Source organism: Ailuropoda melanoleuca, chromosome X, assembly GCF_002007445.2.
Source record: "Ailuropoda melanoleuca isolate Jingjing chromosome X, ASM200744v2, whole genome shotgun sequence".
Classification (NCBI taxonomy): domain Eukaryota; kingdom Metazoa; phylum Chordata; class Mammalia; order Carnivora; family Ursidae; genus Ailuropoda; species Ailuropoda melanoleuca.
Window position 1 is genome coordinate 96,544,572 of NC_048238.1, and position 69,769 is coordinate 96,614,340.

The 69,769-nt window shown below is 44.5% G+C and overlaps 1 protein-coding gene across 2 annotated transcripts; it reads left to right on the plus strand.

Moving 5' to 3' along the window:
• The first annotated feature begins 3,814 nt into the window (after positions 1-3,814).
• On the plus strand, positions 3,815-43,464 carry HPRT1 (hypoxanthine phosphoribosyltransferase 1). 2 transcript variants are annotated; one of them, XM_034649916.1, is made up of 9 exons: positions 3,818-3,995; positions 18,387-18,493; positions 20,259-20,442; positions 31,171-31,236; positions 34,686-34,703; positions 36,775-36,857; positions 41,914-41,960; positions 42,166-42,242; positions 42,761-43,464. In XM_034649916.1, exons 1-9 carry the CDS (start codon positions 3,969-3,971, stop codon positions 42,806-42,808), a joined length of 657 nt encoding a protein of 218 aa, XP_034505807.1. In that variant the 5' UTR covers positions 3,818-3,968; the 3' UTR covers positions 42,809-43,464. The 2 variants fall into 2 exon arrangements, with proteins under 2 accessions (XP_034505808.1, XP_034505807.1); XM_034649917.1 differs by lacking the exon at positions 34,686-34,703 and having other exon boundaries at positions 3,815-3,995.
• The last annotated feature ends 26,305 nt before the right edge of the window (positions 43,465-69,769 follow it).

The following is a 69,769-nucleotide window of genomic DNA, read 5'->3' on the forward strand; positions in this document are numbered from 1 at the left end:
GGTCTGTAGTTGTTTTGAGACGACTGTGCCCAAAGAAGATGATTTAATGATTTTTTTTTTAAGAAATCGGCTCACGATTGCCGAGGCTTGACGAGTCCAGAATCTTATGGGAGAGGCTGGCAGGCTGGACGCTCAGGGAGGAGTTGTCCAAAGGCAGTCCGCGGGCAGAACTCCTTCTGGCTCAGGGGAGGTCAGCCTTTGCTCTATTCAGGCCTTCAGGTGATTGGATGAGGCCCACCCACATTCTGGAAGGTAATCTGCTTTAGTCAAAGTCCACCGATTTAAATGTTAATCTCATCCAAAAAAAAAAAAAAACACCTTCACAGAAACATCCAGAATGATGTTTGTCCAAATTATCTGGGCACTATGGCCCAGCCAAGGTGACACAGAAAATTAACCATCACATTAGTTAATTCCAATACTAGTTCAGTTTTCATCCGGTTTGTGGAGTCTCAAAGCAAAGTTTATAGACATTTATTCTGATGAAGATGGAAATAATCCAAGATTATTGGGAAAGCTACTCTAAATTCAATTTAAAAATTCAACATTTAGGATAAGTACTTTTGTGGTGATTATTTTTTTTCATAGAAATACAACTTTTGATGGAGCATAGCACCATGATAAAAACCAGGTTCTTACTAAATGAAGAAACACGCGGAGCAGAAATATACTCAAACTTGGTTGTGGTACATAAATAATTCCTCATTATGTCCAAGCAAGTAGACTACAAAATTGTTTGTGGAAAGGCAGGAGTGAGGAAGGGGAATCTTGGGTTACACCGAGGCTTTCCTTATCTCTTCCTGCATGCAAATATTCTAGTAAAACAGTGGCATACCTAGCATATTTGACACCCAGAGTAGATATTTTTTTTTTATTTAAAGATTTCATTTACTCATTTGACAGAGATAGAGCACAAGCAAGGGGAACAGCAGAGGGAGAGGGAGAAGCAGGCTCCCCGCCGAGCAGGGAGCCCGATGCCGGGGGGGGGGGGGGGCCCCTCNGCCCCTGATCCCAGGACCCTGGGTTCATGACCTGAGCTGAAGGCAGACGCTTAACCAGCTGAGGCATCCAGGCACCCCAGAGTAGATAATTTTTAATAAAAAAAAAATGACAAAGCTGGGGTGCTTGGGTGGCTCAGTCAGTTAAGTGTCCTAGTCTTGATTCCAGCTCAGGTCATGATTTCAGGGTTGTGAGTTCAAGCCCCAAGTTGGGCTCTGGGCCGGGCGTGGAGCCTGCTTGAGATTCTCTCTCCCTATTCCTCTGCCCCCCGCCCCTACTGGCATGTGCCTGCATGCTTTCTCTCTCTCTCAAAAAAAAATGGCAATTATTTTGTTTATATGAAAATTTTATTTTCTGTAATAATGAGTAATAATTATTTTCTTGATTTCTTTTTTGGATTTAAGATGATTATAGCTTTAATTTTCCAATTTTTTTTTAAGTAGGCCACACACCCAGTGTGGGGCTTGAACTCACAACCCTGAGATCAAGAGTCACAGGCTTTACTGATTGAGCCAGCCAGATGCCCAACTGTTATAATTTTAAAATAACACATTTCGATTTTAAATATATTGTCCAAATTCAGGAAAGCATTGCATATGTGAACCAGATTTCCACTTGCCAAATACAAGTATTACATCTTGCAAGTTGCTGTTTTAAATTTTAAACACAAACAAAAGGTCCAAGTTGTCATAGAATGACAGGATTAAAATAATAGTACTGTTTGTCTTACAATCACCAGGCTATCACTGTTTATTTCAAACCTCTGTGAGAATACAAGAGTATGTGCTACCACAGGGGTGGGAGAAAGATACTGCAAGTCACAGACAAGCCCGGAAGGGGTTGTACCTAATTTAGAAACAAACGCGGAGGGTGGGGGGTGCCTGGTGGCTCAGCTGGCCCGACTCTTGATCTTGGCTCAGGTCTTGATCTCAGTGTCTTGAGTTCAAGCCACACGTTGGGCTCCAGGCCGGGCTCGGCGTGGAGCTTGCTTAACGATAAAAAAACAAAGAAACAAAAGTAGCTGAGTCCACATGTGCTGGGGGCCCAGTGTATACACTGGAAGTGCTCTGAATTAACTCCTGGTGGAACACAATGTTTGCTAAAAGGAGAAGTAATAAAAACGTGCTGATAATGGGGCGCCTGGGTGGCACAGCGGTTAAGCGTCTGCTTTTGGCTCAGGGCGTGATCCTGGAGTTATGGGATCGAGCCCCACATCGGGCTCCTCCGCTATGAGCCTGCTTCTTCCTCTCCCACTCCCCCTGCTTGTGTTCCCTCTCTCGCTGGCTGTCTCTATCTTTGTCGAATAAATGAATAAAAATCTTAAAAAAAAAAACGTGCTGATAATGAACCTCAAAGTCTATATCCAAGAGAAATACATTCATGTGTTTATGGACAAAATATGTATAAAATGTTCATAGCAGCACTATTTGCAATAAACCAAACCTAGAAACTGCCCAAATGTCCATCAATAGGAGATTAGGTAAGAGGTCTTAGATGCTAGAAGGATAAATAGAGTGAAGAATTGTTTTAAGACAAAAATATGGAACACACTGCATTGGTATTAACATTTTTTGAAGCAAGGGCTATACTAGGCACTCTTGCATTGTTTTGTTTAATCCCCGCCATGCCCTATGATGGAGATATTATCTTCATTTGACATATAAGGAAACTGAGGCACACGGAGGTCAAGAATCCCGCTCAAGGTATAACCCTGGTTAGTGGTGAATTCGGGATTTAAACTCAGATCTTTGTCAATCCAAAGCCCACATGTACCTTTTCCATTATAGTCTTATCGCTCCACGATAGATAGGGGCGGAGAAACTCGGACACTATGGCGTTCACACACTCATACACGCTAAAATTGTAACTGCTACTATTTCTTGAGCACCTACAGCAAGGCAAGTAGTATGCTAGGTGCTTTACATAAATGATTTTTACAATTCTCGTAATAACCCTTCACAGCAAGAATTATTTTCATTTTTTTGAGGAAGTCTCAGAGGAGGTCAATAACTTGCCCAGTTTCATAATCTCTTACCATCACATATCCCTCAGTGGCCCTAATAGAGAACACCTACAATGTGGGGGCACTGTGGTGGGGGCGGGAGCTGTAGGAACGTCAGGAATGGCACAACCGTTTATTGGCTTAACTGACCTTATGTGAGACTAGAGGAAGATCCCCCGCCCAGTTCCATGCAGAGAGTGGTGGAGGCAAAAATAAAGATCGGTAATAGCAAGTTCCCATTTACTGATTAGATACTGTGCCATCTCTATACGTATGCACACACAGACACCACGTCTAATCCTCCCAACGATCCTGTTAATATCCTCCCTTTACTGAGACGAAAAGAGAGGCTCAGTGAGTCTGATTCGCACAAGGTCACACAGCAGTTAGGTGTCCGCCGCCGGATTTGTACCCTGACCTACCGACTCTAGGGCTCTAGGTCTCAACTCGCACACGCAGTTAAAGTGTTTTGGTAGAATTGGGCCACTAGTCGGGAAAACGGAATCTGCAATGCGGTTCAAGGTCTCAGGAAGGGGAGGCCGGGCGAGATAATCGCGTGGTGACTGCAAACGGAAGAGCCGGCGCCCAGTTTAGGGCCACTAGGAAGAACCGAGGCGGCGGCAGGTTTGGGAAATCGGGGGCCCTCCGGCTGGGAGACGCAGGGAAAGCGGGACACAGGCTGCGCCCGAGAAGTCACGCTTCTTCCGGAGGAAAATTCCCACCTCTGGAGCGTGGAAACCCGCAGGCGCCGGCCCAGGCGTCCGGGCGGAGCCGGGCGGGACCGGGGCGGGGCTGGGGCGGGGCTTGTTCTGCCTCCGCTCCCGCGGCGGCCTAGAGCGCAACAGCGAGCACAGCTCTCGGCCTTCCCGCGTGTCGCCACCTCCTGCGGAACCTCCGCCTCCCGAGCTGCGCCGCCGGCTTCCTCCTTTCCAGGCTGCCGTCAGCCCGCGCGCCCGCCGGCTCCGTCATGGCGACCCGCAGCTCCAGCGTGGTGGTGAGCAGCTTGGCCCTCCGGGCCGTGGCCGTGGCGGCGGCGGGCGGCCGGCGAGGCGCGCGGCCCGCAGTGCGGCCGCCGGGCCGGGGTGGCCCGGGGAAGCCCGGAGGGGTGGGGGGCGGCCGCCGCGTCCCGGCTCGGGCTGTACGTCAGGCGGGACGGCGTGGGGGACGGCTGGCGAGGTGCGGGCTGGGTGCCCCTGGACGGCCCTGGCAAGGAGGGCCGCGTGAGGGAGGAGAGGGTGGAAATGGCGTTTTGGTTGACTTGTGCCTCTGGGAAGCGTGCTGTGGGGAATGGGCCGCGTGGGCCAGTTCGGGAATGATCTGGCGCGCCGCGGGTCGGTGGGGGGGGGGGCTGGAGGGCTTTCTCCGGAGAGGCCCTTCTCTAAACCGGGGGTATGCTGCCCGGGTCCTCAGGGTTCCGGTGTGGAGGGCCCAGGCACGGGAACGACCACATGGGAGGGCACGCGGGGACTGGCATTTGTACCTAGTTCCGCAAATACCATAATGACTGTGCGAATGCGCATTGCCTGATGGACTCCTCACTGCAGCCTTGGTAGCGGTAACCATGCCTACAATTTTACACACGAGGAAACTAGTGAGACGATATTAGGTAATTTTCCCACGGCCCAGAGGTAGCCAGGCCTCGAATTCAGATATGCCTCCACCTGGATCCTACGCTCTTTGATCCTGCAGGGACAAAAAAAATGCGAATCTGGTCCTTACCTTCAAGGACATTCATACCATCATCAGCCTCCCGTATCCTGTCTCCAACCTCATTGGTGCTTTTTGTTTCTCGAACAAGCTAAGCTGCATTCGCCTCCCACCTTTCGGATCACGCTTGCTAAAATGGCCAGCGCCCCTCCCAAACAGTTACATGCCTTAGTCTGCTGCATCATCGTCGTCGTCGTCATCGTATTTTCACAATTACCTATTACCTGTTGATTGTGTCTCCCACTAAATGATAAACTTTATGAGGTGAGGCATCACCCTAACCCCAGCACATAGTACAGTGCCTGGCACGTAAGGAATTATCAATAATGGTTTGTTGAATTAATTAATAATTAGCCACTTGAACCCTAAAAAAGGAAGGATTCTGTTGATATGAGGCACTATGGCTTAAGGTAAAGACCAATGTTCTTGATGGAGTCTGGCCTGGAATCCTGCTTGGTTGGGATGTTTACCAGCTGTGTGGCCTTGGGTAACTTACTTCACCTTTCTGGGCTTAGGTGTCCTTAATGTATTCTTGAGGTGCTATTGAAAAGATTGTAAGACTGTCCACAGTCTAACTGACTGAACAACCTTTCTGTGGTCCTTGACTGGGAATAGTAATAACTATCATTGTGTTTACCTATATAGTCCTATTTAGTCCTCAAAACAACCCTGTAACAATAGCATGATTATTTTTTAAAAGATTTATTTATTTGAAAGAGAGAAAGAGAATCCTCAAACAGACTCCCTGCTGAGCACGGAGCCTGATGTGGGTGGGGCTCCATCCGAGTACCCCGAGGTCAATTAGCATGATTATTACCATTTTACAGAGGAGGAATCTTTGAAGCCCCTGAGAGGTTACCTCACACCATACCCACATGACACAGTTACTAAGAGGAACTCAAACCTAGGTCTCTCTCCAGAGCCCGCTCTTAAAGCGGTACACTAATAGTAGGTACTCAAAAAATGGTGGGGGCTGTTGTTTTTATTCAGTTGCTGAGGAAGTTAGAGACTTTCAGCTTTGGGGTATGATGCCCCGCCCCAGCATGCAGTGAATTATTATTGCTAGAACTGGCTGTTACTTTTGTTTGAACATTAAGATCTTCATTGTGTTTGCAATGTTTGCAAATTCCTGTTCCTTTTATTTCCTTCCCAGAAATTGTCTGCATGTTAGTAATAACAAACACTCACATAGTGCTTACTATGTGAGGGCTTTTGGAGTTTTCCTTTAGTTTTCTTGTAGTTCATGAGGTAGTAACTGGGCCTTGTCATGTGAGGAGAGGCTAAAGATGCACTCGTGTAGCCTTCTTTCTTTCTGTAGTTTTTTTTTTTTAAGATTTTATTTATTTATTTGACAGAGAGAGAGACAGCCAGCGAGAGAGGGAACACAAGCAGGGGAGTGGGAGAGGAAGAAGCAGGCTCCCAACAGAGGAGCCTGATGTGGGGCTCGATCCCAGAACGCTGGGATCACGCCCTGAGCCGAAGGCAGACGCTTAAGGACCGAGCCACCCAGGCGCCCCTCTTTGTGTAGTTTTATCCTGTGTGGATTCAGTAAGATTCACATGCTGTGAGAGTGTCAACCACCTTTGTTAATATCAATAGTGAGATTCCATTGTTACTGTGCCACCAAATTACTAACATTTAGAATAATTTGCTACTGATAAGAATTCATACACACTTTAAATTGCTATGGACCTACTCTAACAGTGTGCTTCTGATAATTGATAGGTATATATATTTTTGTCCAGAATGAGCATGGCTATTATTCCACTGTGCATACTAATGAAAGATCATAGTGTAGGGTAAATTCATGTACTTGCACATGTAGTAGTTTTGGGCCAACTTACCTGGGAGTAGCTAATAATTTACCCCTGGGTTGAATAGTCAAGAAAGCTGATTTTAGGGGTGCCTGGATGACTAAGTCAGTTGAGCGTCCAACTCCTGATTTCTGCTCAGGTCATGATCTCAGGGTCCTGGGATCAAGCCCGGCATCAGGCTCCCCACTCAGTGGGGGAGTCTGGGAATTGATTCTCTCTCCCTTTCTTCCCTCCCCTAAAATAAATTTAAAAATCTTTAAAAAAGAATCCTGATTTTAATTCTTATAATCCTTACATTCTTATAAACCTTTTAATTCTTTAACCCTCAGAAGGGAGGGCAAGCAATTTATATATGTAATTTATCTGTAAGACTATATAAAGTTGGAAGATGAACATACTTACTGCTAGCTTAAATTATTTTCACATTAAGAATTATGTGCATCAGTGACTCATAATTTTAGTTTTGTGATACCCTGGGTTATCACAAATTATCCCAAGGGGGTGGCACAGCCTCTGCTTTGGTGTTTTTTAAGAATTTTAATATTTTTTTCAAGTTTTTTGAGAATTTTATTTTATCTTATTTTTTTAAAGATTTTATTTATTTATTCGACAGAGATAGAGACAGCCAGCGAGAGAGGGAACACAAGCAGGGGAGTGGGAGAGGAAGAAGCAGGCTCACAGTGGAGGAGCCTGATGTGGGGCTCTATCCCATAACGCCGGGATCACGCCCTGAGCCGAAGGCAGACGCTAAACCGCTGTGCCACCCAGGCGCCCCCTTTTTAAGAATTTTAAAGTGTCTGAATATAAAAGGTACAAATATGCTACCTAGCAATTTCTGCCCATTTTAGAAGCTTGGAATTGTTGTTGATTGCTAGGAATAAAATAAAATGTATTTTATCTATTGTGCATCTTCTAATTCACATTTTAAGCTCATTTTAAGACTCACTTGCATTTGGTCTTGTCTGGACCCCTGAACATTGCTGTATTTTGACCACAAAGAGACTTAAGCAATCATAGTCACAGATGATGAGTTGATGTTGCTAGTGTTACCTTAGGTTGAGTTAATTTCCTTGCCTGCTGTAATTTTAGATAATATATTTTTGTAATTAGAAATTTTATGTGTAAGCCACAAATTTCCCTGTAAAAATCATTATCACAGATGAGACACACATAATTATTAAGAATTTGTGATGCCAGTTTTACTGGGAAGTAAAATTATTTTGGTAATCTGTGATAGCAAAAGTATTGACTATGATTCTAGACAAATGGTAGATGCTAATGTTACATTTTCCAGTAACCTTACATAGTAATGAAAGAACCGTGTAGAGTTTACCATTAACAAGTATATTACAGATAGGCTAGAATTTGAGAGCTGTGTTCTAAAGCTGAGGAGATGCAGTCAGATTTCTGAACTGTCTGAGTACATGGTAAGTGACTCAGAGCTGTGAGTGACCTGTTCTTTGATTTCCAGTTCAGCCAGTAATGGCCGTAGTGGGAACGGTGGATCTGGAGACAAACCATTTTCATCTGTTTACCGCTTCCTGTGCTCACTTCTGGTGGCACATATACCAGCATTGGTTACCACGACTTGCCCCTCCAAAGCGCTCCCCAAAGATTTTTGGGTTGGGCTCTCCCCAGAGCCATCTAGAACAATCTTTGTGATCTTCCTTAGCCATTTTATGTCAACTTCTTGTTATGGACTGACTAATAGCCACTCCTGCCCAAATTCATACGTTGAAACCCTAACTGCCAGTGTGTGGTATTTGGTGATGGGGCGTTTGGGAGGTAATGAGGAGTAGATGAGGTCATGAGGTTGGGTCCCTGGTCTTTTAAGAAAAGACACCAAAGAGCACCCTCCCCCACGCTCCACTGTGCACGTAGCTAGGAGAAAGCAGCTGCCTACAAGCCAAGAGGAGAGGCCTCAGAATGAAACCTGCTTTGCCGGCATCTTGATCTTGGACTTCCCAGCCTCCCAGCCTCCAGAACTGTAAGAAATAAATTACTGCTGTTGAAGGCCCCCAGGCAGTGGTGTTCCGGTATGGCAGCTTCAGCAGACGAATACAGTTGTTTCAGAAGGTGTCGGTCACCGGGTTCTTAGACATGCAACACCACGTCACCAACAATAGTAAAACAGATGTGATTTACATTCATACAGAAATGTTACACATTCGTAATCAGCTATTGCCTAGTTGATGCAGAGGCTGTGCTAATTCAGTATCAGAGACGTGCCAGTGGACTTGACTCAATTTGCAGCCTAGGCAACAGAATATAATGACTGAGCTCGAAACTGCTTAGGGGGAGTCATTGGTGCTGGCTTCTGGGTTTGCCTGTAGTGCGTATGTAACTGCTTTTGATAACCACAGGTTTGTGGGCTTGTCAAATTCGATTCAGGTACAAATGACCAGCTTTATTGTGCTGTACAGTGTGTGTGTGTGTGTGTGCGCACGCGTGCGTGCATGTATGTCTTTTCTACTAGATGATCAGCTCTTTGAGGGCTCTAAATTTAAAATCATCTTTCTATCACCCTACAAAATTTATTGCACAGTGCCTTAATGTGGGTGTTAAATGCATTTTTATGTAATTTAATAAACTGCGATCCTTTCCTATCAAAGCAGCCACTGGATTGTTAAGTAATCCGTATCAGATGAGGGTAATAGCAGATATTAACCAGTATCAGATGGGGTTCCTAAGGGCTAATGAGGTGAAAGGCCACCAGGTATATTTCTGTCTTGTGGAGATTGAGGTTATTGGACCTGTTTAATGTGCAGCTTTGGTGTTGGGATGATTAAAACAAGTTCCTGTTCATTGAGTTGTATCTTATTTCTTACCAGTGATCCAGGTGCAAGTGAGGCTTCTGAGAATCTGAGTGCTCTTCTAAACTCCCACAATACTTCACCTATTTCTTTTTCATAGAACCTTACCACCGTCTTATGGTTATTCGTGTACATGTCACGTCTTCTATACTGTAAGCTCTTCGGGAGTAGCTATGTCAGATTTATCTAATCCTCTAGTATGCACAACATAGTAGGCTCTCACTAAATATTTGAGTATTAGTAATAAGAATACAGGTTCTGGATAAGGTCATCACCATTTTAAAATTAGTATTCTAATAATTGGTCATTATACATGGATTTAAAAGACTTGGACTTTTCATTAAATGTAAAATTGGGAAAAGTGATGTTGGTGCCTTGTCATCATTTAAATAAATTGCTCTGTATTTAACTTTATATTTGAAGTATCTATAAGTAGCCATAATAGCATAACAAACCCTCATATATCCATTGCCCGGTTCTGACAACAGACTACCTGTGGCCAGGCATATATTTCTTAAATTATGACCCCCATAAATATACCCCATTTATTTATAGTGAATTATAACACACTTGTGAATTCATGCCTAAAGTACCTCGCAGTGCAAGGTGTGTGTGTGTGTGTGTGTGTGTAAAGCGATTGAAGTTAAGTGAAGATACAGAAAAAACTCAGGAGAGGGGTCCCGAGAGGGTTGCCTACAAGCGCCTTTAGGGTTGGTCTTTTATAGAAAGCTAACCGGGGAACTTAAATCCTTTTAACATCTCTTTTGCTAACACCTTCTGTGGCTTACTTCCTTTTTAGGGGCTGGTTAGTTTTTGTTGGTCACAGGTGATTATTGTAAAGACACCCGCCTCACACGACCCATCCCGCAGGCCTAGGGCAGGGTAGTCAGATTTGTCCCCTTATCTCTGGTTTTCCCACACCTCCACATTTTTGGGATGTCTGTGAGCCTGATCACTTAGCCCCCATCTATCTCTCCCTGCCAAGCCCCCCCCCCGCCTGCCCCTTACTCATTACTCCCCCTGGATTAGTAACCCTAACTGCCATTAGGGAATGGGACAATGATCGCTCTGGCTGCTTCCTGCTGAAACGGGGCAGTGGGCTGTGTGGCAGTTGGACTCTATCCAGGGGTTGGTCCAGGGGCTTGTAGTATGGCTCCAGGGAGTCATGATGGGCAGCAAACGGTACATGCATCAGCAGCTGGAAAAGGATGAACATGAAAGGGGATCCCTCCTACACTGTTGGTGGGAATGCAAGCTGGTGCAGCCACTCTGGAAAGCAGTATGGAGGTTCCTCACAAAGTTGAAAATAGAGCTGCCCTACGACCCAGCAATTGTACTACTGGATATTTACCCCAAAGATACAAATGTAGTGATCCGAAGGGGCACCTGCACCCCACTGTTCATAGCAGCAATGTCCGCAATAGCCAAACTATGGAAAGAGCCCAGATGTCCATCAACAGATGAATGGATAAAGAAGATGAGGTGTACACACACACACACACACACACACACACACACACACACTGGAATATTATGCAGCCATCAAAAATGAAATCTTGAATTCTGCCTCAACGTGGATGGGACTGGAGGGTATTATGCTAAGTGAAGTAAGTCAGTGAGAAAAACAGCTATCACATGATCTCGCTGATATGTGCAATTTGAGAAACAAGGCAGAGGATCATAGGGGAAGAGAGGAAGAAATGAAACAAGACAAAACCAGAGAGGGAGACAAACCATTAGAAACTCTTAATCTCAGGAAGCAAACCGAGGGTTGCTGGAGGGGAGGGGGGTGGGGAATGGGGTGGCTGGGTGATGGACATTGGGGAGGGTATGTGTTGTGACTGCTGTGCATTGTGTAAGACTGATGACTCACAGACCTGTACCGCTTAAACAAATAATACATTATATGTTAATAATAAAAAAAAACTACAAAGGAAAATTTCAATAAAGGTTCATTTGACAACCAAAAAAAAGTATTACGCCCCAAATTATGATCACATACCTTAGATAAGATCCCCCATTACCAATTGTGTCAAATAGATCAGTGGATATCTTGATCTTAATTGATCACAAATGTCCCCTATTAATTGAGACACCTTCAAGCAATGCAAGTTTTAAGAATTTTTCTTTTTGCCTTTTGGGAAGAGTTATATTAACCTGTTTTTTTATGCTTGAAAGAACAAATCAACCCTTTTTAAAAATTTTATTTAGACTTTTTAAATTTTAATTCCAGTATAGGGGCGCCTGGGTGGCTCAGTAGGTTAAGTGTCTGCCTTCAGCTCGGGTCATGTTCCCGGAGTCCTGGGACTGAGCCTGACATCCGGCTCCCTGGTTAGTGGGGAGCCTGCTTCTCCCTCTGCCCCTCCCCCCACTCATGCTCTCTCACTGGCATGCTCTCTCTCAAATAAATAAAAATCTTAAAAAAAATTCCAGTATAGTTAACATAGTGTTATATTAGTATCAGGTGCACAATATAGTGATTCAGCAATTCTGTACACGAGCCAGTGCTCATCACCGTAAGTGTACTCTCAATCCCCATCACCTGTTTCACCCGTGCTCCCTCCCACCTCCCTCCCCTCTGGTAACCAGTTTGTTCTCTATAGTAAACAGTCTGTTTCTTGGTTTGTCTCTCTTTTTTCCTTTGTTTTCTTAAATTCCACATATGAGTGAAATCATATGACATTTGTCTTTCTCTGACTTATTTCACTTAGTATATACTCTCTGGATCCATCCATGTTGTTGCACATGGTAAGACTTCATTCTTTTTTTTTTTTAATTATGTTACATTAGTCACCATACAGGACATTCTTAGTTTTTGATGTAATGTTCCATGGTTCATTACTTGCGTATAACACCCAGTGCTCCATGCAATACGTGCCCTCCTTACTACCCATCACCGGCCTATCACATTCCCTTACCCCCCTCCCCTCTGAAGCCCTCAGTTTGTTTCCCAGAGTCCACAGTCTGTCATGGTTCATTCCCCCTTCTGTTTACCCCCACTTCATTCTTCCCTTCCTTCTCCTACTGATCTTCCTATTTCTTATGTTCCATAAATGAGTGAAACAGATTTCATTCTTTTTTATGGCTGAATAATATTCCATTGTGTATATATACACATCTTCTTCATCTGTTCATCTGCTGCTTCCATAATTTGGCTATTATAAACAAACCTGCTGTAAACATAGGGGTGCGTGTATCCCTTTGAATTAGTGTTTTATATTTTTTGGGTAAGTACCCAGTGGTATGATAATTAGATAATAGAGTAGTCCTATTTTTAACTTTTTGAGGACCCTCCGTACTGTTTTCCACCGTGGCTGCAGCAGTTTGCATTCCCACCAACAGTGCAAGAGGGATCCTTTTTCTCTACAACCTTGCCAATACTTGTTGTTTCTTGTATTGTTGATTGTAGCCATTCTGACAGGTGTGAGGTGGTATCTCGTTGTAATTTTGACTTGCATTTCCCTGATGATCAGCAATGGTGAGCATCTTTTCATGTGTCCTTTGGCCATTTCTATGTCTTCTTTGGAGAAATGTCTGTTCGTGTCTTCTGCCCATTTTTAAATTGGATTATTTGGTTTTTGGGTGTTGAGTTTGATAAGTTCTTTATATATTTTGGATACTATCCTTTATTGGACATGTCATTTGCACATATCTTCTCCTGTTCGGTAGGTTGTCTTTTAGTTTTGCTGATTGTTTCCTTTGCTGAGCAGAAGCTTTTTATTTTGATGTACTCCCAATAGTTTATTTTCGCTTTTCCTTCCCTTGCCTCAGGACACATAACTAGAAAAATGCTGCTATGGCCGATGTTAATTATTGCCTGTGCTCTCTTCTAGGATTTTTATGGTTTCAGGTCTCACATTTAGGTCTTCAATACATTTTGACTTTATTTTTGTGAATGGTGTAGGAAAGTGGTCCAGTTTCATTCTTTTGCGTGTTGCTGTCTAGTTTTCCCAACACCATTTGTTGAAGACACTGTCTTTTTCCCATTGGATGTCCTTTCCTGCTTTGTTGAAGATTAATTGACCTATAATTGTGCGTTGGTTTCTGGGCTTTCTGTCCTGTTCCGTTGATCTGTCTATCTCTGTGCCAGTGCCGTACTGTTTTATTTCTACAGCTTCACAGTATAATTTGAAATCTGGACTTGTGATACCGCGAGCGTTTTTTTCTTTTTTTTTTTCTTTTCTTTTTTGAGGGGAGGGAGGGACAGAGGGAGAGAGAGATCTTAAGTAGGCTGCACACCCAGCATGGAGCCCCATGTGGGGCTCAGTCTCACAACCCTGAGATCATGACCTAAGCCAAAATCAAGAGACAGATGCTTAACTGACTGAGCCACCCAGGCGCCCCTGTTTTTCTTTTTCAAGATTATTTTGGCTCTTCGGGGTCTTCAGTGGTTCCATACAGATTTTAGGATTATTTGTTCTGGTTCTGTGAAACATGCTGTTTGTATTTCGATAGGGATTGCATTAAATCTGTACGTTGCATTGGACATTTTAACAATATGTGTTCTTCCAATCCATGAGCATGGACTGTCTTTCCGTTTGTTTGTATTGTCTTCAGTTTCTTTCATCATTGTTTTATGGTTTTCCGAGTACAGACCTTTTCACCTCCTTGGTTAAGGTTATTCCTAGGTATTTTATTATTTTTGGTGCACTTTTAAATGGGATTGCTTTCTTAATTTCTCTTTCTGTTGCTTCATTATTAGTGTATAAAAATGCAGTGGATTTCTGTACATTGATTTTGTATCCTGCAACCTTAACTAAAGGTAAGGTCAGTTCTAGTTGTTTTTTGGTGGAGTTTTTATCGTGTCATCTGCAGATAATGAAGGTTTTACTTCTTCCTTACCAATTTGGATCCTTTTATTCCTTTTTCTTGTCTGGTTGCTGTGGCTAAGACTCCAGTGGCAAGAGTGGATGTTGTACTTCGTCAAATGCTTTGTTTGCATCTGTTGGAATTATCATATGGTTTTTATCCTTTTCTTACTGATGCGATCTATTACATTGCTTTGCAAATATTGAACCACTGTTGCATCCCAGGAATAATCTTGCCTGATCGTGGTGAATGATTTCTTTAATGTATTGTTGGATTTGGTTTGCTAATATTTTGTTGGGACTTTTTGCATATATGTTCATCAGAGATACTGGCCCGTAGTTCTCTTTTTATGTAGTCTCTTTGTCTGGTTTTGGTATCCGGGTGATGCCGGCCTCATAGAATGAATTTGGGTTTTCCTTCCTCGTCTATTTTTTGGAATAGTTTGAGAAAAATAGGTATTAACTCTTCTTTAAGTGTTTGGTAGAATTCACCTGTGAAGGCATCTGGGCCTAGACTTTGTTGGGAGTTTTTTGGTTACTGGTTCAATTTCATTGCTGATCATCGGTCTGTTCAAATTTTCTATTACTTCCTGATGAGTTTTGGGAGGTTATAGGTATCTAGAAATTTATCCATTTCTTCTAGGTTGTCCAATTTTTTGGCACAGAATGTTTCATAATACTCTCTTATAATCACAAGTCACCCTCCCCCACCTTTTTTTAAAGTAGGCTTCATGCTGGGTGGGGCTTGAACTCATGACCTTGAGATCAAGAGGGGCTTGAACTCAACAACCTGAGCTGAGGTCAAGGGTTGGATACTTAGGAGCGCCTGAGTGGCTCAGTCGGTTAAGTGTCTGCCTTTGGCTCGGGTCATGATCTCAGGGTCCTGGGATTGAGCCCCACGTCGGGCTCCATGCTCAACAGGGAGTCTGCTTCTCCCTCTCCCTCTGCCTGCTGCTCCCCCTGCTTGTGCGCTCTCTCTCTCTTTCTCTCTGTGAATTAAATAAATAAAATCTTAAAAAATAAGTAAATAGTTTTAAAAAAAGAGTTGACACTTAACCTTCTGAGTCACCCAGGCGCCCCACAAGTCAGCCCTTTGACATTAAATGTGATACAGAAATCTAATAGTATTGATTGAAAATAAAAACTTCTGAATTAGAGATTAATTTGGTGTTTTAACAGAGGTAGAATTCCTGTTTTGGTGTCCATCCCAGCTGTTCTGTGTATAGCAGACTGCACATCTGGGCAGAAGTCACATTGGCTTTGACTGAGACAGTCCAGACTCTTCAAGTTCTTAGGCTGCCTGCAAAACCTGTAACCAGGCTCTGAGCCACTTGCGCACAAGCTGTAGTCTTTCCGAGTGTTACAGAATTTTGAAGAGTCCTGGGTGGGTCCTGGTTTATGCTTGTGCAGAAGCAGTGAGTAACTGGGAGGAGGTGGTGAGTAAGCTTCGGGAAAGCCATTTTGGTGCTCTGGATGTTTTTAGTGTTGAAGCACAGCGAAATGGTACATTTTCCTTCTTGTCAGGTAATAGCAGATACATTCTGATGAGCCAGACTTGGAAGGTTTATCCTCTTATCCTACAGGATCTAGCAAGGTCTGTCTTTTCCCAAAACTGGAACTAAATTTCAGTTTATAAAATTTATAAAAGGAATACTTGCTTGTTATAGAGTATTCTTGAAAAACTCCTGTGGGTGACACCAATGTCCCATTTCCATTCTTCTTGTAGTGACTGTGTTCTGAAACGTGCATGATGTGAATGTTTAGCAGATAGGTTAGCACTTCATCTTCAAGGATCTGGCATAATCTTTTTTTATTCCCCCCAAAATAGAATTTTTCTTGCAGTGTATGAAAGTAATACATGTGGTTTAAAAACAAGTCAATAATGACTTCCACCCGCCCTCAGACCGGCTGCCTAGTGAGTGCCTTTGCCCTGCCCTGACGCAGGGCCGTGCCCCTCCCTGGATCGCTGCCAGCTTCCTGGCTGCCTGTGCACAGGCGGAAGTGGGCCGAAGGTACTAGAAGCCAGACAAGACAATACCTACAATTCCACCCGTGCCTGGAGAGTTCAAAAGAGCTTTTGGGACTGAAAAAGTGACAGCGTGAAGCTCACATTTTTCACAATATAATTATGAATTCTGTGAATAATATCGTAAATCTTAAATATGTACTTTTAAAATTGATTGATGGGGCGCCTGGGTGGCACAGCGGTTAAGCGTCTGCCTTCGGCTCAGGGCGTGATCCCGGCGTTATGGGATCGATCCCAACGTCGGGCTCCTCTGCTATGAGCCTGCTTCTTCCTCTCCCACTCCCCCTGCTTGTGTTCCCTCTCTCGCTGGCTGTCTCTATCTCTGTCAAATAAATAAATAAAATCTTTAAAAAAAATAATAAAATTGATTGAAAGCCAAGCTACCTATCCTTAAGCACCTAACACAGTGCTGACTGGAAGGTGCTCAGCAGATACTAGCTAATGCATCGAGACGTAATTATGGTTTGACCAATATTTCTTGAAAACTGCCAAAACACTCCTATCATCAGCTTCTTGAATGTGATTTGGAAGATAGTTTAGTCTTGAATATCATGTGAGGTAGAGTATTAAAATTCTCGTTTATTTCTTTGAATGGATTTTAAATATAATGGCAAGTGGGAATTATAAATCAACTATGATTTAGAAAAAAAGTGAAATTGACAGTGAACGAAAAGGCCAAGTCAGTATTAAAACGCACGCGGTGCATGGGGCGCCTGGCTGGCTCAGTCGGTGAAGCGCCTGCCTTCAGCTCAGGTCTTGATCCCAGGACTCTGGGATCGACAACAGGGAGCCTGCTTCTCCCTCTGCCCCTCCCCCTGCTGGTGCTCTCTCACTCTCTCTTTCTCAAATAAATAAATAAAATCTTTTTTTTAAAAAAAAAGTGTGCAGTGCAGCAAGTATCCCCTTATAGTTGACCACTGTTTGGTATATTCTCCTCCGTACCCACCCTTCCTTCCTCCTTTCACTCCTTCCTTTCCTCCTCCTTTTCCTTCCTTTTCCCTTCCTCTCCTCACTTCTTTCTTTAATTCTGTTGTATTACGATTTTTGTTTGTAGATTTTAATACATCTATAAAAATTTCCCTATACTTTTATAACACACGTAATACCACAAATAATTTCTTTTTCTTTTTTCTTTTTTGGAGACAGAGTGTGTGAGCAGGGGAGGGGCACAGAGAAACGGAGAGGGAATCTTTTTTTTTTTTTTTAAAGATTTCGTTCATTTATTTGAGAGAGAGCGAGTGCGCACAAGCAGGGGGAGCAGCAAGCAGAGGGAGAGGGAGAAGCAGGCTCTCCACTGAGCACAGAGCCCCATGTGGGGCTCGATCCTAGGACCCCCGGGATCATGGCCTGAGCCGAAGGCAGACGCTTAACCAACTGAGCCACCCAGGAGCTCCCACAAATAATTTCTAAGAAAGACTACTGAATTTTTTAAACAGCAATATATACTCAATGAAGAAAATTTGGAATGTATAATATAAGAAAGAAAATCATTATAACTCTTCTCCCCGAGCTAATACTTTTTATGATTTTATTATATTTTTTCTGTATGCATAGGTATATAAAGTATTTATAAAACTAATCACAGTACATCTTACTACCACGGGTGCCACATCATCAGTATTACTAAATATTTGGTACGCTGGGTACTTGGTGTACAAAGATAACCAATATAGGGTTCGACTCGAATAACCTTGGAGTAGCTGCTATGAAGGCGCGAGTTTGGGTTTTTAAGAAATCCTGTAGCTTTTTGGGTGATTCCCCCCCCCTACTGTGAGGTGCTTTGGGGTGGGGAACGGCAGCTTTTGTCCAGGGTGACGTTTTTAGCTTGTTAGACTACAGTGTGTTAACTTTTTTTTCCTACAGTGTATTAAAATCTTTTTTTTACTAAAATTTCAAACATAGAAGCGGAGAGAATGAAAAAAATATAAGAATAATATATGGATTTTGCCACATTTGTCTTAACTCTTCAAAGTTTTTTGTTTTCTCTTTGCTGAACTAAAGGACATTTCATATGTCATTTTTTGTCTACAGTCTTAACTATTCATCTCTAAAGCATACGGTTGATTTCTTACATAACTCTAATTCATAATCATACCTACAAAGTTACAGAAAGTTCTCGATGTGTCATACCTAAATTTCTCTCATAAGCTAAGGTTTTTTAACATCTAAAGTCAATCCCGTAATGCTGTCACTGAACTAGTCATATTTCTTTTTCAGATTAGTGATGATGAACCAGGTTATGACCTAGATTTATTCTGTATACCTCATCATTATGCTGAGGATTTGGAAAAGGTGTTTATTCCTCACGGACTGATTATGGACAGGTTAGTAAGATCTTCAGTCTTTTGTTTTTGTTTTTTTCTTATATTAATTTCAAGTGTCAGCAACTGTTTTAAGTAGCTGATATCTAAACATAAACTAGGCCAGCTTGTGAAATAATAGATGTTTTCTATTTTAGAGCCCTCTTTACAAACAAGGTGCTGGGAGAGCTTACTAATTACCCAGCATAAGTCATGGTATACTGGGAATCTGTAGGGAGTAGAATAAAGTAAACACTGGGGGGAGACTGGAGGAATGAACTCTAGTCACAGTCTTTGATTACTCAACCCTGAACAGGGTAATGGGCTGGGGCTAAATCACATGAAGGGAAGGTTATGTTTTCATTAGTATGCGCATCTAGCCTGAAAATTTCCCCTTAACTGAATTGCGGTGAAATACCTAACTTGGTATTTAAATGCTTGCCTTGTGTGTCTGGCTGTTTTGTTTTTGATTTTCAGATTATAGTACCAGTACATGTGTGTATTCTAAGGATTGAGGCTGTAAATGAGAAGAGTAGGGTTCTCTCCTCTCACCCTCCTGTGTACAGTCCTTCCCTACACCCTGGTTATGCACATACATTGTATGCAAATGTCCATACAGTTTACTCTGGACTCTCCCCAGAATGTAACTACTAATAGCCTACTGTTGACCAGAAGGCTCACCAATAACATAAACAGTCGATTAACACATACTTTGTATGTTATGTGTATTCTATACTGTGTTCTTACAATGCAGTAAGCTAGAGAAAAGAATGTTTTTCAGGGGCGCCTGGGTGGCACAGTGATTAAGCGTCTGCCTTCGGCTCAGGGCATGATCCCGGCGTTTTGGGATCGAGCCCCACATCAGGCTCCTCCGCTATGAGCCTGCTTCCCTCTCCCACTCCCCCTGCTTGTGTTCCCTCTCTCGCTGGCTGTCTCTATCTCTGTCGAATAAATAAATAAAATCTTTAAAAAAAAAAAAAGAATGTTTTTCAGAAAATCATAAGGAAGAGAAAATACATTATAGTACTGTATTTATTTTTTTAAAAATCCCTTTATAAGGGGACTTGTGCAGTTCAAACCTGTGTTGTTCAAGTAGCTACTGTATTTTATTTTAACACATAGGTATGTAGTATCGTATAGGTCTGAAATTTATTGGACATTTTTTCATATTCGTTTATTTAGAGCTATCTCATGTATTTTGAAGCTTGCATAGCATTCCATTTTCTGACTGTACCATAATTGATTTAAGCAGTCCTTTATTGATGGGCATGCAAGATGTCTCCATTATTTTGCTTTTACAGACCGTACTAGAAGGAAACGTCCCGTCATACATGTTTGGGCATTTGCTTCAACTTGATCCGTGGGGAAATTCTGGGTTAAGGGGAAGGTATTTATTGAATGTTTTGATACTGCCAGATTATCCCAAAAAGTTACTGTAATTTTTACTCCCAGTGGCATAAGAGAGTGTTCTTTTTTTTTAACAATCTCATAATATTGTATATGATCAGGAAAATTTCATTTAATCAGAATTTGTCAATCTGATAGGTAGAAATGAGATTTTTACTTTGCATTTTTAAACATTTATGTTAGGTGTTACAGTGTACATGTGTTTTTGAAGATTTTTAAGTTTTTATTTTCACTTTCTGAAGCAAGGATATAATTCTTGGGGGGCAAAGGATATATTTTGTGGAAGGTTAATGCCTCAGGGGGGACATTTGTTATAAAGTTAAATATATTTCTATTGTATTATAAGTTAACTTTTATTAAATTCCGGATTGTGTGCCTATAGGACCGAGCGGCTTGCGCGAGATGTGATGAAGGAGATGGGAGGCCATCACATCGTAGCGCTCTGTGTGCTCAAAGGAGGCTATAAGTTCTTTGCTGACCTGCTGGATTATATCAAAGCGCTGAACAGAAACAGTGACGGGTCCATTCCCATGACCGTAGATTTCATCAGACTGAAGAGCTACTGCGTAAGTGTATCTATCTACTCCTGAAAACCAATATCTCACTGTACGGCAACTAAAATTTAAAACTTAAAAAAATGTATCTATATATGTTTAAAAACACCCACAGCAACTGTAGGTTTTCCTGTATGTTTTTGAAGCTCTGCAAACTATACTTATATGTTCATTTCAGTTGGTTACAGTGAGATTTTCTAATATCTTCTCTCCTACTTTATATCCAAGTGACTATTAACCTTTTTCAAACTAGTCACCTTGGAGGCTGTACACTTATTTGGAAGGATTTTTGGTTTGGTTTTGTTTCTTGGATTTTTTTAAACCCCTTTTAGGAGTTGCCGTTGGGACCTGGGGGATATTTTTGGACTATATTTAGTGTTGGCAGATACCTTCCGTGGAGCTAGATTGGTTTGGCGGGGAGTGGTAAGTCATTTGCAGCCGAGTCTGATAAAGAGGGTGGATCCGCAGTTGTATCCCCGGAAAGCCCACTTCTGATTCGGTTACTGTGCCCGTGTCACACTGTCTCAGATGATTCATGATACTGACACAATAAGCAATATTGACACTGGAATGAGCCAGAATCAGGGGTCATCTGTACACATGGATTTCATCATCTGTAGTTTCCTTTGGTCATGTGAATGTTTGCTTTTTGTGAGTTCACGCTGTTGTTTGTGTCTGGTCTCATGTTGCCATTGTAGTTCCTGGGAGTTACTATTTTCCTTAAAAGTGGGGCTTCTCATCAGGCAAATTCAAATCAAAACCACATTGAGATACCACCTTATGCCAGTTAGAATGACAAAAATTGACAAGGCAGGAAACAACAAATGTTGGAGAGGATGTGGAGAAAGGGGATCCCTCCTACATTGTTGGTGGGAATGCAAGTTGGTACAGCCACTCTGGAAAACAGTGTGGAGGTCCCTTAAAAAGTTAAAAATTGAGCTACCCTGTTCCAACAATTGCACTACTGGGTATTTACCCCAAAGATACAGACGTAGTGAAGAGAAGGGCCATATGCACCCCAATGTTCATAGCAGCATTGTCCACAATAGCTAAATCGTGGAAGGAGCCAAGATGCCCTTCAACAGATGACTGGATTAAGAAGATGTAGTCCATATATGCAATGGAATATTTATTACTCAGCCATCAAAAAGAACGATTACCCAACATTTGCTGCAACATGGACGGGACTGGAGGAGATTATGCTAAGTGAAATAAGTCAAGCAGAGAAAGACAATTATCATATGATTTCTCTCATCTATGGAACATAAGAACTNTCGGTAGGAGAAGGAAGGGAAGAAGAAAGGGGGGGTTATACAGAAGGGGGAATGAACCACGAGAGACTATGGACTCTGGGAAACAAACTGAGGGTTTCAGAGGGGAAGGGGGGTGGGGGAATGGGATAGGCCGTTGATGGGTATTTAAGGAGAGCATATATTGCAACGAACACTTGGTGTTATACACAAACAATGAATCATGGAACACTATATCAAAAACTAGGGATGTACTGTATGGTGACTAACATAATAAAAAATTTTTATAAAAAAAAGTGGGTCTTTTCTTAGCTTCTTCAAAGATTAGAATAAATGTCTGCTCTTTGCTGTTTCATGAATCTGTAGAATCTGGCCTTATGTTTATATTTTCATTGAGAATAAGACCACTTATCTTACATTTAACTTTCAGCCTCATTCTCCCAGTTAATCATCTATTTGACCCAAGTTTTTGACCTTTTCGGCATTTTCATCAGTCCTACGGGTGATTGGAGAACCATTTAAGACATTTTCCTAGCCCTTGAAAATCCTTTGTGCTCATATACCATGGCATTGCTTCATACTCACAAGCTCCTTGTAACTTGTCAGAGTCTTACATGAATTAGGGAATTGTTTAAATACAGAGATTGGATTTTCACTCACCAGGAGTGAGTGAGTGAGCGAGTTAGCTGGTCTACACTAAGATTTAATTCTGGTCAGTATCACTGCTAGCAGTATAGCTATCCAGCCTTTCATGTCTTGGCTTAGAGTCAAAACATGTACTTACCGTCCATGGTATGGTTTCTTTTTTTGATCTTCTGAAGTGCCCCCCTCCACACATAGGCATAAAAAACAGTCTTGTTACTTTATGTCTTAGATTTCCTTTCTTTTGGGATTTCCATAGAATGTTCTTCCTTTGAAAGGAAAACTTGTAAAAAAAAAAATGAGGGGAGTTTAACTTTAATATTTTTTTTAAAGATTTTATTTATTTATTTGACAGAGATAGAGACAGCCAGTGAAAGAGGGAACACAAGCAGGGGGAGTGGGAGAGGAAGAAGCAGGCTCATAGCAGAGGAGCCTGATGTGGGGCTCGATCCCATAACGCCGGGATCACGCCCTGAGCCGAAGGCATACGCTTAACCGCTGTGCCACCCAGGCGCCCCTAATATTTTTTTTCTTAAAAGTATTTTATAGTTATAAGAACAATTTGAAGCCGTAGAAACAGTTTGACCCTTTAATGCCATTTTCTACTTCTAGCTTTTTTCCTGTTAGTTTTAGATCTTAGTGGATTATTAAGCTGAACTCCTCAACTGGTAAAAAGAATGAAATCTTAAACGTAAGCAAAGCAAGTTTTTAGGTTAGTTTTTACATAGAGAAAAATATTATCTGTTCTGTTTTATGTGAAATTCTGTGGATTTACTACTAAACAGTAGAAATTAATTTGTATGCTTACTGTTGATTTGAAGTAACATTTCTGCCCTATTTAATAATTCATCAGCTTGTCATGGAAGATATTCCCATGTACATATAAAAAACCAGACAACTTAATTTGATAAAATCATAAGATGGAAAATTTAAAATTGTTGCTGCATCAGTAACATTGATGTTAGTATAGTTTCACATGCTGATTTTCCCCAGTTTGAAATGGTGAATTAAACATTAACTGATCTGTACTAATCCTCAAGAAATGCTCCATGAACTATTAAATGTTTCTGGAATATATAAAGAGCCCTAACAATATCAACATGCCCCATCTAGTTTTCCTTCAAAATAAAAATTGCATTTTTTGATTAAAGAATACATGTTTATTATGAAAAGCATACAGCCACAGGGAGTAAAGAAATGAAGGAATGAAGTCAACCTAAATTCCACTACCACTTTTATTTCTAATATCTTAAAGAATTTTCTGAGTATACACACACATCGTAGTTTACGTACTCTTTTTTTTTTTTTTAAGATTTTATTTATTTATTTGACAGAGAGAGAGGGAAGGAACAGGGCGGAGTGGCTGAGGGAGAGGGAAAAGCAGGCTCTTTGCTGAGCAGGGAACCCGATGAGGGGCTCCATCCCAGGACCCTGAGATCATGACCTGAGCCGAAGGCAAATGCTTAACCAACTGAGCCACTCAGGTGCCCCTCGTAGTTTACATACTCTTAATCAGAGTAGCTGATTTTATTTGCTTAGTGCCTTGATGGGAAATTGCTGGGGATTCCAACTACCATGTTTCCTTCCATCTAAGATATCACTGATGTTAAGACTTACCCTTGTTTTTTGTACTGCTAAGAAAGAAGACACTGTCGGTTATATTGTAAGTTGCTGTCAGTTGTAATATGTTGATTTCAGCAGTATTAAAATGTGAGTGTGTCTTAGAATAATGAAATGTAGTACTTTATATTCAAAGACCTTTTCTGTCTCTAAGGCTCTATGATACTCAGAAAAATGAAATAATTGATAAATATGCAAATTATTTTCCTCTTCTGAGTTCAGTTTTGTAGTAAATTTTTTCTTACTAATTTTTTTAATTATAAAAAGAGAAGCCTCAGGAGGAAAAGTTATCAGACAAGTAAATGTTTTGTGGCAATATTTTTATGTGGGCCTTAAGCAAAGGGAAAATGAGCCTGATTTACTGTGTGTCCAGACAGAGTGGCTTACATTAAAATGAAATTCTTAGGATTTGAAATCTTGCAGAAAACTTTTTTTTGAGTTCTGAATTATTATCTCCACAAACATTTGAGAACAGGGAGACACAGGGGGATGAAGTGACTTGCCTAAGATCGTACAGGTCTTCCATTTGAACCCACACCTTTAACTGTGCAGAACTGGGTCTTATTTGGGAAAACTTACAACTGACTTGAATCCTTTAATATGGGCTTCCTTTTATTTCTTCATTTTCTACTAGTCAGAAGTGTTTTTTTGTTTTTGTTTTTGAGAGGAAGGGTTGGGGTGGGGCAGAGTAGAGAGAGAGAGAGAATCTCAAGCAGGTTCCATGCCCAGCATGGAGCCCAAGGCGGGGCCCGATTTCACAATCGGAGATGGTGACCTGAGCCGAAATCAAGAGTCAGAGGCTTAACGAACTCTACCATCCAGGTGACCCTGCTAGTCAGAAGTTCTGTATGCAAACAATTCATCTTGCCAGTTGTGGGATGTTTTTTTTTTTTCCCTCAGTTGCAGTCGGGGTCCATAAAGCTGTAACTGAGTCTTATGTTGGAAGTTACTTGGTTAGTAGCTTGATTAAGCTGTTGAATATATCAGAGATGTCAATTGTCTAATAGTAATTTGTAAGAAGGTGGCTGTTTGAGTGAATTTGTTAAAGAAAAATGCAGAAAATACTGGAGTAGTTTATTCTAGTGTCTCTTACAAGAAAAGGTCAGTAGCTTTCAGTCTGACCTCCTTTGTATGGATTTAGTCATTGCTTTAAGGTATGCTTTCTCCTCCAGAACATTTGAAGTTAAATGTAAATGTGCCGCTTTGATATTGACACTAGATAGTCTACAGCTTATCTTCTGTAAAGGTAATCTCTCTTCTTCTCTCTCTGAGAGAGAGAGAGCGCAAGTAGAATGATTTATGTCTCTTTCCCGCTTAATGAATTAAGACCATAGACAGGTGTGGGGGAAATATTTGTTCAGTTTAAATTGGAGGGAACAGGGCTATGTACCATCTCTGGTATAAGGAAACTTTAACAGAACTGGTGTCAAAAGTATTTTTGTAGCCATTTCGTGTGGCTACATCATTTTCACTTTGATGTAGGCTGAGGAATTATATAAACACCCTGTTTCTTAGAACCTAAAGGTAGTGTTCAAGTTTGGTCTTGTGAACCACAAGTTTTGTATTAAAAAATTAAGGAAACTGATTAATTCACTCAGCAAACACATACTGATCATCTGTTGTACACCAGGCCATGCAAAGTGGTTCTCTTGAATGTGTTAATTTTTCAGATCCCAGTCCCAAACCAGTCCTGGAGCGAAAAGCATAAAGATTGGATGCAATAACTTCGGAAGTGAACCTCTAGATATTAAATATCAGCACTGATTCCATTTTTTCTAGTATTACGTTGTGCTAGGTGGTGTCTTTGATTTGATTAGAACAGCACTGACCAATAGAACGTTCTGTGGTGATAGAAATGTTCTATATCTGTGTTGTCAAATACAGAGCCACTATCTGCCAAGCACTCGAACTATGTCTGTGCAACAAAGGGCCTGAATTTTTAATTTTATTCCATTTTAAGAACAGTCAACCCTTGAACAATCCAGGGGTTAGGGGCACCAACCCCCTCACAGTTGACAATTCTTGTATAACTTCTGACTCCCCCAGAACTGAACTATTAATAGCCTACTGTTGACCAGAAGCCTAACTGAGACTATAAACAGTGAACACGTATTTTATATGTTTTATGTATTATATACTGTATTTTTACAAGAAAGTAAGCTTGAGAAAAGAAAATATTATTAAGGAAACCACAAGGAAGAGAAAATACATTGACCGTGCTGTTCTGTATTTATCCAAAAAAAAAAAAAATCCATGTATAAGTGGTCCTGCGCAGTTCAGACCCGTGACGTTCAAGGGTCACCTGTAATTGGCACATGTGCTTAATGGCTGCTGTAGTGGATGGTGCTTGGGGTAGATGATCTAAGGGCCCTGCTTCATTAGCATCATTTAAAATTTTTTTATTTTTATTTTTTATTGTTACATTTAATTAGCCAATGTATAGTACATCATTAGTTTTTGATGTAGTGTTCACCGATTCATTAGTTGCGAATAACACCCAGTGCTCATCAGCACACGTGCCCTGCTTAATACCCATCACCTGGTTACCCCCTCCCCCCACCCCCTCCCTTCTGTAACCCTCAGTTTGGTTCCCAGAGTCCAGAGTCACTCATGGTTTGTCTCCCTCTCTGATTCCCCCCCTTCATTCTTCCCTTCCTTCTCCTACCGATCTCCCTGCTATTCCTTATGTTCCACATATGAGTAAAACCATAGGATAATTGTCTTTCTCAGCTTGGCTTATTTCACTCAGCATAATCCCCTCCAGTTCCATCCGTGTTGATGCAAATGGTAGGTATTCATCCTTTCTGGCTGAGTAATATTCCATTGTATATATGGACCACATCTTTATCCAGTCATCTGTTGAAGGGCATCTCGGCTCCTTCCACAGTTTGGATATTGTGGACAATGCTGCTGTGAACATTGGGGTGCATGTGCCCCTTCTTTTCACTATATCTGTATCTTTCGGATATTAAGATACAGATGTACTTTTATTTTTTAAGTAAGCTCTAGGCCCAACGCAGGGCTTGAACTCACAACCCCAAGATCAAGAGTCACACATTCTCCCCACCGAGCCAACCAGGCACCCCTCACTATTAACATCATTTTTTTAACTGGTGATAATAGCTTCTTTTTTTTTTTTTAAGCAACATGTTCTTTTCAAAAAACTCATAAAATACAGGTAAATAAATTACTCCCTGGGTGTCTATCCTTCCAGACTTCATTTTTTCTGCATCCATTTTTAGAAAATGGGGTATCTGCCATTTTTCATCTGAGGTGCAGTCTACCTCTAAAAGCATATGATTGTAATATTCTCACTGCTGTTGATATTTGATCAGGGTACAGGAAAACAGCAACAGGACAGAGGACAGTCGCGATTAGGATGTGCAGAGAAAGCATGCTTGAGTGTGGCGGCCCGGGGCCTAGCCAGAGGGAGAAGGAATGACTTTCCCAGTAACTCCATTCTGGGGTTCACTACAACAAGAAAGCTGTGAGGGGCTAAGCCCAGACTTCCTACTCAGTACGACTCCTAGTCTTGCCTTCTTGCAAGCTCAGCTTTGGGGCTTGGACTGCACATCCTTTTCACACAGGACGAGGTCTGTCCCAAGCCCCCTCGTGGTGTGTTTGCCCCGCAGCTTTCCTTCCCCTTTTCCAACACCACGCTACAGTTCTCTTGCTGCCTGGAGGGTCACAGAACCCCTCGGTATATACAGATAGGAATAAACAAAGTTCTTTCCTATTTCTCTTCTCATCTTTTCACCCACACTCAAGAAAGGTAATTGAGGGCACCTGGGTGGCTCAGTCAGTTGGCGCCTGACTTTGGCTTGGGTCATGATCTCGGGGTCCTGGGATGGAGCCCCGCGTTGTCTTGCTCTCCACCCGGCAGGAAGTTGGCTTCTCCCTCTCCCTATGCTCCTCCCCCCGCTTGTGCTCGCTCTGTCTCTCTCTCGGATAAATATAAATAAAATCTTTAAAAAATAAAAAAGAAAGGTATTGTACATATGGAACTAATATAACATTGTATGTTAATTGAAACACAGATGCTAAGAGTAGAGTTGTAGACCCAGAGAGCTTCTTTGGGAATTTTATGTAGTTGACGATGGCATTCGGAGTTAAGGACAGATTGGGCTCTCTGCCTGGCTGGGAAGAATGAGGAGATGGATGGTAGAGAAGAGGGAAGAACAATGGGGGGCGGGAACTCTGCCCTCTCCTGTGCCAGCCCCATCCTCTCCTTCAAGATGAGGCATACAAGAGTCACTCAGTACTGTAACGAAGCAGGAATACAGTGGGAAGCTTGTTCCACCGGGGAGAGGAGGGAGGGGGGCGGGAGGGAGGGAGGGAAGTGCCTCTTGGTGGGGTCATTGATCCATGGATGCCGTTTCTATGCGTTTGGGGTGCTTATACCTGGATGCTAGCACAGTGCACTGTAGCAGTTTTCTCGAATGAGTCTTCTTTGTTAGCCTCCATTGCAAAGGTGGCTGTTCACATGGAAGAAAAGCCTCAGAAGAGGGGTGCCTGGGCTCAGTCAGTGAAGCGTCTGCCTTCAGCTCAGGTCATGATGTCAGGGTCCTGGGATCAAGCCCCACGTCGGGCTCCCTGCTCAGTGGGGAGCCTGCTTCTCCCTCTGCCTGCCACTCCACCTGCTTGTGCTCTCTCTCTCTCTGACAAATAAATAAATGAAATCTTTTTTTAAAAAAATAAAATCCTCAAAAGAGATTCAGCTAAAAACCTTGGAGGCAAACAGGAATATGATTTGGATGTTAGCGGAGCATCATTGTCCTGTATGCTTGGAGTTCTCTTTTTTCTTCCCTGTCACCATAGTCTTTGGATCATGGGGTTTTTTTCCCTGACTCCATACTTTTTAGTGCTGTCCTCTGTTTAAAAAAAAAAAAAAGTCACTTGGAATTGGACTGTAATACCAAACTTCAACAGAAGGTGTCACTATCTACTTTGATACACAGTGTAAATCATTCTCTATGACTCACTCCGCTGGAAAGCTTCAGGTTTTGTGCAGCGGTTTTTGTGTGTGTGTGTTTTGTTGTTGTTGTTTTGTTTGTTTTGCTATTATTAATCACTTCTCTGTGTTTGAAACTCTGGGTTTTAAGTTAGTTGGAATGAAGGGTGTCTGTAATTTCCTTAAGATGAGAAGTCATATGCTAGATTTTTTTCATATCAGAAGTCATACTTAGATCTGTTTAGTTTGCAGCACTGAGTAGTTTCGGCCCAATTGTGTTTTTCAAAAATGACACTCCACAAAAAATGGACATGTATATAGAAGCATATGTTGAGGAAGTATATATAAGTAAAAAGCCTTGTTATCCCCATTCTCACCGCTCATAGGTAATTGATGTTATAAATTTGTCTAAAATGCTGAACAAAAGTGGTTTCATAGGCAACGCATTGCTCTACTACTTGGTGTTTTTAATTCCCATTGCTCATGTCCATGTGTATAGATTTTCAGATTCTTTTTAGTAGCTGCACGGTCTGACCTTGTGCAGTGTGGATGAACTTAATTTAAATAGGTCCCTGTTGATAGACTCATTGGTTGTCTCCATTTTTTCTTTTTCTTTTTTTTAAGATTTTATTTATTTATTTGACAGAGAGCTAGAGAGAGAGAGAGCGCGCGCGTATAAGCAGGGGGAGCGGCAGGCAGGGGGAGAAGCAGGCTTCCCGCTGAGCAATGAGCCATGCAAGGCTCCATGCAGGGCTTGATCCCAGGACTCTGGGATCACAACCTGAGCGGAAAGCAGACGCTTCACTGACTGAGCCACCCAGGCGCCCCTCCAGTTTTTCTTTTTTATAAATAGTTGATACAGTGAACCTCCTTGTATGTACCTTCACATATTTCTGAGTGTTTTTATAGCATTGATTCCTGGAAGTGGGATTGCAGGGGTGAATAGCACACATGCTCGCGATTTTAATAGGTATCGCTGTACCATTTTCAAAAGAGGTTGTACCAGTTTATTCTCTCACCGAGAGTGCTGTTTCCCCTCATTTTTGTCAACGTATATCATCAGGCTTAAGTTTTGCCTGTGTGAATGGGTGAATGGTAGAATCACATGGTTTTAGTGTTTGTTTCTTAGATACCATTTTATGTGTTCTGGCCTTCTCTTCTGTGAATTGCCTATTTGTGTTTGTTCTTCATTTTCCTATTGGCTTCTTAGTCTTTGAACCCAACATATAATAGGAATATTTGTTACAGATCTTTTCTTTTGGTTTGGGTTCATGATATGCTGAGGTTTTTACTGTTTCTAAGAATGTGAAAATATTTCTTCTACATTTTCTTCCAGTCTGCTTATGGCTTTATTTTTTACATTTAGATTTTAATCCATCTGGAATTTATTTTTGTATATGCTGTGAGGTAGGGATCGTACTTTATTTTTTCCCCCAAACGAGTAACTACTTCGTTGAATAATTCATCTTTTCCTTACTGACTTAAAATACCATCTTTCTCATATACTAAATCCTCATATATTTCTAAGTGTGTTTCTGGGCTCTATTCTGTTCCTTGGTCTCTGTCTATTCCTGGGCTGGCACAACATTGTTGTAATTGTTGTAGCATTGGTATGGTATGCTCTCTGGTAGGGCAAGTCTCAGCTCTTTTGTTCACCTGCTCTTTGGCTCCAGTACAGTCAAGTAATGATCATTATCACCACCAGCTACAATAGATATGGAGGATTTCCCTCTGAAACTCCTGTAAGGGTTTCTGCCGGATTCTGTGATAACAGAAAACTGAGAGCCTAAGAGGTAGGCCTCAAAAGACTGCTCATCAGACCTGGTTTTCCAGACTGTGCTGAAGATGACATGCGCCTGGGCTAGACTTTTGAGGGCAGTAGTTTTGGGGTTGAGTATGCTACAGACCAGAGCCTACAACTTGCTTGATTCATGGGAATGGTCCAGGGCCAGAACCGGGCATCTGTCATGCTAATAACTTCCTTCATGGTTCAGAAATTACCGTGACTGAAGATGGGTAGCTGCTAGGATACTGCCTACTCGAAAATGTGTGTGCCCTACTTTTAGGACTTAAATTTTAACTAATCTCTAGTTGGAAGTTACCTAGTTCATTTCTTGAAATATAATTCTTATAATTTGTATCATTTAGCATATCATAATGTGGCGACATTAGATAGCTAACTTCTTAAATCTTCTAGTTCCCATTTGATAATTTGAAATGTGCGTGTGTACACAAAAGAATAGACATAGGTATTTATATCTTTTTTTTTTTAACTAGAATGACCAGTCAACAGGGGACATCAAAGTCATTGGTGGAGATGATCTCTCAACTTTGACTGGAAAGGTATGTGTCTTGAAGGGGAACAAGAGAGTTCTTTTGACTTCATGCCAAGAGTCAATTAGTAACACTGTGCTTTATCACTAAGAGGCAGTTTACACAGTTATTTATGCACTTAAACAAGGGCTGTTTAACCCTTGGAAGCAATCTAAGTTAGCTGTCTTTCCCTAGATCACATAGCAAAGAGGCAGCAGAAGCCAACATTAAACTTAAAGTCCATATCACAAAGTACTCCTGCCTTTCTCTGTGGTGATCTAATTTGGAATTCTTCAAAAGTGTATCTATTTTGGGGGGGGAAAGACAGTCTTCTTTTTAAAAATAGACTCACACAGCAGAACATGTAGGGTAGTATCACGTAGTAGCTACGAAAGTGTGGGTTCTAGAGATGGGCAGCTTTTTATTTTTCCCTTATGTAAATTCTACCCCCAACGTGGGGCTCAAACTCACGACCCCAAGATCAAGAGTTGCATGCTCCACTGACTGAGCCAGCTAGGCGCCCCAAGATGGGCAGCTTTGATTCGAAGCCTGGCTCAGTACTTCGTCTGTGTGACCTTGGGCAGATTATTTCACCTCTTTCTCTCCTCTGTGTAAGGTGGGGACAATAATGGCAGTCCCCTCACAGAGTTCAGAGCAGTAAGTGAAATAATGCATGTAGACCTCTTACAACGGTTTTTCTGGTAGTTCGAATACTCAGTAAATTCCAACATACTACTATTTTAAGAGTTCTCAAAAAGAGTTTTCTAAATACATCAAGATTGTTCCAGTATAGACGGTTGGCAGAAATGATAGAGATATTAAGATATGTGAATATTATTCTTGTGATACATTGAAATGATTTTCGAGTAACCAGTGATCGGTGATAGATGGATTTTTTTTTTTCAGTTGCCAGTTAGTTTTTTATTTATAAACACTGCCAGATATAAAGGCATAATCTCATAAAAGTTTCACAGTAATCCCACGAGGTAGCTACTATTAGCCCTATTTTATGGATCAGGAAACTAAGACTACGCAAACTTGTCCAAAGTCACGCTGCCAGTAAGTGGTAGAGCTTGAATTTAAATGCGGATCTTTCTGGCCTCAAAGCTCTTTTCTTCCTCTGGCTTTTAAATGTTTACAGCTTGACTGAGGATCTAGTAGGAAACTTCAGCATACAACACTTGGGTCAAAACCTCTTACCCATATCAGGGTCCTGCCAAACTAATCTTGTCCTCCTCAGCATCTTTTGAAAACTTCAAAAGAGAAATTATAATCTGTTGACTCTTTCCACTTCCTGCCCATCCTGTATACCACTGCCAGACCTGTTCTTCCCTTTCAGCGTGCTTTGCCCATATTTAGAAGTCATTTGAAGCCCTTACTCCTATAATCAGTTTTTAGTGCTGGAAGGGGCCTGGTCTGCACGGCCTCCCGGGATTCCATTTGACCTTGCCTTTCCCACCTAATGGCTATATCCTCCTACATACATGGCTTTGTGATCTTAAAAGGTCTCTTTCTAAAATAATTTTCTTTTCATGATAGTCACAGTAGAGCACATTTATTGTGGCAAAAAATCAAGACATCGAAGTTGGGTGAAGTTATTTCTTGGTGGTGAGATTGTGGGTTATTTAGACTTTCTACTTCAGTCTATTTTGGGGGGACACTGTGTGCAGATACATATGTATATAAATATTTCCCCCCTTTTTTCCATTTAGTGGTTGAGAATATGGGCTTTGGACCCTGAAAATACCTCTACCACTTGGCTAGTTTTTTGACTTTAGGCAAATCATTTGACCTCTGAGCCTCATTCTTTTCCTTTATGAAGTAAGAATGTGGCTGTTTGACAAAAAATAAGCTCTCAATAATGGTAGAAATTCTCATTCTTTATTTTTAAAATAGTATTGAGATCATAGTCTAGATTCTACAGTTTCATTTTGGATAAATATTTCATCTCTCTGGATTGTGATTGATTTGTACAAACCGTCTCATATTACTAGAAGTCTGTGATTATGACATAATCAAGATCGTGGGGCTACTTAGCATTAGAGTCAAGACTAGAATCCAGTTTCTCTGTCTCATAATTCAGTGCTCTTTTCAGACTGTAACTCCGTCCCATGGTGTACATTGCTGCAGCAGTGAGCCACAGGTAGGGTGGGAGAGTGTTATCCTTCTGACGGGCTAGCTCGGGTAAAGAAAATGTTGAGAAAGAATCGTATAGTAAGTAGGTGGTAAAACGACTATTGGTCCATTAATTGATTATATTCAGTTTTACTAAAGATTGAGATTGCAGTATCTTGGAAAGAGACCGGGTAGTTGTCAGAGGAGGGAGGGGTAAATGATAATACAAACTGTGGTAGTAATATTATGTATATTACAATATACACGCAAAATTATACCTCATGCAGGATGAGGTTTAAAAAAAGGTCCAATATTTCTTTCTTGCAACCCTGTGGATCTTGTGTGCCCTACCTTGGTAACCACTGACTTGGGAGAATATATAGAACATTAAAATTCTCACGCAATAGGTATGTGACGAAGAAGTGAGAACTAGAAATACACGATAGAGCATGAATCTTTCCTGTGACGGTGATTATAAGCAGTATACTGAATGCTGCCTTGTTCCTATAGCTTGAGAGCAGATAGGACTCTTCTCTGCCTCGGAGGTAATTGTTAGATGGTTCCTCCTGTAAGGGCTCTTCCAGCTATACCATTCTGAGAGGTAGAAATTGGGGTGAGGGGCGCCTGGGTGGCACAGCGGTTAAGCGTCTGCCTTCGGCTCAGGGCGTGATCCCGGCGTTATGGGATCGAGCCCCGCATCAGGCTCTTCAGCTATGAGCCTGCTTCTTCCTCTCCCACTCCCCCTGCTTGTGTTCCCTCTCTCTCTGGCTGTCTCTATCTCTGTCGAATAAATAAATAAAATCTAAAAAAAAGAAAAAAGAAATTGGGGTGAGGGTTTGTGGTGGAAGGAAGCATTGGCACCTTTCTTTAGTTGAGTCCAAGAATATGAACACATCCAGAAAATACAGATCGGTTTCAGCCTAATGAGGGAGTGGGTTTTGAATTGGGTTCCGTATGATAAATTAAAGGCATGATTTTGGAGTTCTGGTACAAATTATAGTTCTTGACTATTAGAGTTGGAAGATATATACTAACTAGTTCATGTCCCTTATTTTACACGTGGTAAACTGAGGCCCAGAGAAATTTCGTGATTTGCCCAAGATTAAACCTCTGTTTAAAGTAACGAGACTTTTAAAAAAATGAACATACAGGTCAAATTTTGTTTTTAAAAATTTCACTGCAGTGAAAATTTCACATTAAAGAGTTCCAAATCCCAGCAGATGGCCCATTGTTTAAATCAGGGTTTGAGATAGGAAAGTATCTTAAAAACAAGAACTTGGATGGGTTTGTTACAGTGTGATTTGAGTTATAATTGGGAACACTGTGTGATTCACTGTACTGATTTTCATTTCTTTTTCTTCTAGAATGTTTTGATTGTTGAGGTAAGTTCTACATACTTTCAATATAGTGTTTATGATTTTCTAACTCAGTGTGCACAATCCTAAAGGTAATGGGATTTCCAGGGGAAGAAATTCCTCGTCATCAATTTTAACAGTGCGCTTGTGTTATAAGGCAGTAAGGTTGGTTTTTTGTAAGAAATACTTAGTAATTTATTTTTATTGGATAATGGGAAAATGTTGGTATATTTCTTCCCCCTCTCTTCTGGGCTTCAAGGTTTTTCCTTTGTTTTAAAGTTGATACACATCATTCCCATGTGTATTTTTTTATGGTTCTATTGCATGTGTGTATCCATATGCAAAACATTTTGCGATTCTCTCTTATATCTTGTTATTTTCACTCATAATAAGTTCTGAGGTTATTCATGTTGAGACGTACAGTTAGTTGGCCTAAAATGCAAAATTGCAGTGTATGAATCCACCAATTTATTGCCCTATGAATAGGGGAGTCTCCCAGTTGTCGTGCTATAACAGGGCTGCTGGGAGCACCCCTTTGCGGTACTTGGCGTGCACTCGTGTAAGTTCCCTCTGGATGCAGACAGTGACCGGATCGTAGAGTTGGTACATTTTCAGTTTTACTGTTATTGCCCAATGACTCAACAGAGTGGTTATATGCTTTATACCCTCACCAGTAGAATGAGTTTTCACTCTAATGTAAAATGTTCAAGGCTTAAGAGCACCAGTAACCCCCAATTCATTTTTGTTGTTATTAATAGAAACTTCAGCTTATGGATCAAAAACTAACCAGATGACACTGTTTTCAAAGGATTCCTGTACATGAATATCCCTGGGAACTGGTTGCTTGGGTTTTTTTGTGTGTTTTTTTTTAAGTGGGCTTCACACCCATCATGAGCCGGTCGCAGGACTCAAACTCTCAACCCTGAGATCAAGACCTGAGCTGAAATTAAGAGTTGGACGCTTGGGGCGCCTGGGTGGCACAGCGGTTAAGCGTCTGCCTTCGGCTCAGGGCGTGATCCCGGCGTTGCGGGATCGAGCCCCACATCAGGCTCCTCTGCTATGAGCCTGCTTCTTCCTCTCCCACTCCCCCTGCTTGTGTTCCCTCTCTCGCTAGCTGTCTCTATCTCTGTCAAATAAATAAATAAAATCTTTAAAAAAAAAAAAAAAAAGAGTTGGACGCTTAACTGACTGAGCCACCCAGGCGGCCCTGGTTGCTTGTTTTTAAATGTAGATTCATCACTTCCACTTCAGATTGATTTTGTCTGGGGTAATGCCACCTAACAAATGACCACAAATTTAGCAGCTGAAAACAACACGTGTTCAGTGTCTCCGCTTTCATGGGTCAGGAGCCTGAGTACAGGGTAGCTGGGTCCTCCGCTCAGTCTCATCAGGCTGAAGCAAGGCTGGGGCTCCTGTCTCTCCCAGGGCTCCTCTTCCAAGTTCATGTAGGTTGTTGGCAGAATTTAGTTCTTGTGGTTGCGGGCCTGAGGCCCCGCTTTCTTGCTGGCTGCTGGCCAAGGGTCGCTCACAGCTTCTAGAGGCCAACCTCATGTCCTTGCACATAGCCCTCTCACGTGGCAGCTGACTTCTTCAAAACCAGCCGGAGGTCCTCTCTCCAGTGTGCTACAACCACCTGAGAGAGCATAACTAATCACAGGAATGACCGTCGCAGCCCGGAACTCGGCATGTTTCACAAGTCTCCAGCCCTGATGTCCCCGATGACTCAGACCCCGCTTTGTGAAGCACCGCTTTATACCGTCCACGGGGCATTTTCACTGAAGAGCATCGGGTTACGGTTCAAGAAGTATTTTCCCAATTAGAGATGGATTTGTTTTGAATAATGTCCTACTTTTGACTAAATAGCTAAGATTCACTTTCATATTAAGTCATTTTATGTAGTAAAACCGTATTAATTTGGATACTTTCAAGATGGCATAAAGCGGTGTTTCTCAGAGTGCGGTCTATTAACCACCTGCATCCCAGAGTTGGCTACACTGAAAAAAACAGCATTATTCTGTTTACACATGGGGCTTTGGTATTTCATGTTTATATGACTCAGTTTTATTTGCTATTTAAATGTCTTGTCTTTTTTTTAAAGGATATAATTGACACTGGCAAAACAATGCAGACTTTGCTTTCCTTGGTCAAGGAGCATAATCCAAAGATGGTCAAGGTCGCAAGGTATGTAGGTAACATTTTGACAGGATATTTTCTTCTTTTGAAACAGGATTAAGTAATTAATTGCTTCTTTGTAAGGGTAAACTGTCTCAGCTTGTTTTATCTTCAAAAAGTAATGTGATCTCAAAGAAGACTCAGTAAATATCCTTTGTAAATAATTTTGTCATGTGTCAACGAGGCCCTTCATTGCAGTCATCTTTTCCTTAATATTATGAACATTTGGCTTTTCAGCATGCTAATGATGATATCAACTTACCTTGGGTAGCATGGTAGAAGATTTGGGACTTTTCTTGAAGAACTGAGACCAAGGATCCCACATTGGGTTTAGGAAGTGGTAGGAAGGGGGGCGGTGCTTCTGAGGGTCCGGAGCTCCTGAAATTGAGTGATGTCATGACGGCCTGTGCCAGCCTCACCCCCGGGCCCTACCTGTGCTGTTTGGCTTTTACTTTATTAGTTCTACCTTTGTTTCTAGTTTAATTATATTTAATTATAATTACAGCTTACTCCCTAACAACTCCAAGGGAGCACTGCTACTCCTGCTTTACAGATAGGGATACAAAGCCCTGGGGAATGGTTCAGAGGCACAGTGCCTGGCACACTAGAGGGGTGAGATTTGAACCCAGGCAACCCGGCTCACAGTTCTTGCTTTATTTACCACCCTAAGTTTTCGATAGGGTAACACCTGGGGTGGTTTTGGGGTGTTTTGGGTTTTTTTTTTTTTTTGACTTTTGCAATTGCATCTTTTAATTTTATTTTATTTTTAAAGATTTTATTTATTTATTTGACAGAGATAGAGACAGCCAGCAAGAGAGGGAACACAAGCAGGGGGAGTGGGAGAGGAAGAAGCAGGCTCATAACGGAGGAGCCTGATGTGGGGCTTGATCCCATAACGATGGGATCACGCCCTGAGCCGAAGGCAGACGCTTAACCGCTGTGCCACCCAGGCGCCCCGCATCTTTTATTTTTAAATCTTTTATCACTCTATAATTTTGGTGTAGGGGTCAGATAGTAATCTAATTTTTTTTTTTCCGAAATGATTAACTGGTTTCGACAAACCCCTTTTAAAGAACCCGAGTATCCCATATGGAGCGTCTTGAATCAGAGTAAGCCTTCTAACGAATCATCTCTCAGCGGTTTGTCCTTTGGGGCTTCTCTGATTGCTGGTGCCCGTGTGGCTCAGTCCCTTTCCGTGGATTTGGGACGGGTGTGACGAGAGGGTATCTATCCGCAATGCACTCTAGGGCATTAGGTAGCTTCCTGTAAGCCAGTCCGTGCACTTGCTTATTTCCGTCCTGTGGCATGGGGTGTTCTGGAGCCTTGGAATATTCTTTTGTCCCTCTTTCCTGGAGTATGCTGTGGAGTTGAGATAGACTGCCTCATGAAAGAGGGATTTCGTGTTGCTGCAGGTGTGGAGGGCTCAAAGAGTACATAGGTCATTTATTTCTTGGTGACAGAGTTGGCCCAAGTCGGTGTTTCTTAACCTTCTTTTTCTTTTTCTTTCTTCTTTTTTTTATAAGGTAACCTTTTTTTTTTTTTTTTTTTTTAAAGTTTTTTTTTNATTTTATTTATTTATTCGACAGAGATAGAGACAGCCAGGGAGAGAGGGAACACAAGCAGGGGGAGTGGGAGAGGAAGAAGCAGGCTCATAGCAGAAGAGCCCTGATGTGGGGCTCGATCCCATAACGCTGGGATCACGCCCTGAGCCGAAGGCAGGCGCTTAACCGCTGTGCCACCCAGGTGCCCCAAGGTAACCTTATTTTTTTAAGAGATTTTATTTATTTATTTGACAGAGAGAGAGAGAGACAGCCAGCAAGAGAGGGAACACAAGCAGGGGGAGTGGGAGAGGAAGAAGCAGGCTTCCCGCTGAGCAAGGAGCCTGATGTGGGGCTCGATCCCAGATGCCAGGATCACGCCCTGAGCTGAAGGCAGACGCTTAACGACTGAGCCACCCAGGCGCCCCTTAACCTTCTTTGTCTTAATTCCTCCCTCACCATAGGATTTTAGTATCACAGATATATATAGCTAAGCATTTTAACTTAAAGACTGTTAACTGATAGGAATGGCAGATGGCAAGCAGCTTGTCAGTTTTGTGAGAAGTGAAACATGTAGCTGCTGTGCGACTCCAGCATTTGCATTTATCCCAGAGAAATGAAAACTTGGGTCCTCATAGAAATTCACCTGTGAAAGGTCATGGCCCCAAACCAGAAACAACCAAAATGCCCCCCTGTGGGTGAATGGCTAAACAAATGCGGAGTACCCTTCCATGGAACCCTCCTCTGCTCTGCGAGGGAACATGTTGTGGGTCCACACGACAGCCTAGGCGAGCCTCGGGGGAATGGTGCCAATAAAAGCCAATGTCGAGGGGCGTGGAGGGGGGGCTTAGTTGGTTAAGTGCCCGACCCTTGATCTCAGCTCAGGTCTTGATCGCGGGGTCGTGGGTTCAAGCCCCAGGCTGGGCTCCTCGCTGGGTGTGGAGCCTACTTAAAAAAAAAAAGCCAATCTCAAAAGGTTACCTACTATATGATTCCATTTATGCAACCTCTCCACACATGTGATTAAATTGCTTAGAAGTACACACACACACACACACGAATATGTGTGTGTAAGACTGGTGGAATCAGGATAAGGTCAGTTCCCCAAAGTCCATGTCTCGGTTGTGGTGATGTACTGGTTATGTGAGCTGTTCGTATTGGAGGAAACTGGGCAGAGGGCACATGGGACCTCCCTGTGCATTTTTCTGACTTCCTGGGAATCTATAATTATTTCAAAATGAAAAATTTGAGTAAGCTGTGAACATTGGACTTTATAACTATATCTGCTTAGTAACTTTTAATATAGGCACAACTCAGTTTACTGTCCTTTGCTTTATTGCACTTTGCAGATACTGTGCTTTTTACAGATCGAAGGCTCGTGGCATCCCAGCATCGAGCAAGTCTGTAGGCGCCAGTTTTCCAACACATTTGCTCACTTCATGTCCCTGTCACACTTTTTTAAAAGAGTATTTATTTACTTATTTGAGAGAGCAAGAGAGAGCACAAGCAGGGGGAACAGCAGGCAGACAGAGAAGCAGGCTCCCCGCTGAGCAAGGAGCCCCACGTGGGGCTCCATCCCAGGACCCTGGGATCATGGCCCAAGCCGAAGGCAGACGCCTAACTGACTGAGCCACCCAGGTGCCTCTCTCTGTCACATTTTGATAATTCTTAGAATATTTCAAACTTTTTCATTATTATTATATTTGCTGTGGTGATCTGTGAGCAGTGATTATGACTCCTGAAAGCTCAGATGATGGTTAGCATTTTTTTAGCAATGAAATGTTAAGATATGTACGTTTTTTAGACGTGATGCTATTGCACACTTAATAGACTGCAGTGTAGCATAAATGTAATTTTTGTGCACTGGGAGACCAAAACATTCATTTGACTCCCTTTACTGTGATATTTGCTTTATTGCGGTGGTCTGAAACCATACCCGCAAGATCTCTGAAGTATGCCTGTATAGTTTATTTACTTACACAAATTGTTAAAAAAAGAAAGAAAGAAAGAAAGAAAGAGAAAGAAAGAAAGAGAAAGAAAAGAAAGGAAGGAAGGGAGGGAGGGAGGAAGGAAGGAAGGAAAGAAAGAAAGAAAAGAAAGAAAGAAAGAAAGAGAAAGAAGAAAGAAGAAAGAAACATACCTGTGCTTGTGTCCCATCCCCAGCAATTCTGATGTAATTGGTCAGGGGTGTGGTCTGGGTATCTGAGTTTTATTTTGTTAAAGTTCCCATGTGAGTCTCATGTGTAGCTAAGGTTGAAAATCACTTTATGTCCTTCCCAGCTTTTTTTTTTTAAGATTTTATTTATTTATTTGACAGAGAGAGACAGCCAGCGAGAGAGGGAACACAAGCAGGGGGAGTGGGAGAGGAAGAAGCAGGCTCCCAGTGGAGGAGCCTGAAGTGGGGCTCAATCCCAGGACCCCGGGATCACACCGTGAGCCAAAGGCAGACTCTTAATGACTGAGCCACCCAGGCGCCCCCAGCTTTTTATTTTTTAAGATTTTATTTAATTATTTGAGAGAGAGACCAGAGTGAGGAGTGAGCATGAGTGGGGGGAGGGAGAAGCAGGCTCCCTACTGAGCAGTTAGCCCAGTGATGTTCCAGGGGGCTCAACCCCAGGATCACGACCTGAGCCGAAGACAGAGACTTAACCGACTGAGCCACCCAGGCACCCCTGTCCTTTCCAGCTTTTTAAATATATCTATCTAAGTAGGTATAAAATCATACATTTTATTGGGACTGCCCTTAACATATATAAAGGCTATCAAAACACTGTCAGTAGCTTTTCTTAACGGCTGAAAGATTTTAGCAGGTAGTACACACTTGGGTTACGAAAGCTTATGTTAGAAGTGGCTTATCCCTTGGGGCGCCTGGGTGGCATAGCGGTTAAAGCGTCTGCCTTCGGCTCAGGGTGTGATCCCGGCGTTACGGGATCGAGCCCCACATCGGGCTCCCACTGTGAGCCTGCTTCTTCCTCTCCCACTCCCCCTGCTTGTGTTCCCTCTCTCGCTGGCTGTCTCTATCTCTGTCGAATAAAGAAATAAAATCTTAAAAAAAAAAAAAAGAAGTGGCTTATCCCAACTGTGGTTTTTGCTCTCAAAAATAAGTAGTAACTCCTCGAGCATGCTAGTTAGTTTTTAGCCTCACGATCTTCGTAAGCCATGTCGGAAGAGTCCCGAAGGGTGATGCTCACACCTCCCGCACCCCTTTGCAGCTTCAGGATTTGGATTTCCAGGCATTCTGAAACTGCTCGCTGGTGCTCCCCATCCAGTCATCCTTCTGATTCGGTGGCTGCAGCTCTTACAACTGTCAGTCGTGTTCGGGGTGGGCATCGGGCCAGGGCCTCATCTGCGGCGGGAACTCGCTGCTGCCTCGCCCGGTCCCTGTGAGCTAGCTCCCCGTTTCATAGTCTTTCTACGTAGAAAGTGTTCTAGGTGCGGGTGAGACCATGTCTCAGAGCATGAATGTTCTCTTTTGTAATGCCCTGTCATGACTCGGTGCGTCACATGTTACATGTTGTAATTAACAGCTTGCTGGTGAAGAGGACCCCTCGAAGCGTTGGCTATAAACCAGACTGTGAGTGAATTACTTTCTGTCAATCATGTAACCATCTTTAACCTGAACGAGTTTTATATTGAAATGGTTGAGAGTTACTTTAGAGGGTATTTGGGTTTTTTTTTTTTTGTAAGGTTTTAGTATTTGTAGAGAAGGCACATTCATAAGCATTTGATTTGAAAATGATGTTTTCTGTATCTAAATGATGATTTGTGATTCTTTTTAGTTGTTGGATTTGAAATTCCAGACAAGTTTGTTGTAGGATATGCCCTTGACTATAATGAATACTTCAGGGATTTGAATGTAAGTAATGCCTCTTTTTCTCACTCTCATTTTTCAGAACCCATATAAAAATTTACGAAAGAGAAGAATTGTTTTCTCTTTCCAGCACCTCATAATTTGAACAGACTGATGGTTCCCATTAGTCACATAAAGCTGTAGTCAAGTACAGCCGTCCTTAGAGCTGGGACTTGGCCAGGCTGGGGCGACACTTCTTGCTGGCTGCAACAGTTGAACAGCCTTAATAGATAATAACTGTCCCATTATGATTTCAGATGATAGATGTGGTCATAAGTAAGAAATAAATGAACTGGCTTAAGTCTTTTCACTCGGTCTCCTTCAAACACCCCCTTCTGCTCCGTGGGCAGGAGGCCCGAGCGTGTGTTTTCGCACAGGGGTGAGGAAGATGAGGAAGACCCCACCAACCTCTGTCCGGTGAAACCCCCACGGTACCGTTTGCCCGAGCCGTGCGAAATGCTCTTCTTGCCTTTCATTTCAGGATATGCTTTTCTAATGTGAATTTCTGGATTTTTATTTTGTAGCATGTTTGTGTCATTAGTGAAACTGGAAAAGCAAAATACAAAGCCTAAGACGAGAGTCGAAGTTGAGTTTGGAAGCATCTGGAGTCCCATTGAAATCATCGGTAGAATGTTCTAGTTCTGTGGCCAGCTGCTTAGTAGAGCTTTATTGCATGTATCCTCAGAATTTTATCCATTTTGTATTTTAGAAATGTCCGTTGCTGCGTTCTTGAAGTCTTATTTGCAATATGAGCCTGTACACTATCCGTTCTCTTGGCGTGGAGTGTTGTTTGACTCGCGAATGAGAAAAATCTCTTAAACCACACCACTATTGAATGAAAATATTGAAATTGTATCTGTAAGAAACATTTAAAGAGAAGATATATTAGTTTTTTAATTGGTATTTTAATTTTTATATATTCAGGAAAGAACAGAGGTGATCGAATATTGTTAATTATATACCACTGTGTGTTTAGAAGAGTAAGGAGCAGTTTTCATATCAGTGACAGCATTGACAGGATTGTTTTGTTGGCTAAACCATACATCTTGGAATTATTTTACTGTGTCGGTAGTAGTTAACTGTTTCCTCGAGCTTGTTCAGATGATTTCCGGTGAATCAGTGTCAGCAGTTCCTTTTAAATACAAATCAAATTCCAAAAAACTGTTACCACATTTTGAATTCTTCAGTGTAAAAATCCTCACAATAAAGGCTGTCTCTTTAAAAGAAACCATGCATACCTATCATTTCTCTGCAAATTAACCTAGTGTCATCTTCCCTCGGTTACCTTTTCCTTGTCTGTTAAGCTTTAGCGGCTATTTTAATTGTAATCTTGACCGAGCCCAGCGAGCAGTGATGACCAGGTAGAATGCGCTGGTGAAGCTGGTGGATTCCTACCGACGTGAAGTTTCAGACACACAGTACACTTTAGGACGCGTCACGGCACTACGCACCGGGCCTTTCTCTTGGGACCCTGGTTCGGCTCGCCGCGGCTCGTGTAGGTAATACGTCACTGGGAAAAGAACGGCAGCAACGAAACGTCTTGTTTTCTGGGAGCAGGAAGACAGGTGTTCAACCCAAACTCTCTCAAGGCCCTCTTGGCTCCAGGTGAGAGAGGAACCAACGGCCGCGGGAGCCATCTAGCCACATCGATGCCCTGAAAACAAGTTGGCTGTCCTTCCCAGGAACAGTGTAGGGAAGTTGAAGTAATACTGAGTAATGATGTGTTAACGGTCCTGGAACTTCCTGGTTCCTTTCACTTTCGTTATCTCATTTGAGCTTCATAACCCGGGGACATTGGGGTTGGTGCTGACACCCATGGGCATAGCATGCGCCGTAACTCCCCATAACTGGCCTCACGGGGGGCTACCGGTTTGCTAGGCACACGGGCTCCCGCTGCCCATCCCCTTCCCCTCCCCTTTCCAGGGGCACTTCCCACCTTCTGTTAGGTGGAACCATGTGAAATGGCAGTTTCGAGTGGTGTGACCGAAACACGTGCTGTGTGGTTCACATTTGTATGTCTGGCTTGCTGTTTGTCTCCGCTCTCCATGTCTTCTGGAATGCAAGCTCCGTAAGGAAGACAAGAATTTTTATCTGTCTTGTTCACTGATGCATACTGAGTGTCTCGAAGGTACTAGAAGCTCAGATGACCATTGTTGAATGAATGAGTAGCTAAGAGCTCTGGGTTAGACTGTCCTAACCTTATTAGCTCTGTGACATCGGGGTACTGAACTTCGGGACCTGTTTTCTCAGCTGATAGTGGGGACTGTGGTGTCTCTTCACAGGCACGTGGTGAGGAGTACTGATAACGACTGCAGGTGAAACAGGACCGTGGCCCGGGACCCAGCCAGTGCTCCATGAGCTCTGGCTGATGCTGAAAGAAATGAATGTTTTGAGAAGAGAGGTGCACGGCTAGTAAGCGGCAGGGATTTCAGCACATCTGTCTGCTTCTTGCCTCCATAGCATGAGGAGACAGCTGTGTCTCCCGACCCGGCCGAGCTCTAGCTTCTGGTTAGGTCATGTTTTCACTGCTTGGCACACCCGTCAGCTAACAGCCGGGAGCGAAAGGCCTGGGAAGCGCAGCCACTTATGTCCTAAGAAGACGCCTCAGACCTTACTTCACCTGCCATCAGGGCACACGTTTCCAGTGATTTTATTTCCTCACCCCGACTTGCAGCAGATTCAAAGTCCATGTATAGGATGACGGAAGGGGCACGCTGACGGGAGCAGCAGTAATTTCTGGAATAACAGTCTGTCAAGGGAGAGGAAAAGTACTAAAAAGAAAAAAAGCTAAAGCCTCCTGGGGCCCTTCAGTCATTCAGCCTGGGAGCAGCTGGTCACAAATGTCACACATCCCTAATCCTCGGGGCTGCGCTTTCATCACAGACTCGCGTCCTAGGGAAGTTCATGAGGAAAGGAAAATGAAATTTCATTTGCTTGATTTTAAGAGAGAGGGAAACATGGAATCTTACCATCCAAGGCAATGTGGGTGCTTCAAGACCTGGAAAGTTCGAGTGTGCCAATCCCTCCACATGTTCCCCTGTTGTGAATGCTTATATGTGACTGCTGTATGCATCGTGCCTATACACATGGGTAGGTCCCTATTTTAATTCCGGATGTAAAGATGGCCTCGTGCTCTAATTCATTAGCTTGGAGTGTTAGTTAATGTCCTTCTCTGCATTTGAGATTCTAGAAACACACTGGGTGCCCTCCTCTGGGTGCCAGGTACTGGGGAAGACAGGCAAGGTTCCTGGTCTTCTTGTGGGTGTGTGGGTGTGTGTGAGAGAGAGAGGGAGGGAGGGAGGAAAGAGCGGGGTGGGGCCTGAGACTAGGGAGGAGGGCCCCGGCCAGACCCTGGGCGGTCTGCTGGGCTGGGGCGAGGAGCAGGGGTGTCCTGCACTCTGCAGGGGGCAGCCCCTGAGGGCTCTTACATAGGGAGTCGTGATTACGATTTTATTTGCAGTTTTAAAGGCCTGAGAACCTCCAGGCGCAGTCCCAAAAGTAGGCGCAGGGGCTTCGGGAGTCAAACCAGCACCGTCTTGGTTACGGCTGACTCCTGGGTGTCACACGTGGCGCCGAGTGCTTTATATAGTTACTTTTACTTACGGCACATGTCACAGGAGAGACCGTCTCAGAGGTTCCGTTGTCGGGTTAGCGGAGGGGAGGCTGCCAGGGACAGATTGGCTGCCGTTTCTGCCCAGATGATTGCAGTCACATCCCCAGTTCCCATCCTTGTCCCCCGTCCCCCTGTTAGGTTTGGCTCATCCTTCCCATGGCTCCCCACTTGGGGTGAAAGCCCAGGTCCTTCCGAGGGTGGGTGACGTGGGGTTCCCGCCTCACTGCTGCGGGCACCCTGGCCGCACCACCGGAAGCATGCTGAGCTCGCCCCAGAATCGCTCCCTGGCCGCGTGGCCCCTGTCCCCTTGCTCGAGCCCTGGGATGGCTGCTGGCCCCCCGACGGCTGCTCTCCCCGCTTCCGCTCTTGCCCCCTTCTCATTTACCCCGTGCTGTAGGTGGGCCCCTCTTTTCTTACTCTTGGTGTCTGCTTGCTTTTTTTGGATGATAATCTTAAAAATAGAAATCAAGGGCGCCTGCGTGGCTCAGTCGGTGAAGCGTCTGCCTTTGGCTCAGGTCATGATCTCAGGGTCCTGGGATCGAGTCCCGTGTCGGGCTCCCTGAACTCACCCCCGGCCACCTCCGTCCTTTGTCCCTGCTCACTTCACTTGAGCCACACTGCTCTTTTAGTTCCTCAGACCCGCCAGTCCGCCCCCCCTTACCTCAGGGCCTCCGTTCCTGCTGTTCCTTCTGCCTGTCACTCAGTTCCCCAGGTCAGCCAGTCTGGCTCACGGATCAGCCCAGTGAACCCTTCCCTGATCTCCTCCAACAGCCTCAAAGTCGCCCTCCTTGACGTGACCTGTTTCTGTTTTCTCGTCCAGCTTCCCACACCCCCAGGCCCACGGGATGACAGCAAACCGGGGAGGATGGAGGACACGAGCACAGTCGTCCTGTCGCCCCCTACTCCAGCTAAATGACCGCAGGGCCTGCAGCTGTAGGCTAATACAGGAGGCGAGGTCGAAGGTCCCACCGCTTAGCCCCAGCTGGGGAGGCGGCTGCGAACCTGCCTCGTGGGAGACCCCGTGAGACAAGGAGGGGGACGACAGACAGCCTTGCGACAGCTCCTCACACGGCTGCTGGCCTCTCCTTGTTCCTGGCAGGGTCACGGGGTGTCTGAGACCTGGGTCAAATGGCAGTCGACTCTTTACGCGGCCTCTGCGGGTGATGACATCCGTGGCAGTTCCCTTATAAGCACCTGCCCAATGGATCCTTTGTTTCCCTGTTTCTTACCGGGCTTCCCTCCTAGACCCCCAGCCCCGCGAGGGCAGGACCTGGCCCCTCTTCCCTGCTACGTCCCCAGCACCTGGCAGAGGGCCTGGCAAACTACAGTGCTCAAGAAAGATTTGTTGGATAAATGATAGGAAGTTAGAAAGCAAATAAAACATTTAAAAATTACATCTGAATTACCTAGAATTAGAAGCAAAACGTTTTCTCAGGGTGAGCAAAACCAACAACACACCAACAGAATTTTATTTCTTGTAAATACCAGCGAACATTTATTGGATTATTACCATATGCACTGTTAAATCTTTGTGATACCCCTGGGAGGTAGATGATTTTTAATCATCCCGATTTTGCAAATAAAGAAATGCAGGCCCAAAGAGGTTGTACAATGTGCCCAGGATCACACAGCTAGACATGGCAGATGAGGACTTTGAACCCTGGCTGTCTTATTCCAGAACCTGCCCTCTGAGTCCATTACCACTTAACCTTCAGTGCCCAGCTCTTCTGTGCAAACTAATACACTGAGGGCACAGAGAAAAATACTAAGCTCATTGAAGGGAATAATTCCAAATGACTTGTGCATTAAACAGCTTTTTGAGGTCACAGCTGATCATTAAGAATGCACACTGACTTCCTCCAGCACTGGGAACCATTTTCAGAGACAATTATGGGGTTCCTTCAATGTGATCTCTGAATTTTTCTGCTGGCTTATTTTACGATCCCGTGGGCAGCTTCAGACAAAACAACTCTCTGGCATGAAGGATTGTGCGTGTGCTCTTTGCCATTTTTAAATGTGAATTTTATAGATCCTTCAAACCACTTGAAAGAGTAATGATTTTTTAATGGTTTTTCATTATTATTTGTAACTTCAAGCATTACTGATAAAAACTGCCAAATTCTTTCAAGTTTTCTCTTGAGCCTCCTCATTATGATTCATGACTGAAGCCACTTTCAAACTCAGTAGCTTTACAGTAGGACCTCCTTTCCTGACATGTTTCCTCCTCTTGCCTTCGTCGCGACAACATTCGAAAGCTCTGGGCATGAAGCAGGTCAGTTCTCCTGCCCATGGCTCCCTGTGCTGCGCTCCTCCTGCATCTGCCCGCTGGCCCCCGTGTCCTCGTCTGAAGTGCTTCCCTATCTCCTGGCTCCCCAAGACCCAACGGCTTCACCCCGTCCTATCCCTGCCCTGGGCCCGAAGGAGCCAGCCTTTCCAGGAGCCCTGCTTTGTTTTGAGGACCGGTATTAGGAACCAGGATGTGGCAGCTGGCTGCCCTCATCACTGTCGGGGTGCCCTTGCTTCCAGGGGCTCCCAGTGGCCGGAGCCAGAAGAGGGAGCGCGTGCACGCACGTCCGTGTCTATTTCCGCACCTGTATACGCAGGAAGAGAAAGCGTTCACGCTGGGGGATGCTCTCACCCACTTGGAGAATCTGGTTCCATTCACTTCCTTGTTCAACCCTCGTACCATAAAGGACTTAGGGTGCCCGTGACAGGTCCGCCTAACTAGAGCCCAGTGTCTCTGGGCCGATCCTTCTGTCGTAAGCCTTACGGTAGCCCGTCGAAATACTGTTTTGCAGAATTACTTTACTCTCCCTCCCCGTGGTATTCGCCGGTCGCACCGTTGGATTTCCTTGTTAGTGTATTTTATTTAGGCTCTTGTATCCTAGTTGTAATTGATTATTATGGTGGAACATAATAGAGCAATACGAAAAGGTCTTCTCAGAGGTATCTTGTCCCCTCCCCATCCCTGCTGTCCTGTTCCCATGACCCCTGCTTTCCACTCCTTCTCGCACCCACTCCACGATCATCCCCTTCCTGCTCGCTCGTGGCCACCGTGCCTGTGCTGAGCCCAGACTACAGGCAGGCACTTGGCATGCATCGCCACTTTCCTGTTCACGACAGCCCCTCGAGGTAGGTACTAGTAGCCCTGCCATTTTCTTCGGTGAGGGGATCGAGCCCCACAGATGTAAGGACGTTGTCCAAGGTGACATCCTGAGACATAACCTGTACTTCCAACTGGGGTCTGACTCCAGGACCAACATTGGTATCACCTTCTTCTTAAAATTGTCCGGTGCCTCCTCATTCTGGGTCTCCCTGACGCTCGGCACGTCTGAAGTCACCTTTCTGAAAACGTTCTGTGACCTGTTGGAAGCCTTGTTCTGCTCAGGCCTGGTTAGACAAGGGTCACGAGGGGCCGCCTGGCCTTTGCTTGGGACCTGACGGAAGACGTTGCCCTCACTCGATTCCACCCTCCCCACTTTCAAAATGTGTTGACACGTCTTACTTGTAAATGTGGCAACAGCATTTTCTGTAAGAGGTCACTGAGGCTTCATAGAAAACGGTTGTCTGGGAGCACAGAGGTTCAAGGAGCAGCCACATTTGGCACGATGGGGCCTTCCTGTGTCTCGGGCTGTGTGCTAGGCATTTCAGGGATAGCGCTGAATGCGAACGGTCCATGTCCTTGAAGGGCTCAAGGTCTAGGAGGGGAGAGGGGGCAAGGCTCGGTTCAGTGCTGAAGAAGAGGGCACACCTAACGTAATGGGAATCCAAAGAAAACTCAGAACGAGGAAGGGGCGGCAGGGGGGCCTTCTGAAAGAAGCTTCAGGGGGAAGCAGCGTTTAAAATATGACTTTGGAGGGGACGCCTGGGTGGCTCAGTCGTTGAAGCATCTGCCTTCGGCTCAGGTCATGATCCCGGGGTCCTGGGATCGAGTCCCACATCGGGCTCCTTGCTCAGCAGGGAGCCTGCTTCTCCCTCTCCTTCTGCCCCTCCCCGCCTTGTGCGCACTCTCTCTCTCTCTCAAATAAAATCTTGAAAATTTTTTAAAAATAAATAAAATACGACTTTGGAGAACGGGAAAGGTTTGGATAGGCAGACAGAGAGGAAGGAAAGCTGGGGAAAACGTTCTGCTTGGGCAGAGGCATGGGTTAAAAACAAATCACAGGGTAGTGTGGGAAATGGTGAGGAGTCTATTTTGGCCGTGGCAGAGAGGATGTCGAGGGGAGCGATAAGAGAGAAAGCCAGTGGAGTCGACTGGGGTCATTTGAAGGGCTTCTGTATCTGTTAGGATGATCTAGGCTTCCTGTCAGATTGCCCCGCTCACACCGGCTTACGCAGTAAAGGGCACTGGCTATAGCACTGGGGAGCCCAGGGGGAGCCCCAGTCTGCTGGGTGTGATCCCCCCCTCCACAACGATGCCAGGCTCCCACGTGCCTGCCCTGGACCAGCTTCACGCTAAGGCTGCTCCTCCCGTGGTCCGGTGAGGGCTGCCAGGAGTCATCAGGGGGCAAGCTTCGCTGAGAACGGCCTTCTGTGTCAACTTGCTTCTAGAAGTGGTGAAAAATCCCTCCTGGTGTCTCACTGGCCAAACGTCCATTTTGTAGCCAGTCACTGGCAATGGGGGGTGGACTTGCCCTCTGCCCCATCAGGCCCACTTCTGGAGCTAAGATGAGAGTCCCTTTCCCTTGGGACACAGAGCACAAACTCAGAACTTGGTGAAGAGGACGGAGCCGGGATTCGATGCTAGGGAGGCAACCAGCAACCTCTCTGCTCTCAGGTGCCAAGAAAGTGGGGTCTTGGGCTTGGTAAGTGAAAAATGGGGAACGTGGAAAAAATGTGAAGTTGGATAAACCAAAAATATTCCTGGTTTTCATTGAGTCTAAGATGCTATCAACTGTTTATCTATCAGGCAAACAACCTGGTTTCTTCAACAAATAAAGTGCAAGGAGAAACAGGAAGGAAGAAACCGATAGAGGAAGAGAGACCGAAAGAAATCTCAACCAGGAGCAATGTACGGACCTCCTTTAGATCCCAGTCCAAGTCAACTTTAAAATATACGTTTATGACATGAGACAGTTGGAAATGTGAACCCTGATTCAAATATACATTGGTACCAAGGAATTATTGTGGTTTTTAAAACGTGGAATTATATACTGTGGTTACGTTTTTTTTTTTTTAAAAAAGAGTTCTATCTTTTAGAAAATACAGACTAAATTATTTACAGATGAAAACGACTTGATGTCTGGGATTTGTTTCAAAAAAATACAGGAGTCAGGGGAAATAGGTCATGGGCTGGTGATCACTGAAGCTGGGTGATGGTATATGCAGAGTTCAGGATACTGTTCTGCCCTGTTATATATGTTTGAAATTTTCCATGATAAGTTGTTTTTAAGAAAATGGGGTGCCCGGGACGCCTGGGTGGCTCAGTCGTTAAGTGTCTGCCTTCGGCTCAGGGTCATGAGCCCAGGGTCCTGGGGTGGAGTCCCGGGTGGAGTCCCCTGCTCAGCAGGGAGTCTGCTTCTCCCTCTCGCTCTGCCTCTGCCTGCCGCTCCCCCTGCTTGTGCTCTGTCTCTCAAATAAATAAATAAAAAAAGAAAACGGGGTGCCTGGCTGGCTCAGTTGGCGAAGCGTATGATCTCGGGGTGGTGAGTTTGAGCCCCATGTTGGGTGTAGCGATCACTTACAAATAAAATCTTAAAAAAAAAAAAAGGAAGAAAAACAAGTTACCGGGATAAGCCTAATTGAGAAGGTGACATTTGCTGTGGAATGCTTAGCCTGTACAGGGCCCCTGCCACCATCTGGCATTACGAGTACTAAAAAATATATTATCCAGGGGTTGTGAAAGATTAGAGATGGCCAAAAATTCTTTTCTAATCTTCCCATTATGAGGCCCCCTCCCCTGGAATCCTGGCCGGCCTTTAAGAGTTGCTTGACAATTGACTGCAGTGGAAGTAACGTTTTAGGACTTCCCAGGCTAAGTCACAAGAGGCCTTCTAGCCTTGTTTTTGGCTCTCTTGGAACACTCCGGAAGTCCTGAGCTATCATATGAGAAATTCGACTACTCGGAGTTGGTCGTTCTAGAAGCTCCCAATAAACAGCCCCAGCTGAACTCAGTCTTCTACCCAGCCCCACCAAGCCTCCAGACTTGAGTGGAGCCCACACGGAACCTTCCAGACCAGCCCATCTGCTATGAGAAATAAAAGAATCACCCCCCTGAACCCTGCCTGAATTCCTGACCCATAAAATCATGAGATGTAATTAAATGGTTGATGCTTTAAGTCATTAAGTTTAGAGGTAGTTTCTTAGGCAGCAAAAGGTGGCCAGAATAGAGCTATATATCTAAGTGACAAGTTCTTTAAGCGAGGGAATAATAAACCCAGAAGTCAGGATCGTGTTTCTTGGGGGAGGGAGGTGCAGGTAGGAAGAGGTGGGATGAGAGGGAGAGGAACACAGGTAGATTCAAAGGTACCCATAAGGGCCTAATGCTGAGGTTGGGTGTTGTGGGTTCTCAAGTACGCATTTTTTAAAATTTATTTTTATTTTATTTTTTGATGTAAAGTTCGATGATTCATTAGTTGCGTATAACACCGAGTGCACCATGCAATACGTGCCCTCCTTACTACCCATCACCAGCTTATCAAGTACGCATTTTTATTTTACGGGCACATTTCCTATATAATATTGTAGGTCCTAAATATCACCTCATCAAAAAGACTTTTATAAAAGATCTCAAGCAAGCATGGGAAATGTTAAAATTTGTGAAGGCTGAGTGGTGGGTACACAGGTGGGTACACCTGATTCTCTACACCTTATATTTGAAATAGTCTCTAGACACTTGAAATCTAAGAAACCTATCCTAAAATTAGTAGGACTTCTACAAGGACAAAAATGAAAAAAAAAAAAACTCAAAAAACAACATGTGATATGTGTATACGTAAGCGTAGAAAAAGAGGCATGAAAAGTTGAGTTCCCCAAATGTTAATGATTATTATCTCCGGGCCCGGGGGAGGGGGCGGTGGTCTTGTGCTTCTGTTGTGCTAACATATACATAACATAACATTTACCATTTTAAACATTTTTAAGTATACAATTCAGTGGATTTAAGCACATTCGCATTGCTGTGCAACCACCACCATGATCTGTCTCCAGAATTTTGCCATCTTCCAAAATCGACGCTTAGTCAATTCCAAGTAATCATTCCCCAGTCCTCTTCCCCGTCCCCAGCCCCCGGCAGCCGCCACTCTACTTTCCGTCTCTACGAACATGACTACTCTAGGAACTTAAATGGAAGTGGAATCATACAATATTTGTCCCCTTGTGACCGACATTTCACTTCACGTAATGTCTGCAAGATTCACCCGTGTTGTCACATGTGTCAGAATTTCATGTGTCTATGACATTTCCTTTTATCCATTCATCCATCGATGAACATTTGGTGCTAGGGACTGAATTGTGCCCCCCCCCAATTCATGTTGAAGCCCAAACCGCCAACGTGACTGTAGTTGAGATAGGACTTTGAAGAGGTAATTAAGGTTAAGTGAGGTCATAAGGGTGGGGCCCTAGCCCAATAGGACTCGTGTCCTTATAAGAAAAGGAAGCAACACCAAGGATGTGTGAAAAGGCTATGTGAGGACGCAATAAGAAGGCGGCCATCTTTGAGCCACCCAGAGAAGTCTCAGGAGAAATCAACCCTGCTGACGCCTTGGTCTTGGACTTCCAGCCTCCAGAACTGTAAGGAAATAAATTTCTCTTGTTTAAGCCACCCAATCCGTAGTCTTGTTATGGCAGCCCTAGCAAATTAATACACTTGGGTCACTTCCACATATTGGCTACTGTGAATCAGGCTGCTGTGAACAAGGTCATATGAATATCTATTTGAGTCTGCTTTCAATTACTTGGTTATCTATTCAGAAGTGAAATTTCTGGATCGTATGATAATTCAACGTTTAATTTTTTTGAAGAACTGCTGTGCTGTTTTCCGCAGTGACTACACCATTTTTCACTCCCACCAGCAAAGCACAAGGGTTCCCTTCTCTCCACATCTTCACCAACACTTGCTATTGTCTGTTTTCTTTGTTTTTTAATATTTTAAATTTTTTAAAGTAAACTCTATCACCAACATGGGGCTCAAACTCACAACCCTGAGATCAACAGTCATGGGCTCTATGGACTGAGCCAGCCAGGTGCCCCCTGTTTTCTTGTTAATGGCCATCCGGATGGGTATGAAATGGTCTCTCACCGTGGTTTTGATTTACATTTCTCTAATGATTAGTGATGCTGGGCCTCTTTTCCTGTGCTTATTGGCTATTTAAATGTATATCTTCTTTGGAGACTTGTCTATTCAACTCCTTTGCCCATTTTTTTTTAAAGATTTTTTAAAATTTATTTATTTGACAGAGACAGGCGGCGAGAGAGGGAACACAAGCAGGGGGAGTGGGAGAGGAAGAAGCAGGCTCCTAGCGGAGGAGCCTGATGTGGGGCTCGATCCCAGAACGCCGGGATCACGCCCTGAGCGGAAGGCAGACGCTTAACGACTACGCCACCCAGGCGCCCCCGCCCATTTTTTAATCAGGTTGTTTGTTTGGTTCTTGAACTTTTATGTATATATCTGAATGTATATCATCAGAAAAAATGGAACTAGTTTTATTGCAGCTGAAACAGAGAAAGGGAGTAATTTTAAAAAGCAAGCTTATGCTCTCTCATTCCCCCCCCTTTGCAATCATTCTTTTTCAATCATTCTGATTATATCAAGAAGAAAGGCTCGATATTCATTCTGATTATATCAAGAAGAAAGGCTCGATGTGTGCTCTTATAGTTTTTAATGCTGATTTTTAAAAATGTGGGAAATACAGAAAACTAAGAAGTAAATCATCCAAATGCAATCAGAAGTGCAGTGTTTTTTATTCTAATTGTAATCACATTTTATATCTGACCATGACTTTTTTTTTGTTTTGTTTTTTGCTTGGCTTTGTGTGTCATACACATTTCCAGGCTACTGCATGAGAAGACCAACATGTATCTACTGACAGATTTAGCTTCCTGTGCTCACCCTCACTTCCTCTCAGCCTCTCTGAGCCTCACTTTCCACTGAGGGTCCACTTCCAATAACACGGGGTAGGTAGTCAGTAAATGGTGATTCTTTAAAAAAAAAGATTTATTTATTTTATTTTAGGCAGAGAGAGAGAGATGGGGGTGGGGAGGAGGGCCAGAGAGAGAGGGAGCGAGAAAATCTCAAGCAGGCTCCCTGCTAAGCGCAGAGCCCAACGAAGGGCCCCATCTCACCACCCCGAGATCATGACCAAGAAGACCAAGATCCACCCAAAACGATCCTTCACAAATGGGTGAGCGACAGAATTTCGGATAAACCAAAGGGGAGAAAATGTGTCACCAGCAGACCTTCATTACAAGAAACCATTAAAGGGGGGGGCGCCTGGGTGGCTCAGTCGGTTAGGTGTCTGCCTTTGGCTCAGGTCATGATCCCAAGGTCCTGGGATGGAGTCCCTCATCAGGCTCCCTGCTCGGTGGGGAGTCTGCTTCTCCCTCTGCCTGCTGCTCCCCCTGTTTGTGTGGTCTCTCTCTCTCTCTGACAAATAAATAAATAAATAAATAAACAAATAAATAAATAAATAAAAATCTTTAAAAAAGAAACCATTAAGAGAAATGGCTCTGGAAGGAAACCCAGATGTACGAGAAGGAATGAAGACTGGAAATAGCAAGTCAGTGAGTAAACATAAAACATTCTGCTTTCTTACTGTAGCTGACTTAAAAGGCAAACAGCTCTCTAACGGAAAGAACAAGAACTCTACACTGGGGTTTCCAACGGTTGTGGAAGTACAAGATACGACAAAGGGGCACCGGGAGTGGGAGGGCAGGCACATGGAAGTAACTCTTGTGCTGGAAGGTTAGCAGATCCGTGAAGCATCACACGTAAATGGGGAAGGGAAAGTTGGCAGTTTGATGTTTCAGGCGTGAAGTCTGACTCTAAAGACACTGTCTAAGTGAGGATGCATCTTGTTAACCTAGAGCGGCCACGGAAAAGAGCGAAAAGGGGTACAGCTAAGAAGACATAGTGTGTATCACAAAGACATATTTTATTAGCCCCAAAGAGGGCAGGAAATGCTCCAATTTTAGTAACTCAGCACACTTCTAAATAATCCACGGGCCAAAGAAGAGATTATGTGAGAAATTAGATTTACGAGCAAATAAAATCCTGGGCTGCTGCTCTTTCCTGATTTGACAACTTTAAGTATTTTCTATGGACTGCCCCCTCCACCTCGGGCTCTCTCTCTCTCTCTCTCTCTCTCTCTCTCTCTCTCTCGTTTCTTCAAATCCTTGGCTAAGTGTTCTCATAATATCCAATCACTTTGTAAAACAGCTTTCAGCCCAGTTGATAACCCGTCAGTTCCACTTTTTTTCCTCTTGGAAAACAACCTTCTGGAGGCCTGTAGGTGCCTGGGGCTCCTGGCTATTTGAAATAAACTCAACCTGGTTTTGGGGTGTGAGATTTTTCTGGCTTACACCGATGAATGGAAGACAGGTTGCAAGGCGTGTGAGATATGATTTGCATCCCATTCCTTCTTACTGCTAGGGTACAGCTTTTCAGGATATCAGTCCAAGGTTCCTTGGGCCTGACCCTGGACTCTGACTTGTGTTCGCTGTCCCTGGGAGGCCACCAGAAGCACTTGATCTCTCAGTTGCTTCTTCCTGATTGGAAAAGTCTCCCTGAGCCAAAGTGACCCGAAGAGCTGTTCTCATCTCCCTGGGTTCTTGCCCTCTCCCGGATCTCGGCTCACTACTTTCTCACTAAAATTATTTTGTCCACCTTCTCTGATGTCTCCTGTGGGAGTGTTAGTCCACATTACCGAGTCTGCCATTTACAGAAGCTGAAGTCTCTCTTCTTTGTCTTGGTGGCATACATTTAATTATTTTTTTGAGGGGGTGCCTGGGTGGCCCAGTCGGTGAAGTGTCAGACTCTTGGTTTCAGCTCAGGTCATGATCTCAGGATCCTGAGATCAAGCCTGGTGTTGGGCTCTTTGTTCAGTGCCAAGTCTGCTTGTCCCTCTCCCTCTGCTCCTACCCCCCCTTTTTCTAAAGTAAATACATTAAATCTTTAAAAAAAGAATTAATTTTTGAGGCCTTGCATGTTTGAAACTTCTATTCTCATAATTGTTGGTTTGGCTGGACTTAGAATTCTAGTTGGATAATAATTTTCATATTGAAGGCGTTGCTTTCTTGTCTTCTAGCTGCTGGTATTTCTCTTGAAGAATCCAAAGCCATTCTAATTTCTGATCCTTTTTATCTAACCTATTTTTTTTTCTTGGAAGGTTTTAAATCTTCTCTTTATCCTTGTGTTTGAAATTTTCATGATGAAGTGCCTTGATTTGGGCTCTTTTCACTCAGCTATGCTGGGCACAGTGTATCCTTACAAACTGGAAACTCATGTCCTTCAGCTCTGTGTATTTTCATGTATTATTTCTTCAATAATCTCCTCTCCACCTTCCCCCCACTCCTGCTCTCTTTCTCGAATGTCTACAATTTGTCTCCTGGAACAACTCTCTAATGTCCTTTTTCCTTTCGGTCCTATTTCCCCCCTTTGCCTTTTTGTTTTACTCTCTGAGAGCTGTCCTAAACTTTTATTTATTTATTTATTTATTTATTTTAAAGATTTTATTTATTTACTCGACAGAGATAGAGACAGCCAGTGAGAGAGGGAACACAAGCAGGGGGAGTGGGAGAGAAAGAAGCAGGCTCTCGGCAGAGGAGCCCGATGTGGGGCTCGATCCCATAACGCCGGGACCACACCCTGAGCCGAAGGCAGATGCTCAACCGCTGTGCCACCCAGGCGCCCCTGTCCTAAACTTTTAATTTGCAAGAGCTCTTTCTTATTCTCTAAATGCTCCTTCTTGATGAATTACGTCTCCGAGGACATTGTGGATTTTTAAAAGTTGTTTTCTGCCATGTCCATGATTTCCTTTTTATTTGAGTTTCTTTTTCCTATTTGTCTGTTTTAATCTTAGAGGCTTTTTACTAGTGTCTCGGCCACAGCCAGGTCCTGGTGAGACAAACAGGACACCGAGGGTGCAAAATTTAGGGAGGCACTCCCTTCTCAGGCTCGTGCCAATGCAGGGTCAGCACGTGAGCCAGAGTTCTTCCTTAAATTGTGCACTCTGGGCATCTTGCCTTATTCTAGTCCCAGCTCTGGACCCTGATCCATATTTAGGGATGAGATATGAACATGTTGACCAGAAGCTCTGCCGCACAGATCAGGCCTGTCCACTGGCTCCATTCTAGAATGCCTGGACCAGGACACAGACATTTCATTATGGCATCTCCAAATGGAGAGCATCTTAATTTGGGTTTTCGGAAAAGTGGAGGCTGAGAAAAGGATATGAGAGCAGACAATTGATTTAGGAGTTTGGAGTGAAGGAGCTGAGAGAGTGACACAGGGAAAGAGAGAAAGCCAGTATAAACGTTCACCCCTGTGGGAAACTTGGGTTTCATTCCCCCCAGCACCTCCTTAGAAGCCCTCAGAGGCTCCCGGAATTGGCCACGGAGAACAGGAAGCTGCAACATTTAAACACCAGCTCCCATCTCCTCATCAGTGGAGAGTTAATCCTGGGGTGATAACTGACCACACTTCAAGTGAGCCAGGGGCGCCTGGGTGGCTCAGTCGGCAAAGCGTCTGCCTTCAGCTCAGGTTGTGATCTCAGGGTCCTGGGACGGAGCCCTGCATCGGGTTCCCTGCTTGGCTGGGAGTCTGCTTCTCCCTCTCCCTCTGTACTCTCTCTCTCGGGCTATCTCTCCCTCAAATGCATAAATAAAAATTAAAAAAAAATTTTTTTAAGTGAGCCAGGTAGGCACCTTCAATGTCTTAGTCCATCGGGGCTGCTGTAACAAAATCCCACACATGGAGTGGCGTGTTCACACAGACGTTTCTTTCTCACAGTCTCAGAGGCTGGGAAGTCCAGGGTCATGGCATCAGCAGTCTGGTGTCTGGTGAGGACTGGGTTCCTGGTTCATGGACAGCCGTCTTTTTGATGCGTCCTCCCATGGTAGAGGAGGCAAGAGAACTTTCTGGAGCCTCTTTCGTAAGGGCATGACTCCCATTCATGAGGGCTCCACCCTCAGGACCTAATCACCTCCCAAAGGAGCCACCTGATCTTGTACAAAACGGTGCATGGATGTGGCTGAAATCAGACGTGGCCCGCAGGCAGGGACAAGACATGCTAGAAGAGTCCACCACATGGAGTAAAATCCAGTCTAGGGGTGAGGGGGCTGGACTTACTCATTTAGACTTTTCATGAATTGTTCTGCTTTTGCTTTAGTCGATAACTCCCATCCTCAGCTGTGTTAAGTGTTACCAAAAACAGATCTTCTATAATTCACACCCCCATACCGATGCCTTCTTGAGCTCACTTGGGCCAAGACACCCCATGCCAGGCCCCCATCCACATGTGCACGTCATCACTGGTCTGAGGCACCGAGGTTTGTGTCCCGCGGGTTGGTCACAGGGAGAGTCGACATTGGGGTGGTGGGGGCGGTGATGGGGGTGGGAGTGGGGGTCAGAATGAGCCGGGGCAGTCGGGAGGCCTGGATCTTCTCCCCCAGACTCCACCCACCCCCCAGGCCTGCGTAATATGGCAGGCAGTCCCTGGGAGGGGTCCCCCCGGAGTCACGGGCCCTGCACACCTGCGCGCTGCACGCTTGGGGAGGCAGGAACCCTGGGCGTCTGTGGAGGGTCCCAGCTCACCAGTGTGGGGCGCTGCTGTGCTCATGGAGGCACGGTCACTCACCTAAGCGGAATCGTATGGTATTTTCTGCATGCATTCATCCGTCCGTGGACACTGGGCTTGTTTCTACCTTGTGGCTACCGCGAACAATGCTGCTGTGAACACCGGTGCACAAACACCTGTTCGAATCTCTGCTTGCCGTGTTTTTGCATAGAGACTCAGAAGTGGGGGCGCTGGATCCGACGCTCGTTCTGTGTTTAATTTTTGAGGACCTGCCATGCTGTGATCCACAGCAGCTGCACCATTTAAGAAAAGCACAAGGGTTCCAATTTCTCCATCTCCTGGCCAACACTTGTTCTTTTCTATTTTTTTTCCATAGTAGCCATCTTCATGAGTGTGACATAAATTTATTTTTAAGTATAATTTCATTTCGCTATGGTAAACGAAACCCATTTTCACTTGCCATAAATAGAAAGTAAAAAAATAAACACATAGCGCTAGAGATGTCTGAAAGTTGTCACCTTCCCTGTCTAACCTACCGCTCGTGGTGCTCATGCTCTCTGACCTCGGAGCACGGCAGTTCCGGATTCTCTGTTCCCTCCACCTGCTCTGTCCTTCCCCTGCTTCCCTCTGCGTCACAGAGCTTAACTAGCACAGCGGGCTGATGTTACACGAAGTCATAAACCGGCACTGGCAACGAGGCCAGTCCTGCTTATCAACCGCTGTGTAACAAACCACCCCAAAACTTCGGCCCTTCAAACAACCACAGTCATTTCTTTGGCTCAGGAATCTGCAGGTGGGCCGGGACGTCTCCTGAAATCCGAGGACTCAGCAGGGATGACCTGATCGCGGGGGGGTTTGGCATCGTAAGGGGCTGCCCGGGGCCTCTCTTTCCCCCTCTCGTGAAGTCTCGGGGCCTCTCCGTGGCATCTCTCCACGTGGCTTCTCCAGCACAAGGTCCTTAGCATGGCTGGACTTCCGCGAGAAAGCTCAGGGCTCCGAGAGGCCCAGCCACAAGCTGCGAGGCCACGTCTGCCGCACTGGGCAGCAGGTCACTGAGGCCAGCCCAGACTGGGGCGGGGGGAACAGACCCCACATCCCAGGGGGAGGAGTGTCGGGGAATCTGCGGCCGGCGTTCACCTGCCGGGGGGTGGGGGGGGACTTGTGGAGATGGGCGCTCTGCTCTGCAGACCATGAGCGTCCCGAGCACACAGAGCTTGCCAGCGTAGCGGCCGGCTGCGGCCGGGACTCTGGGGACACAGGTAGCCCATCTGTTGGGCTTCCGACTCACTCACGACTGCCTTTGAATTCCTTCTGCTCCTGCACCAGCCCACGTGCCTCTCCAGTCTCTGTGGGCGTCACGGTGCCGTTTTCCATGCCCGGGGCATGACGGCAGTGGGGGCAACACCGGGATCCTGCGACTGGCTGCGTTGGGGCTTTCACGCTTCGTGTGCCCAGCGGTGCGTGGGAGCCGGGACAGCACCCGGGCGGGCAGGACCTTCCAGAGCTCCACAAGGAGCATGCTCAGTTCCAAGTGACAGAGCACGGAATTGCCATAGGATGCTGTTTGGACTTGATAAATATTTTGTCCTATATCGGGAGCCACTCCACCTTGGTTGTGAGGAGAGGACAGCCCCTCTGGGACTCCCCCAATAGGCAGGTGACAGTCTACTTTATCATAAGGCACTTTCGAGAGTGAAAGAGGATGCTACTAACCATTACGACAATAAAGCTGGCCTAAACCAGGACTGTCCCAGGAAAAGGACTTCAGATCACCATTTATCCCTGAGCTGTCTCCGCAACTGGTCCCTCCTGAAGCCTGAGTTGAGCACCCCCTCTGCCTGCCGGGGGTCGGGCCCGGGGCGAGGCTCCACGGGGAAGTTGGTGAAAGGGGTCCCAGGTTCTTGCCCTCAGGCGGCTTCCTACTGAATTGCAGGAGACACGCCTGCAAAAATCCACAGCTACTATGAGCAAATGCTTGGACGTGGGTGTGGCTGGAGTTCAAAGGAGGTTCAGCCGGGGGGGGGGGGGGGCNCAAGGAAGCCCTCTGGAGAAGGAAGCGCTTGCAATAGCCCTTAGAGGTGCAGTGGGTCCGGGGCAGGGAGAGGGCGGCCTGGATGGGAGTTCCCATGGGCCTTCCCTTGAGCTGACCTGGTCCGGTCAGGGGCGTGCGCACTGCACATGCAGGTGGTCGTCAGGGCAGCACATGGACAAAGGGCCGGAAAAGGCTGAAGCGAACGACCCCGCCCGACAAAGGTGACAGTGGGAGCACTGGAAGAGCTGGGCCTGGAGCACTTCCTGGGAGCACTTTCTTTTCCTCCTAAGTTGAGTTTCATCCCGGGAGCCTTGATTCGGGTATGACATCCTCTTCAGGAGGGTATTTTAAAAATGGAGCAAATCCAAGCCCTGGCCACTCCAGCTTTTGCAAAAGTCACTGCTTCCAGCCCGGTCTGCCTCAAATCCGGAGGGCTGGGACAGATCACGTGATTGCTCCAGAAATTTCAGACTTTCCCTTGTTTATAGTATAGACTCTCTCTCTCTGATCCTTATCCTAGCTTGTAAATTCTTCCTTGATCTGGCAGCAGCATTGTTTTCAGTTGCAAATGGCAGAAGCACAACTCAACCTACAATGTTAAGTCCATGGGAGCAGGGTCTGTGTCTCTTGTTTACTGCTCTAGTTCCAGACCCGAGAATAGTCCCCGGCACCAAGGCAGCACTCAGTAAGTACTTGTTGAATGAATAAATGAAACCAGCTTTTTTTTTTTTTTAAGGGACAACATGTGCTCCAGACCTGGGTCCAGGGACTCAAGCTATGTCCTTTCTCTCTCTTTCTCTCTCTGTCTCCTGTGTTTCTGTGTGCATGTCTTTCTCATTCTCTTCCACTGAAGGTGGGTTTCCTCCCAGTGATGAACTTGGTAAAGCCGGGCAAGTGGGGGCATAGCCACATAGAGCTCCAGGCTTCCAGGCTTCCAGGCTTAGAAACTGCAGAAGAGACTCTCTCCATTTCAGGAGAAAAAAAAATCCCAGGGAAGTACTCTCATTGGTTAGGCTGGGGTCACATGAGCTTTCTCTCGTGCGGTCAGCGTGGAAAGGGGCATGAGACTCTCGGATTGGCCTGACTTGGCTCCAGTGCTGGGCAGGAGGCCGGGGAGGAGCCCTTCACCCAAGGAAAGAGTAGAACTGCTGTTATCAGAAGTGGAGGATCCTGGTTCTGGCAAGAAAGACAAAAAGCCAAAATGTCTAGAGACCAGTACACAGATGCTCCCTTGGAATGGGACTGGGTGGAAGCTGTGGGACAGCCGGGGGGCGGGGGAGCTGCCACACTGCAATGAACTTGAAACGCTTCTCAGGCCTCAGTGTTATCTTTTGGGATCTGTGCTGGTTTTAACAGGAAGACAGCGCTTTAAATGACTCACTATTGAATCCAGCGTGTGCTCTAGGAAGTTGTGCCATATGTATTCTGTGGCTTTTTGCCCCCCTTGGGACGCTGGCTTATCTCCTCAATGGTCTGAAGAGCTCACGTCGAGAAGCCAGACTTGACCTTAACAATTTCCTCCAGACCTATTTCCTGAGTGCCCTGGTGCCACGCCATCTCCGTCCCTGCCTGCGCCCATGCAGGGGGGGCAGGGGGGGGCTGCTCCACTGCGGGCACGCCCTCCCCTGCCCTGCCTGCCTCTCCTGGCCCTGCCCACCTTCAGAGGCACTCACAGAGCCCCACAGCCTTCAGAGTGCCTTCTGGGTGGCTCCGTCTGGCCTTCACACACAGCGCGAAGAGCCCTGTGGCCAGAGCCCTGACGAGCAAGGTTCCAGTGCTAACGTGGCCACCGGGTCTCGGCACGACCCCTCCACCACGTATTTCCTCTCGGCAGCTCGGTTTCCTCTTCCGTAAAATGAGGGATTGCACTGACCCTGTTAGCAAAGGGCAGCTCCCAGCTCCTTTGGCGCCTGCTCCTGCCCCCGGCCCAGCCCTTCTTGGCGGACTCCCAACTAGGAGTGCTCTCTGCACTGGCCAGATCCTAGGACCGTTTATTGGTTCAGTAATTCAGGGGCAAGAGCTTTTCTCACTGGTAAATGAGAAGAGTTAAGGTCAGTGTTTATATTAAGGATATCTCTCTCTCTCTCTCTCTCTCTCTCTCTCTCTCTCTCTCTCGGCTGGGCAGGAGACCTTCCATTTAGGAAGGGGGCCCTCCCACACTCTTCCCGTATTTTACCCTCCGTTCTAGTAGGGACTAGAATGGAGCCCAGGGGAAAGGAGGACACTGGAGAATTTGGCTGAGCCAAGCAGATTCTCTGTGTGGTCCGACCTCCTCAGAAGAAGGTCAAAGCCCCAGCTGATCCCAGTTCTGTACCCAGTGGCAGATGCAGGAAAGGATTTATGTGTTCCTGGCCACTCTGGCTTAGGATCCCCTTACCCTCTTCTTCCCCCGCCTCCCCACAAGGCAGCGGCACAGAGCTAGACCCCCAGAAAATGTACGCAGATCGATGGAATGAGGCGGAGAAAAATGCTTATGAAAGACGGACAGAGGAGCGCACGGATTGTTGCAAAAGGACCCCTTTGGTCGTATGACTGTGTTCTCAAGCAGAATGAGGGCGCGACACCAGGAAATGGGAAGAATGTTCTCCAAGTATGTTTTTGCCTCACAGCTGCAGCTTCTGCTTTAAGGAATATGAAAGACATGTTTTGAAAGTAATGCCCAGTAATCTGGTCTTGCTCCAGAGTGCGAATGACTCTCTGGGGGAGACGGTTTCCCCAGAGTTTCTACAAGGTTGGGAGAGGCTGTACAACCTCTTCGAAGTCTTGCGGTGGCTCTGTTCACGCATGCGCAGCCTGGGAGCGCTCAAGCCCTTGGTAGGTGTGTTCTGAGGTCACGGGCCTGGTGGGCTTCCAAATGGTTGTGTCTCTCTTAACAGAGCAAAGAAAGCCTGAATTCGGGTGTCACCTGTGCTTCCCAATGCCAGGGCTGTTCTGGAGCTCTGCAGAAGTGGTGGGGAAGTGCAGGGGGCTTTATCAGCATTTGCAAGAAGTTGGCTAAATGCAATTAGGCTTTCTGTGGGGTGTTTTCCTGACTCGGGCATGTCCCAAACTGGCCAGTGTGTCTTGGGGCCCCGGGCAAGCATCCAAGTCTGGCCATCTTGAATTGCTCCTAGAGGAAAAGGAGCCTGTTTCAACTTTCTTTTTTTTTTTTTTTTTTTTTTTTTTTTTTTTTTTTTTAAAGATTTTATTTATTTATTTGACAGAGATAGAGACAGCCAGCGAGAGAGGGAACACAAGCAGGGGGAGTGGGAGAGGAAGAAGCAGGCTCATAGTGGAGGAGCCTGATGTGGGGCTCGATCCCATAACGCCGGGATCACGCCCTGAGCCGAAGGCAGACGCTTAACCGCTGTGCCACCCAGGCGCCCCCTGTTTCAACTTTCTATACTTCTTAAAGTGTTACTTTGATCAGACAGGAGATAGCAGTCTCTTTAGCAATATTACTATTATGACTCTGTCATGGTTATATTTTTAAATTATGCTTTCTTTTCCCTTTGCCAAGAGCAAACGATAGCCCACATTTGCACTGCAAAACCAGCCCAAGCTGGGGAGGGTTGGGCCAGACAGATGTATTCTAGGCCCCTCGCTACCCAAAGAGGAAGTCCTTCTCCATCCCCAGGTCAGGGGACTATGCTGGTTGTTTTTTTCGCTTTTGTTTTTTGAAATAAATACAAACTCTTTTTAAAAAATTAAATAAGTTTTATTATCGCTATAAAAGTAATGAATTTTGTTGTTTATACAAGTATTACTTGGAAAATCCATAAAAACATAAAGGGAAGAACAGATAGCATCTATAATACTAGAACCTAGAAATAACCACTATTAAATTTTAATATATTTCTTCCTAGCCTTATTCTCTAAATATTGATACAAAACTATGGATGCAAAATGTTCCCAATACACTTATATTACATATTCAGGAACATATTGCAAAAATAATTTTGTACCTTACCTTTATTATTTTATCATATCACAATCCACAGATAACCGTTGTAAGATTTTGGGGGTACTCCCTCCATGCCTTTTATCCGTATAGTGATACAAAACCATGCATGCAAAATGCTCCCAATATGTTTATACTGCATATTAGGAACACATCGCAAAAATAGTTCAGCATCTTTCTTTGACAGACTTTTGGCATACTTCCTCCTAGCCTTCTTTCCATACGATTGATACAAAACTATGAATGCAAAATGTTCCCAATACACTTATAGTACATATTAGGAACACATCGCAAAAATAGTTCGGCATCTTTCTTTGATCACTTACACCGCAACTCCGAGGTAACCACTAGGAAAGCTTCAATAGGTTTCCTCCCGGCCTTTTGTCTCCACGTTGAAACAAAACCGCACACAGAATGCCCCCTATATTCTTAGACTGCAGAGTCGCAAACAGCAAACACTTGGCATGTTTCTTTTCGCACCAAATATTTCAGCAGGAGCATGTTCTCATGTCACTTATTAGACGCGCCGTATTTTATTTACCCCGTCCTGTGTCGTTGCTCATCAGAAGGTTCCTAAGTCCAGCCTTAAAAATACTGAAATGAGCATTTTTACGTATTCTGTTTCTGTGACTTTTTGTTCACGTTTTTTTTCTTGACTACTTCTATGAAATCAACATATTAAAGATGACCTCCTGTCTGCAATGCTTATAGCTCATGTATTTCCAGTTGTTTGCTTGAGCATAAATTCTTTGTTTTAACATCCTGGCATGAATATCTAAGTTTCAATTCATTAAGAAGAAAAAGTAATAAAAAAGACACAAAGTCTGACCCCCACCTCCCATTAACTTATTTAAATACAACTCAGCGCCACCCCCCCTCCTGCCGTGGCAACTAGTCTCTTCCTTTGCTTAGGACCCACTGCCCCCCCCACGCAATCTCTTCATCCAGTGGTCTTGTAATACTTACCAGCTGTATCGCTATGAAGAGGAGTGGCTCCCAGACCTTTCAGTTATCAATCTGTCACAAGTGCACAGCGGTATCTCGTGACATGATGATCCCCGAGATGTCTGAGGTCTGCGCATCCTTGACCCCAAATTTCTGTGTGGCCCGGGACCCCTAGAGGCTTTTTAGAGAATTATGTTTGACAACATAACACAAAAACAGGGCATAACAAACACACATGGAAAAGTAGAGAAAGAAAAAGACTTCAGCTCAAATCCCACCAGCTTAAGCAACAAGGATGTTTGTCTGGCATGGTCTTTCCGGATTCTGCCCTGCCTAGACCTACTTTTCAATCGTGGTGTCCGTGTGATTTTGTGTCCCTGATTTGTAAAACTTGGCATCATAAGCATTTTCCAGGTTTCTACATATCTTTGTAATTATCATTTGTAATGGCTGAAAGAGGTTCCATGGCGTGAGTGACTAGATGAAGTTAACCCCTCTGGTTGGACATTCCACTTGTTTCCTTAAGATTAATTTGGTTGACTCTACAGAAAGTCTCAATATGGGCCAGAGATTTTAAATGAACTGAAATCACGTGGGGGTTGCACACGTCTCCTTGTCCACGGCTGGGGAAGGCACAGTCATTCTTTCATCATCCCGGGGCCAATCTCGGGGCTCCCCCCCGGAAGCGTCCAGGGTGTAGGCGGAAGCTCATCAGAAGACTAATCAATTGCACCTTGGGTTTTTCTAACCAAACGAATTCAGCTCCATTTCCTGCCCTAGGCCCTACTGTGTAGTGGGTTCTGGTGATTAAGAAACACAGCAGAGGTCTGGAGGCAGAGGCCCCAGCCCAGCCTGAGTTGAGACAAATCCTTAACCTCCAGAAGCCCGTTTTCTTGTTTGTAATTGCTTTTTGTTGACTGCCTTATCCTGTTTATCTCTTGTTGCAAGTAGAAAATACGAAAACATTTGGAACGGCGTGTAAAAGCATGCTGCAACAGCAAGATGCTGGGATTACTGGGATTCTCATGAGTGCGGTTTCTGTGGCCAGGCCTTTAAAAGATCTGGTCTTGGGAGAACAGTCTGGTCTGGAGAGCTGGTGGGGGTGGGGGTGGGGAGAGGGGGACAGGTGAGGGAGCTGCCTCAGGACAGAATGACACTTCAAAGCAATCTCCCAGTCCCTCCCAAACCACTAGCAGAGGTGAAGCCAGGGCCACTACCCAAATCCCCACGGGCTGCTCAGATTATAGAGCTCACCCCGGTAAGGGGAGTGCTCCCAAGCCTGAGCCACCATGGGAAATGGAGATCTTTTCAGGGCTCCTCCCTGATGGCTCAATTTACTATCCCCGCACAGGGGTCTAAACCTTTTGAACTTGCCAAAGAGATCAGCTGTGGAGGAGGAGAGGGAGGCAAAGGTGGTGGGTAGGTGAAATATGATGGAAGAGCTGGCAGATCTTTGTTCTTTGAGCAGGAACTACTGGGCAGGGTGAGTGGGGTGGACGCGGCCAGGGAGATACACATTTGCTATAATTGGTATATATATAGTTTGAGTAATGTAATCATTCAGAATACAAATGCATATATGAAGTTCTAGGGTTATGAAGATAAGTTATGCCCATGGGAAAATAGATCTCTAAAAAGTTACCCGGACTGGGATATACAGCCCTTGATTCAAGTCCTTCAGTCCTATCAATAAACTCCTTGATCTTCCAAGAAAAAAAAATGCTTTCTGAACCTATTTTTACTTTCCTCTTGCACAGTCTCTCGGCAGAGCTGTCTAGAAGTCAACTCCCACCTGTGCGGGAGCACTTTTGCTCCGAGTGTTGCCCTGAGCTCTCTGGCCCAGGACTGGGGTGGGGGGGGACAAATCTGGCTTCCCCATCTGCCTTGAGGATTTGATAGGTATGGTGTTGGAAAACAGCAAAATAATTTGCACTGCGGAGTCCTTCTTGGGTCTTTTTAATGGGACAGTTGCCTGTACCAATGGAAATCAAAAGCAGCATACAATCATTCGATCTCTCATCACTGAAGTATATCCAACTGTTTTCCTGTTTGGGGTTCCACTTCAGTCCTTGTCTGCATGCCCGCATAAATTTTCACGGACTTGCAACCACTGCCTTTTTTTTGGTGGCCCTGGTTATTGGCATCTAGTTTCCCATGTAACACTGACACACATCTGTTCCAATCAATTGACGTTCCCATCGTAACTGACTCATTTGGCGGGAAAAGCAAGTTGAATGAGCCAGTTGGAACAAAGATGCGTGGGTCTGGGGGAGTGGCAGGGAGAAAGAAATGGTGGGACAGGGTATTTCATCTTACAGATCATAAAACATTTTCCAATAACATTTTTTAAGGTTGATTATATTTTACCCCATGTTGTGGGACACTTGGGTGGTTTTCAATACCTTGTGAGTTAAAAATGCATATAAATTATAGACTTGGAGAGATGATTGTATTTTCTCGAAACAGGAGTCTTCTGTGTCCAGATCCGGGCCAAGAGTGTTGATGTAGTGTTTGTTGGGGGGGAAAGTCAGTACTGCTAAATGGAGATGGTGGTTGCCTTCAAAAGAATATTCCTGTGATTAAATTTTTAAAAAATTATGTTCAGTTCTGGATTCTAAAACTTACCTGTATGTCTTATCCCACAACTTACAGAAATGTCCAATTTTAAATTCAGAGCTAGACTAAGCTTTCCCTGGTTTAAGAGCCACGTCTGCCTAATAAACTTAGCACAATGCCGTGTGCATGCGGCGTCCTCACTAACAAATAACACGTGTTGGCGGAAAACATGAGAAAACAATGGAAAGGTGCCTCCTTGAAGGTGTAACATTGGGTCGATTGTTCAGCCGACTATAAATTGATTCCCTTTACACAAGTCTCCCACACATTATGATGCACGTTTAGCAATGCCGAAAAAACAATTTTAAAGAATACCTTGGAGAGTTGTTAAAGAGAATTTATAGTCTGGAACGAATTGCCATCTTCTTAATTAACACAGAAATGGTTGACTAAAATATTGCTTTATTCACATTTTTGTCCTTGGGGGAAAATCTAGGCACACTGCGACTTGGACCGTGTGAATAATGGTGCAGGATGAATGTTCTAAGTCAGAAAAGGGCACCGGGCTGTCAGAGGGCTGAGTGGGCGCCCTGGCTCTCCAGGCCCCTGGAGGGGCGGGGGGGGCGGCCCGGGCAAAAAAAAAAAAAAAAAAAAAAAAAAAAAAAAAAAAAAAAAAAAAAAAAAAAAAAAAAAAAAAAAAAAAAAAAAAAAAAA

What these genes read in the sequence shown, in the direction of transcription:
- HPRT1 (XM_034649916.1), top strand. Translation starts at nt 3,969, where the DNA reads ATGGCGACCCGCAGCTCCAGCGTGGTG. An exon ending in CCCGCAGCTCCAGCGTGGTG is followed by an intron (nt 3,996 to 18,386) that starts GTGAGCAGCTTG and finishes TTTCTTTTTCAG; the next exon opens with ATTAGTGATGATGAACCAGG. An exon ending in CGTTGGCTATAAACCAGACT is followed by an intron (nt 41,961 to 42,165) that starts GTGAGTGAATTA and finishes GATTCTTTTTAG; the next exon opens with TTGTTGGATTTGAAATTCCA.